Source organism: Chamaea fasciata, unplaced genomic scaffold (assembly GCF_029207755.1).
Source record: "Chamaea fasciata isolate MVZ Bird 193981 ecotype frontalis unplaced genomic scaffold, bChaFas1.0.hap1 SCAF_207, whole genome shotgun sequence".
NCBI lineage: Eukaryota > Metazoa > Chordata > Aves > Passeriformes > Sylviidae > Chamaea > Chamaea fasciata.
This window is the reverse complement of record NW_027094292.1, coordinates 476-70708: the sequence shown is the minus strand read 5'-3', so window position 1 is coordinate 70708 and position 70233 is coordinate 476. Positions and strand designations below refer to the sequence as shown.

Here is a 70233-nt window from a genome sequence, read left to right as displayed (position 1 = left end):
GCCGGCAATGGAACCTTGCCCTGAAAAGGCACCATTGTGGTGCTCCCCAGCCAGGCCAGAAATGGAACTTTGTTCCTTTAGCCTGGGTGCAGAGACCCCCCGGGGCCTTTTCTGCACAGAGTTCCAGCCGCCAGCGTTTGCTGAAGGCGCTCTCTGCACATGTCACACTGCCAGGGCCCTGTCCTTGCTGTCACCTGCTGTGGCTGGGCCCAAAGAGAGCTCCTGCGCTTGCATTTCCAGCTGCTGTGCAACCAAAGCTGAGGGATCTGGAGCGGCCTGAATGCAAAAACTGAAATACGAGCTTCTCTCGAAGGGGAAATCTCCCCCTCCTGTGCTAACCCATGGCAATGCTGGCAAATGCACCAGCCACGGCCAGAATTCAGATTTCACTGCTAAACTTCCTTATATCCAGGGATAGTTCCCATGGGAATATTGTCAGGACAAGTCTGGCTGGCAGTGGTTTCACAAGGGTCACTTCCTATCTGTCCCCAAAACTCTAGGGAAGGCTTTGTGCTTTCCTTCCAATGGGAAAAAAACCCTGTCCTGCTTCTCCAGGTGCCCATGGCTGAGATTGGGATTCCACCTCCAAAAATTCCCTCTATCCAAAGCCTGCTCCTAGACAAAATCTGCCATTAATGACAAGTCTGGGTGACCTTGGCCTAGTGAGTCTCTCACCTGCCTTCCAAACCCTGGGGCTCTGTGTTTTCCTTCCTACGGAAAAGAACTGTCCTTCTTGTCCAGGTGCCCACGGCCAGAATTGGGATTCCACCTCCAACATTGCCTCTTGTGAGAGACTGGAGGAGATTGTTGGCTGGAACCATTTCGTGTGAGGGGGAGGAAGGGGCAGAGCCAGCCTTACCCTGCCCTGAACCCCAGCACTTCTCAAAGCATTGACTTGACCCTGTAACCCAAATCCCCCAGAGCCTCTATCCCAGCCCAGCAGTGTCTGCCAATCCCTGGCACACCAAAGGCAATGCTCCACACCCACCTCTGCAGCCCCCAGCCCAGCTCCTGAGTGACCAGATGACCCAAAGTCCCATCTGGGGGAGGGGCCCAGGAAGACCAAGGGGTATTTTAGGCTGACCACAAGGCAAGCACACACGTTGACCCTAGCTCCTCTTGGAATTTCTGTCTGAGCGCTGCTGGAATCCAGGAGCTGGTAGCAGTGTGTGTTCTTCTCTCTCTCTCTCTCTCTATCTCTCTATATTTTATTTGTCTTTCTCTCTTTCTCTGTCTTCCTCTTCTAATTCCCTCTTCTTGCAAATTTTGCTTAACTTAAAATTGAGCAGGCTTCCAGTTTGTGAAGTTGAATGGGCCAAGTTAACGCTTTGAGCAGTGTTTTTTTGTTGACTGAATGTCATAGTAAAGCTTTTGCTCAAGTTTCTCTGATTTTCTAAAGTTGCCAGTAAAGGCTGTTTTGTTGTTTTAAGCTTCTGAGAATCTCTTGTCGGTACTTCTCCATTGTTTCCAACTCAGAGTACACAAACAATTGTAATTCCTTTGCAATGTCTCACGGAGAGAGTTGTTTGGAGGTTGGGGCTCAGGGCTTCTCTGTCCTGCTTGGCACAGCCCAGGCAGGGCTTTCACAGCCACATCCCACACTCCGTTTCCCACCTGGACCCGCTGGTGCCTCTGAGTTCTGCTTGCCCAGCCCCAGGGACGCTCTCCTTGTCTGCCCATTCCCCCACGGTCTCTGGGCAGGGGTGGCCTCAGTGGGAGCTGTGACACCCTCCCTCAGACACTTGGAGGCTGCTGCTGGGTTGGACTTCTCCAGAGGCTTGTTCAGCCTTCAGCTCTTCAGTTCAGGAATTCAGTGGCCCAGGGCTCCATCAACATTCAGAACACGTTAACAGGCCAAGCCTCGGGGAATAATTTGATTTAAGTTTTCAAATTTTTCTGGTTAATTGGACAGATTTTAGAACTGTCCTCCAAGTGAATGTATAATATTTTAAAGGACACTGAGAAAAGATTTTTATGGCCCTGTTTAGAGGTTTTATTCCCTATTAATACACTGATATGTGCAATCTCCAATTGGCATTGAATCCAAGTGAGACATAGACTTTAAAGAATTAAGGATTTTAGAGAGGTTAAGATTTTAGTTAGAGATAAGCTTTGTAGGAATTAATTAAAGTTTGCTAAAAATTAAAAGTTTGTGGTTAGTTAAGGGAAACCAGATTTGAATTAACTTTCCCAGGCCTCAATAACTGATTGCTTGTCAACTTTATGTTTTGCTTAGCTGGGTTTGTAATGAAGAACAGGGAACCTGATAAATAGATTTAGGAGCACAAGACGATTACAGAAACTCCCTATTCAGAAACCCATTGAAAGTCATGCACCTGGAGAAATGGGAGTCCTACCAGAGCTCATTTGTCACATTTGCATTGAAAAGGTAGAAAGTTCAGAGCAAGGATGACTCATCTTACTTTCTTATTTTAAGCCCCCCTCCCCTTGAAAAGGAGCACCGACCCATTTCCAAGGCCAAACTAGCATGCTTAATTGTTTTTTGGCTAGTTACCATACTAAGCGGAGAATGGGATGGGGGGGGGGGGGGGCTCTGAATACGCATTTGTGTTTTGGGTATTCAACATCTTTGTAAATAAAAGGACTCTGTGATTGTCTGTAAATTGGGGTGTGTATTTGGGAGCCACCCCGCATGCCGCCCGGTGCTGCAACAGACATACACTTTCTAACTTTAAACTGTTAGAAAGTTTTTGTCCCCCTCAGTTGGATATCAGTATTAGCTCGATATTCATATTTTTTTAATAAATCACAAGTACCTTCTAATTCACGTTGAATAGCTATGAAAATCAAGGCCCTTCCTGACTGACAATCAATCAGACTCTGTCCCTACCCCCACCCCACCATTTCCCCCATCCAAGCCCTGGGACTCAGAGCAGCCTTGTGCAAATCTGAGCTCCTTCCACCCCAGGCTGCACCTGCAGCTTTCAGCTCCTTGGCTCCAATTCCCACCTGCTTTCCTTGGAGGAGCTGCCTGAGACACAGAGGGATGTTCATTTCTTGTCAGCACACAAACCCAGGGGAAGGCACAGCTCCATAAAATGCAAAAGTCATTTCTCTGCTGGGTATTAACATCCACTTTCCACAGCAGACACTCTCAGACCAATGGAAAAGACCTCCTGTGCCCAGCACAGATCCCAAGGTCTCCCCAAAGCCTCCCTGCCCCGATTCTGGCCAGATTTGTTTTTTGCACACACTGAAGACAGGAGCTCCCTCCATGCCTAGAGGAAGGAAAAGAGAACAAGTGGATGAAGAGCTCTCCTGTGCAGAGCCAAGGTGCAAGTGCCACCGGAGTGGGAACCACAACTCACCAGGTTTGTGTCCTTTGGGGCTCCGGGCCTGGTGAGACTCAGAGGCACAGAAAGGTTTCTTGCCAACAAACAGAAGTTGAACACCATACAGTTTAATAAGCATCCCAGCTCTTCCCTCAGCTCTCTGTGATGTCCCAGCAGCATCTGACATGTCCACCATCCCCAAGGGCTTTCCATGCAGGAAGAGTTTTCGACAAAGACATACGAAAAGGAAATTCTGTGATAGATACAAACACACTTAAGATGTTGACTGATACGATACTTCTGTGAACTTCAGAGAGATTGGGTAACTCCCTGAAGATCAAAGCATGAAACCAGTCAGTTGAGAGGCACTTGAATGACCAGAGAGTGTCTGGAGGAGGAAATCAGGGAGACTCGGGAAGGACATAGATCCAGCTGGTCTAGTAAAGAAATGTCCTTAGTCATGGCAATTGAAACAGGAGAGCTAGAAACACCAGAAGGAATAGGTGAAGAAAATAATAAACGGAATCTTTTTGACACAACTAGAGAAGAGCAGTATTTCTTGTTATGCCATCAGTAGAAGAATATAGTAGATCCAGGAAATTTCTGGTGGGAAAACTTTGCCATTTCCTCAACTACTCAAACGACCCAGATAATAAAAATATGCTTGTATATTATGAAATGCACAAGTAAGAAAACCTGTGCCCCTTTCCAGGCAGACATCAGCTGTGTGTGCATGAACAGGCGGTGCCACTTGTGCCCTGAGGTGCTGAGCTGGGATTGGCATCTCTCAGAGAACAGCTGTAGGGGGAGCAGCGCACCTTGCAAGGTGTATGTCCCGGAGAGCCCCAGAGGGCTCCTGTCCCATAAACATCTGCTCTGCTCCAGGCTGCAACAGGGACCAGCATGGTGCCAGGATCATCAGAGAACAGGATGAGTGCTGGAATTCAATCCCCTGCCCATCCCGCAGCAGCCCTGCCTTTCCCTCCCCAAGCCCTGGTCTCCAGCACAGACATGGAGGCTCTTTGGGCTCTGGACTTTTCCTGCAGCCACCAAGGGCAGCTGGCCTTTGGCACAGTCAGCCCTGCCCAGCGCAGGCGATGCCCAGCAATTCCTCGCGTGTGCCTGGCCTTGCTGTCAGCCCCGGCAGCCCACACGTGCCCCCCTGGCCTGTGGTGCCTCTGGCAAGGGAACAGCACAAGGCACTGCAGGAGCCTGCAGACAATTCCTGAAGCACTTGGAGGATGATCCTGCACCCCAAGGGATGTTCCCATGATGCCATCTCAGGAAGTGAAATGGGGAGTGGGCCCAGAGAGGAAAGGGAAACCAGGGATGGGCTGTTTGCTGGGGAGAGAGCAGGGATGGGCAATAGGGAGAAATTTGTACCAGGAAAAGAAAGCCAGGGTGAAGCAAAGGAAATGCTCAGGGCAATTTGGGGGTGGCTGCCAGGCAGCGCTTGGCTCTGAGCAACAACATCTGCAGTGGCACAGGAAACTCCCAGCTGATGGGAACAAACTTTCTGGCTGACTTCAGAGGCCACGACAGAACTGAGTGGTTTCCCTCCTGTCCCCCAGCCCTTCCTGGCCCCAGGGGCTGATGGCATTTGTGCTCCCTCAGGTTCATCTCCCCACACCAACACCATGGGGGTGCTCAGGCCTGCTCTGGGCACTGCAAACAGGGGCTCCTGAGCCAGAGCTGCCGTGTCTGTGCCTGCAAGGATGCAGCCCCCGTGTGAGCTGGGAGAGAGGCCAGGGCTGCAGAGGGGGGATGTTGTTGGCAGGGGCATGAGGACGCTCTGGGACGCTGCCCGGGGGTGTCCAGCACAGTGGGGATGGATCAGCCCCTGCTCTGCTGCTCCTTCCCGTCTCCCCCAGGGACCCTGCAGAGCCCCAGCCGGGCTGTTTGCCCCCAGCCTGCCCACGGCCACCCTGGGGCTGTTCACGGGGCTTTTCCGTGCACAGCATTGGGCCTGGGCGTGTTCTGGAGAGAGCCTGGGCAAGGAGCCTGGAGCAGCGAGGCCCTGCCCTGAGGCGTCAGCGCTGCCCCAGCGGAGCCCATGGCCTGTCCCTGCTGCAGCCCCGGCACTGCCAGCCCCAGCCCTGTGCCCGGCGCCGAGAGCACTCAGGCCCTACAGCAACACCAGGGCCAGGAGGGCAGCGGGGCAGGGCCACGGGAGCAGCGCTGCCAACACCAAGGGCTGCTGCTCCTGGGCACAGCTGCTGTGCCAGCACTGATCTGCCCCCAGCTCTCATCCAGAGAAGAGAACCAAAGGGGGATCTCTGCAGAAAACTTGCCTGCCAGATCCTTGGGTTCCTTTAAAGCCACCAGGAGTGCAGCCCCTCATTGACACAGTCTGTGGCCACAGGGAAGGTGGAGAGAAACAAAATGAGAAATGGCACAAACAGTGACACTGCTTTGTGGACAATATTACAAAAGTAAAACAAAGGAAAAGAACCTCCAAAGTAAAGCAACAAGAGGTATCAAAAATGACTTTTATGACAAGTGATTTTGAGAAACTGGCCAGCAGTTTAACGTTTGTGAAACCATCCAGCCATCAGTCTTCCACTCTGTAGCCTCGAGCTCCTGCTTCCTCAGGCTGCAGATGAGGGGGTTCAGGGCTGGAGGCACCAGCGAGAACAGAACTGACAGGGCCAGATCCGGGGATGGGGAGGAGATGGAGGGGGGCTTCAGGTGAGCAAACATGACAGTGCTGAGGAACAGGGAGACCACGGCCAGGTGATGGAGGCAGGTGGAGAAGGCTTTGTGACGTCATCCCTGCTCAGAGGGGATCCTCAGCACGGCCCTGAAGATCTGCACAGAGGAGAAAACAATGAACACAAAACAACGTAATCCTAATGAGATGGAAAAACCAATGAACCCAAACTCCCTGAAGCAGTAGTTGGACTAGGAGAGCTTGAGGATCTGGTGAACCTCGTGGAAGAACTGGCCCAGGGCATTGCCATGGCACAGGGGCAGGGAAAATGTATTGGCCGTGTGCATGAGAGCATTGAGAAAGGCACTGGCCCAGGCAGCTGCTGCCATGTGGGCACAAGCTCTGCTGCCCAGGAGGGTCCCGTAGTGCAGGGGTCTGCAGATGGACACATAGCGGTCATAGCACATGATGGTCAGGAGCAAATACTCTGCTGACATGAAGAACAGAAAGAAAAAGAGCCGTGCAGCACCTCCTGTGTAGGAGATGGTCCTGGTGTCCCAGAGGGAATTGTGCATGGCTTTGCGGACAGTGGTGCAGATGGAGCCCAGGTCGCTGAGGGCCAGGTTGAGCAGGAAGAAGAACATGGGGCTGTGCAGGTGGTGGCCGCAAGCTATGGCACTGATGATGAGGCCGTGGCCCAGGAGGGCAGCCAGGGAGATGCCCAGGAAGAGGCAGAAGTGCAGGAGCTGCAGCTGCCGCGTGTCTGCCAATGCCAGCAGGAGGGAAGCGGCTGATGGAGCTGCTGTTGGACATTTGCTGTGGCTGCACATGGGGACATGTTCATGGATAAAGGACAGTGACAAGTCAGGACAGGCTGCTTTGAGCCAAACATGGGTCATTCCCTGTAGACTGTCCCACTGTGATTCACCCACCCTTGTTCCTGCTCTGGGAAAACCTTCACCCAGGTCCCTGCCTGAGCTCCAGTTGTGCTGTCTGAGTGTGCCAGGAGCAGCCAGGCCTGTGCATGGGGGCTCTCCAGGAGCCGTCCCTGCCCTGCTGCCCTGGGTTTTTGGCCATGTGGCAGAGGGACAAGCCTGGATATTCAGGATTTGTCAGTGGAATCACTCCTAATGCAGAAAGGCTTGTTGCCATCTTCACTCCCACTTCTAAAGGGCATGGAGAACAGGAAGGAATTATAGGCATTATTTTCCTGCCCACACATCATTCCTGGTATACTGAGGTCAGAAATCCCCAGCATTTCTGCTGCACCAGACCTTGCCCAGAGCAGAGGGATCCCTGAATGTCTCACCCTCTCCAAAGGTCTCTGGGCAAGGTCCTCAGCACCCCCTTCTGCCAAGGACACTCACAGCTCCCTTGGCAAACCCAACAGCATTTCCTCAGCTGTGGCATCTCTGCACTTCCCCGTGGCACATTCAGGGAACTGCCAGAGGCTCTGGCACAGATCTGCAGGCAGGAGGGCAGCTCAGAGCTTGGAAGGACGCAGCAAGGAGATCCCCGGGTGTGCCCATGATGGGGTCTCAGGGAGGGGGCTCAGCTCATTCCCCTTTCCCATGGACTGCTTTGCCCACAGCCACACAGCTCACAGGGAAGCTCGGACACCCCATTCCCATGGACACAGCTGCCTGGCAAGAATCCCAAGGGCAGTGCCTGGCTCAGCTGCTGCAAATGCCAGAGCCTCCCTGAGAGCACCAGATGACAGTGATAGTATCAGGGGAGGGCAGAACCAAGAGAAGATGTTGTGGGGCTGTGCCTGGGAGGGCAGGGCAGACACAGCCAGGCACTCAGGACAGTGTTCCCGTGCCCAGCTGTGCACAGCACCTCCCACACACCCACAGTGCCCTCCTGCCCCCAGCACTGCTCTGTTCAGCCCCCTCTCCTTCCCTGAGCCTCTCCCTGGGCCTGGACATTTCCCTCCTGAGAGGAGCCTTGTCCCTGCCAGTGCTCACAGAGCCCATCCCACCCTCTGCGCCCTGGGCCCAGCCCTACAGAAACCTGCCTGTCTGCAGGGCCCGGCCTGGGGCAGGGTCTGTCTGCAGCTGGGCAAGGGCAGCTCAGGAGAGCCCTGCTGGGCCCTGCAAAGGGGATGCTGCTGCTGCTGCTGAGGGCTGAGGAGTGGCTGAAGGCCCTTTAGGAGGCTCCCAGCAGAGAGACTGACCACCCAAAGTTACAAATCAGGAGTCTCTGTAAATGATTAAACATGACTCTGATGATCCTAGGTGTCCCTTTCAACTCATAATGTTCTGTGGTTCTGTGATTACAATTCCTGTTCTGCTTCACTCATCCTCTTTTGCCTATAATCAGAAGAGAAAAAAACCTCTTGCAACAGCGTTACAACAGTAAAGTAAAAACCAGACCTTTCTTGGAAACTTCCAGGTGTCTCAGTGGGAATGAGGAACACCCAGCCCCTGATTTCAACAATTTATTAGAGGTTGATTAATTAGGATATTTAACAGAAACATCGAATAGGAAATTCAGTATCCACAGCTACAAACCCCTGGGTCAACCCATTGGAGTAGGTCCAAGGGCTTCTTTGTGCCACTTTTTTTTCTGACTGCTCACACTCTGGTTTAAAAACAAAATGTTCGTCTTGTAGGTCCACTTCCTGACAATAAGATTGGGCAGTATTTCAGGAATATATTTTGAAGCTTATTGTTCTAAAATCTAAGATAAAGGGTAGGAAATGTTGTAGAGTTAATTAAAGATTATAGTAATACAAGTATATAAAAGTAGTTGAATAGAGTCATAGTAGTTGAATAGAGTTGATTAAAGATAATAGTTTTATAACTACATAATAGTAGTTAACAGTAGTTAACAGAGCTACGAATAAATGAAAAATGCATCAAAAGCAAAAATGTTTTTGTCATCACCCCAACTTTCCCATCCTTCTCCAAGCAGGAAATTGAAAACACTCTCAGGAAAGCTCCTGGTCTTTGCAGCAATACCAGGCTTAGCTTCCTTTGGCAAGTGTCCTCCGGAGCTGTGCCCAGGCTGGTCTGGAGCTGGGAGCAGCCCTGCCCCACACAGCCCCTCTCAGCAGCAGCACCTGCCCTGCTCAGGGTGGCTCCTTCCCCCCACAGCTTCTCCCCAGCGCTGGCAGCAGCTCCCCGGGCCAGCTGAGAGCTGTCCCTGGCAGGCAGCAGGGTCCCTGGCCCAGCGCAGCGCCCTGGGCTGCAGGACCCTGCTCTGCACGACAGCCCTGGGCACCCCTGGCTGCAGCCCCGGCTGCTCAGCCCTGCAGCAGAGCCCGGCAACAGGGAGCTGCCCTGTGCTGTGCCTCGGGTGCTGCAGCAGGGACACCCAGCCCTGCCCTGGGGCCACATGCCTGCTCTGCAGCCACGCTGAGAGTCCTCCTGGAAGGGCCTTAAAGCTGTGGGATGTGCCAGCTTCAGGAGATCCCTGCAGGAGCTGCAGCTTCTCTTCCCCCAGCCTGGGAGTGACTCTTCCTAACGCTGCGAGGATTTGTCCCCCAGTGAGCCCTCAGTGAGCTCTGCTCTGTGCTGCCAGCCCAGGCTGAGTTGAAGCCCTCTGTGCCTGTGTGCTGTGCCCGGGGTGGCTGCAGGCAGTGCCCCAGCCCTGCTGGGCTGGGCACAGGAGCTGCTCCTGGGCAGAGCTGTCTCTCTGCAGCGCTGCCCTTGCCAGGAGCTGCCTCTGTGCCAGGAGCCCGGCCCAGCTCAGCAGCACAGACACGGCACAAGGACTTGAGTGACCCTCTCCAGGCTTGTGCTGAGGCCCTGAACATCAGTCCCTGAGAGGGAGCTGGAGAAACCTCTCAAGAATTCAAAGTCAGAATCCAGCTCCAAAGTTTCTTGAAGTTTTACTGGGTCCCGCTGAGGGACACGACAGAGAAAGTGCAGGCAGTGATGACACGTGGGGACAAAGAGAAGCCAAGTCTTGGTGCCCTGGGCCACAGCAGCCTCTGTGCCACCAAGGGCCGTGAGGAGTCACCTTGTCCTGAGGCCCTGGGGCCTCCTGGCACAGCCCCGGCAAGCCTGGGCACTGTCAGCCCCTTGTCCTGCCCTCGGCATCCCCCTCCCATCCCAGTGGCCTCAAGGATGTGCTGGAAGGAGTCCCTGGGGAGCCTTGGTCAGGAATGGCCCTGGGGGCTCCTTAATGCTCCCAGGGACCGCAGGCTTTTCAAAGGACTTAGGGCTTTGCTTGTGCCTTGGAGTCTCAGAGAGGTTTGTGCAATCACGGCCTCCAGTTATCTGCTTTAATTAGTCCCTTGAGAGGCTTTGTCAGTAATGACACTCAGTGCACTCATTAATGCTTCAAAGCACTTCAGGTTTTTAAAGGTACTTGATGCTTCCCTTTTAAAACTGACTTTGTGAAAGGTTTGTGCCATTGTTGCCCAAATTATCTACTGTAACAAGTCCTTTGAGATTCTCAATCAGTAAAAGCACTCAGTGGGGCTCATCAGTAATTCCGGCTACTCAAGGTTTATTCAAGGACTTTTTTTTGACACTGAGTCTGAGAGGTTTGTGCACTCGTGGCCTCCAATTATTTGCTCTAATCAGTCCCTTGAGATTTTTACTCAGTAACAACACTCGGTGGAGCTCATTCATGCTTCAAGGTAATCGGGGTCATTTAAGCACTTCTTTTTGCCACTGAGTCTCTGAGAGGTTTGTGCAATCATGGCCCCAATTATCTGCTTTAAGGAGTCCCTTGAGAGCTGTGCATTGACACTCAGTGGGGCTCATTCATGCTTTGAGATACTCAGGGTGTTTAAGGTACTTTGGGTTTTTCCTTCCCACACTGAGTCTCTGAGAGGTTTTGGTGCAATCCTGGCCTCCAATTCTCTCCTCCAAGGACTCCATGAGGAACCTGTGTTGGGGATGGACCTCAGGGTGACCCTTTAATGCTTCCAGACACTTTGGGTTTTTCCTCTGACTCTGACTCCTGGAAAGGTTTGTGCAATCTCTTCTCAGGCCCTGAGGTTCCAGGGCTCAGCACCAAATGCATCACTGGGCTCATTAGGAGAAAGCAAGTCCTGACAAACCACGGCTGTGCCTTGATTTCCTTCTGGCCTGGTGCAGTTCCTTAGGAAGTCTTTTTTCCTAGAGTTATGGAGAAATAGTTCAAAGAGCGTCGAAGGAATCAACACTCTTCTTTTCAAAGGGGGTATTTTTCTCTTGAGAGCAGAGGTCATTGCAGCATTCAAGTGACTGATACTGATCCAGGGTCTCTCCTAAGGAAGTCTGGCCTGGTCAGAGGAGCTGTGCCTTGAGGTCTGATCCACTTTGGACAACCATGCTCCACATTCCCTAACCCCATCCTGCCTCTCCTCACTCACCTGGGACCTGCTTTGCTCAGAGAACTGGGTTCACTCAGACAAAGAGAGGTTTTCTTCCTTTCTTAGCAATCAAAAACTCCTAAGTTCCAAACAATCTCCTCAATTTGTGGCAAGCCCAAGGTGTCACCAAGGAGGTTCCCCTTCCCCAAGGCAGAACCATGCAAGGAATGTTTTAGACACCAACGAAGATGTACGATAAACAAAAATTTAGGGTCGGCTGGAGGCAGAATTAGAGCAACTCCTCAAGGACAGACAAGCTTTGAACTCCTTGCAAGTCAAAGCTCCAGGTGGGTTGTTGGGAGGTGTGTGAGTGAGGCAAGAGTGAGGGCAAGGGAAATGCAGAGAGCCCTGGAAGTGCTTCTGTGCACACAGGCTGTGGGGAAGGGCGCTGCAGCCCAGGCCTGGGCCAGGAGGGAGGCTGGATCATCATCCCAAGCTGCCCGGGGCCATGGCAAGGGGCTGTGGCCACGGACACTGGCCTGAGCCCAGTGCCTGGGCCCCTTGCCCAGGGCTGGTGTCAGTGGCCAGAGCCAGAGGGGATCCCTTGCTGGGGGCTGTGCCATGGCCACCTGCCCTGTGCCGCGCTGGCTGCTCAGGCGCCGCGGAACCAGCAGCAAACGCCGCTGCCAGGGCCAAAGGCAGCTCAGCCAGGCAGAAAGGGGCAGTGCTGGGCACTGGTTCCATGGCAGCCCTCACTGGGACAGCACACCTGGGTCACCTGTCCCGGCAACTGCCACGGAAACCTGGCTCATTGGGAATGCAATGGTGGACAAAGGTTTTAGGAGGGCCTGTCCCAATAGGACAAAGGGTGCTGGTTTTAAACTGAAGGAAGGGAGGTTCAGATGCGGAGAGATAAGGAAGAAATTTCTGAGGATGAGGCTGGTGATCCACCAGGACAGGCTTTCCCAGAGAGCTGGTCAATGCCCCCTCCCTGGAAACATTCAGGTCCAGCTGGGACAGGGCTCTGAAAAACCTGATCCGGTGAAAGATGTCCCTGCTCATCGCAGGCGTTTGGATGAGATGAGCACTGCAGAGCTCTTCCCATCCCAACCATTCCAGGATTGCATGGGGAGAAGGGGCTGCTGGCTGGACTCCATCCACTCCCTTGACTCCTCCTTGTCTCTGCTGGAGCCCACATCCAGCAGCCAAAGCCAGCCCCTTCTCTGGCCTTTCCCCCCCTGCCCCAGGGGCTGCCAGAGCCAGGGAGGCACAGGTGACCTTGAGGCTTTGCAGGGCTCAGGCACAGCGGCTGTGCCAGAGTCAGGGCTGAGGTGTCACTCTGCGGGCTGGGGCAGAGCCCGGGCAGAAATGAGCCCTGAAGCAGCAGCTGTGCAGTGGGGGCCAGCAGGCCGGGCTGCCAAGGGAGGCTTCTGGCCATGGCCTGGAAGCAGCTGCTGCTGCCAAGGTGCCTTTGGTGCCTCAGGCTCTCCCTGGCACAGCTCCCAGCACGGCACTCTGCACTTGTGCCCGAGCCCTTCGTTGTGTTGGCTTGGCCTGGGGCTTTTCCTGCAGCGGGACCTGCCCTGGTCATGGCACAGGAAAGGCAGTTCCTCATGGAGCAGGAGGCTCTGCCTGGAATGGGCTCAAACAAGTCCAACAAGGCCCTGTTTACTTCAAAATTGCTTCCTAGAGCACTATATTCTATATAATTGTTACAGCTCCTATACTGTGGAGTAAATAACTCTCTTTTTTCTATTTGCTCTGTTGTGTAAATAAATCTTTCTGTCTAATCCTGATCAGAATCAATCATAGCTGCATTTATGGAAATATATCTGGTATTGAATCGGTAATCCTGGGGGACAAATTGCATTGCAGTTCAATTCCACCTGTCCAGTCTTTTATACGTAAACCTTTGACAAAGTCTGGGACTAGGATTGGATCCAGCCACTCCCAGTCTCCTCACTTAGATGGAATTTGAAAAGTCAGGCATCCTGGAGGGGTTTGAGGATCCATGGTGTCTGTTGGGTGTCATTTCTCCACCTCATGACTCAGCAGGAGTTTCTCCAGTGAAGAAATGAAGCTTTTGCCTGAAGCTCCCACTCTGCCCATGACAGGAAGCTGTCAGAGTCTGTCCAAGGATGTGATATGCCTCACGACTGTCTCCAATGATTGAGGACTGAGACCCCAGGCTCTGAAAGGAGCCCCTGGCCTGGCTGAGGTGGAACGCTTGCCAAGTCTCGGAGGACTGGTATGCATCTCCATGAGAGCGGAGTGCAAGAACAATGGAACTGGTCACAGTGGACTGAGCCAAGGCTGCCTGTCCAAACTGGTCTGTCCGTACTGGAGGTACGGTTTGCAGCTTGTTCCTGAGCACTCAGCCTTTACACAGCTGGTTCCCGCTTTGGCTCTGTGCCCCTTGCTTTGCTTCCCGCTTTGACCAACCTATAAAACCTCCGGAGACCCCCGCTCACTTTTGTGATCACCCCACTGGAGAAGATCGCGTCTATAGGCATCGTTAGGCGTCGAAGACTCGACCCTCCACGTTCATAGCTATAATCCCCTTCCCCTCTTTCTCTCTCTTTCCTACTATTTTTTATTTCTCTCCCCACTATGGCATTTGTTGGCACTAAATAAAGGTGCATTTTTGATGGAGTAAACTGAGTTGTTCCCTGCTGTGTCTTTTGCGCTCTGAGATCCCTAAAACAAACCATCAGGTTCCCTGCATATATTTGTGGACCCTGACATGAAATGGGCGTCACGGTCAGGATCTTGATGGACAGAGGGGTTGCGGGTTTTGTATAGCTTGTAACAGGGGAAGGACCCTCGTCTCAGCTGCACCTAGCACGCCACTTGGGTGAGCGCTGTTAGAAAGCAAGGGGGGCCAGGGAAAATTCCCGCACACTGTACACACCCAGGCATATAGCACTCCCTGTCATCAGGATTTCACAAAAGGATCTCATTGTGCAAAAGATGGGACTGTAGTTAGTTTTTGTGTGTTTTGGGCTGCTTGGTGTAGTTGAGGAGACAACTCTTTGGAACTAAGGTGAACCTCCCAGGCAGTTTTGGTCTCCTCGCCCATTCCAGGGAAGCAAAGGGAAACACAGTTTTAGCTGTGCCTTTGGTGTAACTTGAAGCGTACCTCCCTGAGAGTGGTTTTGGTCCCTGCACAAAATGAGTGAAAAAGATAAGAATGCATTTTATGCTTTGCTAGCCAAACATGGTGCTAGACCTTCTCCAGACGGAGAAAGGTGGGCACAGAATAATTGGTTCAACTTTGAAAAGATTGTAGATAGAATATATTCTTTGCAACATGATGCTAGATACAAACTGGGCAGAAATAAAACCATTCTTTGCTCAGTTTTGGGGGCCTGTCTTTCGGCAGCCATAGAAACCCGTTTTGAACGGGTAAGTGAAGAAAAAGCAGTCATAGAATCCCTGCAGAATTTGGTAGAAGCTTTGCAAAAACAATTAGAACAGGAAAGAAATCAGAATTATTTGCTGCAGATTTCTCTTGCAGAAGAGCGAAGCAAAAATTTAAAATCTGCAGATTTACCCACAGAAATAGAAGGAAAGGAGACATACAAAATGAAACAAATATACCCTCAGAAAGAATTAGTACACATGCAAAATTGTGGGGAGCACTGTTATTCCAACTTGAGACCTCTCATTAAAACCGAATATAATTATATAAATGAAGAGGATCATGATCCCCACATAACCACCAAAGAAATACCATACACAGCCACTGAATTAGCTAAATTAAAGAAAGAATACTCCCGCCTCTCTAGTGAATCGGAGATGGAGTATGTTTTCAGAGTTTCCCTCACAGGGGGCGACCAAATTAAATTAAGTGAACAGGAAGCAAGTGGCTACTGGGGACATGGAGTTTTCTTAACAACAGGAAACACACATGCTCCATGCTCCCTGACACAGTGTGCAGCTCACTGGGCAGGGGGGTTAAACCCCCTAGAGACGGGCGACCCTCTGGCAAGAGTCGGCACCTCAGACCAACTCCTAGAAAACATACACAAAGCTGCATGCTTGCAAATGATACAGGAAAGAAAATTAATCTCTGGCTATGAGTCGCCAATGCAACAGCCTGTCAAACCTGAGATTATGACCCCCTTCATTCGAGGTTTGCCAGAGTCTCTTAAACCAACAGCAATTTTTCTTCAAAAAACAATAGCATCTATCTCCTCGGTAGATAGACTTGAAAGATTTCTCGGACACACAAGAGATCAAACTGGTTCCACTGACTCCACTGACTCCTCACCTTTTACAACTCCTAGCACACAATCTAACAGCAGTTATAAACTTTGGACATGGAGTGAGGTAGCAGAGGAGTTAGTAAATTACAGTAGAAAATATGGACCAGTGAAGTACTCAGAGGACAAACCAGAAAACCCAGAGGAGTCAGGCACATTGCTTCTCCTAATGAAAAACCAGAAAAGGGAAAACAAATTTCCAGACGGCAGCAGCTGTGGTTGCTAGGGCTGAAAAGGGGAGTTCCACGAGAAGTAATGGATAAATTGCCGTATGATAAATTGGCTAAAATAATTTCCAATTGGCCCTGTCCCAAACCTATTGTGTGGGAATCATCCAACCAACAACCCAGTGCACCTCCTCTTCCACAAGCCTTGGGCAACCAGCCACAACATTCCCCAACACAGGTTTTAAGCAATGAGACACAGCATGCTCTCTCCCCGCTTCAGGGAAGTGAAACACACCAACCTCCTTTAAACTAGAAACTCCGTTTCTCGATAGTGAGCGAAGAAACGGAGACTGGATGTTTTTGAGGAAGCTCACAAAGGACCCGAGAACAGGGGACATATTGATTACAGCAATAGTTGGCCCCAAACAAATATTAATAACTTTTGTTGTGGACACAGGGGCCCAAATCAGTGCATTGAAAATCACACACGCCCAAAAGTGTGGGCTTGTTCCCAGCAAAAAACCATGTTGTGTTTTAAATGCCCTAGGAACTACAGAGTCTATGAGTATCGCTCTAGTAAAACTCACACTGCCCGGAGAAGACAACCCAATAGCTGTCCAAATGGTCATCGGAAACATTCCTGACAGTTTGTTAGGGATGGATATACTTGCTGGGAGACAATGGGAAGACTCAGAAGGCTTTCTCTGGTCTTTCGGAGCTCCCAGCCTTAACATCAGGCTGCTACAAACAGCTCCTTCCCTACCGTTCAGCAAAATCCCTTCTGTGAAACAATATCCTTTACCCTCTGGTGCTAAAGATGGCATCAAGCCAGTCATTCAGGAATTGAAAGATCAAGGAGTAATTGTTAACACTCACAGCCCTTTTAACTCACCAATCTGGCCAGTTAAAAAACCCAATGGAAAGTGGAGACTGACAGTTGATTACAGACGGCTTAATGCCAACACAGACCCTCTTACAGCAGCGGTCCCAAATACAGCTGAATTAATAATATCAATTCAGGAGAAAGCTCACTCTATTACGGCAACAATAGATGTTAAAGACATGTTTTTCATGATACCCATACAACAAGAAGATATGGACCGTTTTGCCTTTACATGGGAGGGACAGCAATATACCTTCACACGTCTACCCCAAGGGTACCGACACTCGCCCACTTTAGCCCACCATGCTTTAGCCCAAGAATTAGAAGAACTATCTAAACCTGACACTGTAGCTGTTTACCAATCCATAGATGATATTTTAGTGGGAGGGGAAGAAAGAGAAGTAGTGGAGGATGTTCAACAGAAAATAATTTCCCACTTAGAAAGCCTTGGTTTGCAGATCCCCTCAGAAAAATACAAAAACCTTCTCAAGAAGTGAAATTTTGAGGCATCTGGTGGAAAGGAGGTATGACATGCATCCCACCAGACACCCTAACTTCTTTAGATCAAATCAAGATGCCTGAATCTAGAAAAGAACTCCAACAAGCTCTAGGACTATTGGTATTTTGGAGAAAACACATTCCAGATTTTTCAATTATTGCCAGACCTCTTGATGATTTGTTGAGAAAGGGAGTAAAATGGGACTGGAGCCCTTCTCAGGAAGAAGCATTACAATTGTTGATTTTTGAAGCCACAGCTCATCAGGCCCTAGGCCCTATCCACCCAGCAGATCCTTTTCAGGTAGAATGGGGATTTGCTACCTCAGGATTGTCAGTACATATATGGCAAAGGGGTCCTGAAGGCCCAATCAGACCTGTTAGCTTCTACTCCCGTGGCTTGAAAGATGCTGAAAAAAGATTTACAACTTGGGAGAAAGGCTTATTTGTTGTTACCCAAGCTCTCATAGAAGTAGAAAAGATCACAAGAAAACAACCAATTGTGTTGAGAGGTCCCTTTAGAGTCATTAAAATAGTGATCACAGGGACTCCACCTCCTGAAGGGGTAGCACAACGAGCCTCAGTAAGGAAATGGTATGCACAAATAGAGCATTCTAATAACATCTTTTCAATTACTGAAGGCGCTGTGAAAAATTTACCAATACAAGACACAGAGAATCTGAACAGCAGCCAAGACAAACCTGCCTCAGTTCTTAAAATAGCCCCTCCCTTCTCCCCTGAGCAAACAGCACATTCATGGTTTACTGAGGCCTCAGCTAAGCGTGAAGGAAAAGTGTGGAAATACAGAGCTGTAGCTTTGCACACTTCTTCTGCAGAGCGGATCATTACAGAAGGGGAAGGCAGTGCCCAAATTGGGGAACTTAGAGCTGTTTGGAGTGTTTTCCAGAGGGAGGCACAAAACACCTCTCTTGTCTGTATTTACACTGACTCCTATGCTGTATATAAGGGCTGCACTGAATGGCTGCCTTTCTGGCAACAGAATGATTGGGAAGTTAACAGAATTCCAGTGTGGCAGAAAGAAAAGTGGCAAGAAATTTTACAAATTGCAAGTCAAGGGAATTTTGCTGTAGGGTGGGTAGCCTCTCACCAGACAGATGATAATCCAGCAGGAGAATGGAATAACAGAGCTGATGAATTAGCAAAATTAAGTCCTCTGAAAAAGGATGAAATCACTGAAGATTGGGAGCACTTATTAGAATGGCTGCATGTAAAACGACAACACACAGGTACAAAAGATTTATACAAGGAAGCTCATGCCTGGGCTTGGCCCGTTACCAGAGAAATGTGTAACACCTGCATTTCAGCCCGTGAGCAGCGTCGCAAACGGCTAGAAAGACATCCTTTGGAGGATGACCCACTACACTTGAGGACAGGTAAAGGCTTATGGGATGCATGGCAGGTAGATTACATGGGTCCCTTTAAGCAATCAGGAGGTAAACATTTTGTGTTAGTGGGGGTTGAGATTACATCTGGATTAGTTCAAGCCGAGGCATTTAAAAGGGCTACAGGGGAAAACACTGTTAAAGCATTGCAGATATGGTTCGGGACTTTCCCAAAACCACAGGAAATTCAATCTGATAATGGGTCACACTTTACTGCTAAAGTAGTACAGGAATGGGCAAAAGGTGAAGGGATAAAATGGACTTTTCACACTCCCTATTACCCTCAAGCTAACGGAATTGTAGAAAGGACTAATGGTCTTTTAAGACGACTTCTGAAACCACAAGAGGGAGGCTGGGATGGCCGGTTGCATAAAGCTGTGCAAAGTGAAAATGAAAGATGGGGGGTAAATGGGTGCGCCAAAATTACTGCTTTTTGCCCAAATCCTCTGAGCTTAATCTCCTCACAAAGAGGACCAAATGATCCCGAAAATCCAGTTCATGACCCGGGACACCCTGTTTTGGTAGACCTCCCTACGGTGGGAGAAGTACCACTTGTGTTGAAAACTTCTCTGAATAAAGTTGCGTGGATAGCATCTGATGCCTTAGGAAAAGAACATCGGATAAATACCCGCTGGATAATTCCATCATTTTAATGTTCTGCCCTTAGGTGGCAGATTTTTCTGTGTTTTGCTATTGCAGGAGAACTCCGAGGGGACACTTCAAGTGACATGAAAACAAAATAACCATGTTAACATTATTAATACTTCTCTGTATCCTGCCACACTCCCATGGCCAGGAGCCAGCTGAGTGGCCGTGGTCTGAAGACACTGTTAGATATCCCAGTACTCAAGAATCACATCCCAGAAGTCGTCACCTGAACCTGGCAACCTCAGGGTATCATGGTGGTCCACGTGAGTGGGGATGGGATAAGAATGAACGGGTTACAACTCTAAATGGTACAGTTGGTTTGGGGATATTTTTGTGGGCGGATGTTGGGATCGGGATTGTGTGGGGCTGGGTGGGTGGGATGTGGTTTGATAGTAAATCAAACTTGGAGAGTTCTTGATCACATGGACTGGGATCACATGGACTGGGATTTCACAGGCTGGACCATCTGGATCAGAACCATAGAGACTGGGATCATCTGGACCGGGGTGGCGGCCTCGGAACGATGCGAACCGAGGCGGTCCCGCCCGGCCCAGGGCAACCTCCCCGTCCCTCCCAGTCCCGCCCGGCGGCGCGGCCAAAACTCCCCGCAGCGAACGCGGCGGTCCCGGAGCGATCCTGGAGCCGATCCCGGAGCGATTCCGGGTCCGATCCCGGTCCCTGTTTCGGCCTCGGTCTCAGTCTCGGTCCCGGAGCGCTCCCGGTGCTGATTCCGGTCGCGGTGCCGATCTCGATCCCGGAGCGGTGCCAGTCTCGGTGCCAGTGCCGGTTCCAGTTTCAGTCCTGGTCTCAGTCTCGGTGTCGGAGCGGTGCCGGTGCCGTTTTTGGTCCCGGAGTGCTCCCAGTGCCAATCGCAGTCCTGGTCCCGGAGCGGTGCCAGTCTCGGTGCTGGTTCCGGTGCCGGTCTCGGTCTCCATCCCGGAGCGCTCCCGGTCTGGGTTCTGGCCGCAGTCCTTGGAGCAGTCCTGGTGCCGGTGCCGGTTCCGAAGCGCTCCCGGCGCCGGTCCCAGTGTCGGTGTCAGTCTTGGTTCCGGTACCAGTTCTGGTGCCGGTTTCGGTGTCGGTCCCACAGTGCGGGTCCCGGAGCGGTGCCGGTCTCGGTTCCGGTCTCGGTCTCGGTCTCGGTGCCGGAGATTTTAGGGTCTTTTGGGTGATTTTAAGCCAAACCGGGCCCTTTTAGGACCGCGCGTTCTCTTGACCCCGCCCATTCCCCCTCAAAATTCCCGCCGTTTCCTGGACCCCGCCCCTTTCCCCTCCCAGTTCCCGCCCTTTCTCTGACCCCGCCTCGTTCCATTCGTTCCCCGCCCTTTCATTGGCCACGCCTCTTTTTCCCGTGGGCCCCGCCCATCTGCTGGCGCGTTCCGTCTGGCGCATGCGCAGACGACCCAGAGGTGGCTCTCCCGGGCGCCGCCATCTTTGTTCCCGGTCCCCCGAGCCGGCTCCGGCGTGTCCGAGACCTGCGGTGGGGGAATGGGGGTCTATAAGGGATCTATAGGGGATCTCTAGGGGATCTATAGGGGTCTGAGAGGACCTGGAAGTCTCCTTAGAGGATTTGGTGGGGGATCTGCAGGAGATTTGGGGCGGTCTGTAGGGGCTTTGGGGCGGTCTGGGGATCCCTAAAGGGGGCTGGGCGGGTCTCGGGGCTCTATCGGGGTCTGGGGGCTCTGTAGAGGGTCCAGCGGGGTCCGTAAAGGGGGTCGGGGCGTCCCTAAATGGGGTCTGGGGGTCTGTGAGGGATTTGGGGGGTTTCTGTGGCGTTTTGGGGGGTTGGGGGGTCTGTAGGGGATCTCTAGGGGTCAGCGGGAGCCTGTAGCGGGTCCGGAGAGGTCTAGGGGTGTCTGTGGGTCCCTGTGGGGGATTTGGGGGGTCTGGGGGGGTCTGGAGGTCCCCAGGGGGGTCTGAGGGGATATGTACGGGCTCGATAGAGGGTCCGGGGGCGCCTGGGGGACCCTATAGGGGATCTGGGGTTCTCTGCATGGGATGTGAGGGGGTCTGGGGGAGTCTTGGCATCTCCATAGTGGAGTTTTGGGGCCCATAAAGGAAATTTTTGTGAATTTTTGGCTCTGTACAGCTAATTCTTGGAAATTTGGGGTCCAAATTGGGCAATTTTGGGCGCTCTATTGGGATTTTTTTTTTTGAATTTTGGGGCCTCTGTTAGGAATTTTGGAGGAATTTTGGAGGAATTTTGGGTCCAAACGCAGGAACTTGTGGAATTTCGGGTCAAAGGGTGGGAATTTTGGGTAATTTTGGGTCCTAACTTGGGAATTTGGGGAATTCTTTTTCCTAGATATCCTCTTCAAGTTCTCGGTGAGTGGCAGCACGGCACGGGCAAGTCCTGCCTGCTGCACAACTTCATTGAGAGCAAGTGTAGGAATTTCTGTGAATTTTCAAGGATTTTGGCAGTTCTAGGGGGTCGTGGGATTTTTGGGAATTTTGGAGGGATTTTTTTTTCATTTTGGGGGACGTCTTGTGTATTTTGAGGGGATTTTTGAGGTATTTTTAGGACTTTTGGGGTGGTGTTTTTGCATTTTTAGAGTGTTTTCTGTTGCTGTTTGCGGGCTTTGGGGAATATGTTGGGAATTTTGAGAAATCTGAGGAGTTGGGGGATTTTTAGATAATTTTGGAGAATTTTTGGGGAGTTTGGGGGGTTTTTAAAATATTTCTGGACATTTTTAGGATTTGGATTTTTTGGTTTTTTTCTTTTATTTTCTGGGTGATTTTTGTTGGTGTTTAGGGAAATTTTTGGACTTTTTTGGGGATTTGGGAAATTCTGGGTAGTCTGGGAAATTTTGGGAATATTACTGGAATTTTTGCAGGCATTTTCTGGGTTTTTTTCTTTTTTGAGCTATTTTGAGGCTTTTTTCAGTTTGTTTTTTTCTATAGTTTTCCTTTTGTATGCAGTTTTGGGGGGATTTTTTTTTTTTAAATTTTTTGGGAATTCTGTGTCTCCGGGCGCTCCCCCATCCTGCGGCATTTTGGGCAATTTTCTGTCACTCTTGGGTCATTTTTGGTCACGCTTTGGGTCATTTTCAGCCGTATTTTGTAATTTCAGTGGCATTTCTAGTCAGTTTGGGGTCATTTGGGGGCCATTTTGTGGCCATGTTCTGTCACTTTTCGGGCATTTTTGGTCTCTTTAGGGGCGTTTTTGGTGCGGTTCGAGCCATTTTTTGCCGGTCTCAGTCCCGGTCTCCGGGCGGTGCCGGTCCCGGTGCCGGTCCCGGTGCCGGTCCCGGTGCCGGTCTTGGTCCCGGAGCGCTCCCGGCGCCAATCTCGTTCTCAGTCCCCGTCCCTGGGCGGTGCCAGTCTCGGGGCTGGTTCCGCTGCCGCTCTCGGTCCCGCTCTCGGTCCCAGTCCCGGAGATTTTAGGCGGGTTTGGGTAATTTTAGGCCAAACTGGGCAGGTTTAGGGTGGATTTTCGGCCCCTTTGGATGATTTTAGGCCAAATCTGGTGGGTTTTAGGGTGGGCTTTAGGTACATTTCATTGATTTTAAGCCAAACCAGGTCTTTTCAGGGTTGATTTTACGCCCTTTTTAGGAGTTTTAAGGGGATTTTTTGCCATTTTGTGTGGATTTAAACCAGTCGGGGCAATTTTAGACGATATTGGTTGGTTTTAGACCCCTTTAGATGATTTTATCCCCAACGGGCTGATTTTAGACCGAACCCTGTGGCTATAGGGTGGCTTTTAGTGCCCTTTGGGTGATTTTAGGCCACTTTGTGGGGATTGCAGGCCTCTTAGGGTGATTTGAGGCCAAACCTGATCCGTGTTAGGGTGGATTTTAGGCTCTTTTGGAGAAATTTAGGCGCATTTTGGTGATTTTAAGCGAACCCGGGCGGTTTTAGGACCGCGGGTCGCCTTCGCCCCGACTCTTTCCCCTCACGATTCCCGCCCTGTCCTTGACCCCGCCCCTTTCCCGCCCCAGTTCCCGCCCTTTCCTTGGCCCCGCCCTCCCAGTCCGGAGTCAGGCACGGGGGAGGAGGAGGAGGAGGGAGGGAGGAAGAGGCGCAGCGGCGGCAGGAGCGGGAGGAGAAGACGAGGGGAGGGAGCGGCGGCTCCAGCGCTCCCTGAACTGGCGGCACCGCCGGGATCATCGCCCCCATCCCGCAGGTGGCCGGGGAGGGGGAGCTCGCCCCAAATATCCCGGGAGGTCCCTGGGTTTGGGGTTTGTTGGGGGGATGTTTGGAGCTCGCGGGGATCCAAAGCCGAGCAGCAGATGCCCCTCGGGGGGACATCGGGCGCTCCCCGGGAGGTGTTTTTGGGGTGTCCCGGTGTCGGCAGAGCCCCGGCGGTGGCGGGGGGACACGGGTTTGGGGAGCCCGGGAGAGCCGCCGCTTCCCTGAGCGGGAGCCCAGAGAGAGGAGAGCCCAGAACCGCAAAGCGGGGACCCTGAGAGGGGGGGGACCCCTGGGATTGCCGGGACCCCGTTAGGGGCTGGAGGGGCGGGATGGCCGGGAAGGGGGTTCGGGAGTCGCGGTGCTGGAAGTGGCTGCTCCCGGTGTAAGCCCAGTCACTCCCAGTATCCGTAGGTGGGGAGACAGAAGAGGGGGGAGCTTTAAGGGTTCCTGGGACTCCCAGCAGCCCGGGGAGGGTGGGGACTGAATAGATGAGGGACCCCAATAAAAGTGTGACCCCCCAACAGCGTGGACAGGGGGGAACTAGTTTGGGCCTTGGAGCTGCAGGTGGACACAGGCAGCTGCTTCTGCTCCCTCTGTGTGTCCCCGTGTTCAGCAGTGCTGCTCCATCAGTCTGTGCCCAGCAACGGGGAAAAGCCTCAGCCCTGCAGGGCCAGCGGGAAGGGAGCTGCTCCATACAGGAACAGGGAACAAAGGAAACACATTCTTTAGGATGTGTTTTCTGTTAAAAAAAAAAAAAAGGATGAAAAAAAAAGAGAAAAGAGAAAACCGGAAAAAATACAAAAGATAAAAACTGCCCCAAAACCGTGTAGTTAAAAGTCTTCCATAAGTGTGGATTAAAAAGATGTAAGTGATGTTTTGAAATGAGAACTCAGTTGCTTTGTAAATGTGCTCATGGCAAGGATTCATCAGCTGCATTCTTTTGCAGATGTTGGAATTATTTCCTAATATGAAGTAAATTTAAACTTAAAGCAATAGGAAATTGAAAGATGGATTGTGCACAACTGCATCTTGAGTGTAAAAATTTGGCAGTTTGAAACTTGGAGCAAAAGTGTTGCAAATGAAAGTTTTAAATCCCAATGGATTGTGTGACAGCAGTTTTTCCTATACTATGTGTTGCAGCCCAAGGATTTCATCAGTGGGGTGGTGGGTGCTTTTAGCTTTGTCCTGTGCCACTCTGGGATGTCATGAAACAGGACTTCACCTGCCACCAGCCCGCGTTTCCCTCTGCCACCCCAGCTCCGTGGACCTTGTGTCCCCCAAAGCAGACACAAAGTTTTCCTGCTGCTCTCCCTTTGCACAAATCCACAGAGAGCTGGGATTGTTCCAAGTCTTGTCTCTCCATTGTGCCACATTCCTAAAGAACCAGCAGCCCATCCCGATGAATACAGCGAGTTACACTGATGGTTGTCAGCTCCATTTCCTGCCTAGAAATCCTGAAACTGCTTCTAAATGCTGCTCTCCTCAGCTCTTAGACACCTACTCACACAAAGCTGGGAAAAAATCCCCTGGCTTCCAGCTTGCAAGTGAGCCAAAGTTAGAGCTCTGTGGAAAATCTCTATCCATCCCTATCCTTTTAATACATCTGTATGTGGGGTGTGCATGGATGTGTCTTGTATAGAAAGGAAGGAGTGCACAAGCACCATGCCTGACACTTTCCCTCTCTGTGTTCATTCCATACCCATAGGTACAAAGACATAATGGAAACCCTGGCGCAGACAGAGCCTTCTGTGCATGGATACAGAGACATCCAAGAGCCCCTTGGTCATCCTGCTGGAAGGACGACAAAAAGGGAGTGGGAACTCAGCAGTGAGGAGAGCTGAGGGCTGGAGAGCAGCTCTGAATGACACTAAAATGTCTCTGGGCCACTGAGACATTGCTACTCTTCAGCCAGTGCCAGTCCCTAAGCCTGGGACTCAGTCTTCCTCATGCTGAGGGGCACCAAGAAAGGCAACAGTGTGATGGAGACTGGCATGGGCTGGGAACTCACTGGGGAAAAATAGAGAGCATTGTGAAGGAAAAGGCAGGTGGAGGACAGAACTGTTCAGAGAAGAGCTGAGCTACAGCTTGAGCAAGCTTAAAAATGTCATTTGGGGCCATCCCAGATTGATTTCATTTCAGAAGGTATTGAAGAAGTTTATTTTTTGGGCGGTATCATGTTTTCTCTTGGAGATGTACACTCTGCAAACTTGAGCCGCATTGCCAAAATGCTCAAGGCAAGTCTCTGCTGCAGGGCACACCGTTTCTTCTTTGGCTGATCCCGGCCCGGTGCTGAGCCCAGCAGAGCCCTGGCAGAGCCCAGAGCAGCCTCAGCACCCGCAGAGCCCGGCTGCAAGGACAGAAACCAGAAACCGCCCATCAGCTGAAGGCTCCTGTGCCCTTGTCCCAGCTGCCCGCGGTGCCCAGGCCACGCTGGCCGTGCTCAGGGCTGGGCCCAAAGCTGCCCATCATTGCTAGCAGGACGTGTGCCCAGCCTGCAGCCAGCCACGGTGCATCCAGCCCTCAGCAGCTGCCCAGAGCAAGATGCTCCTGTGCTGGCTGCCATCTCCCAAAAGCTCTTACCCCACCCGTGCCAAGAAGACGGGGACCCACCTCACGCCATCCGCCGCTGGAAGAAAAGCTGCTCCCAAACCACGTCCTCAGCCTTCTCCTAGGGCGCGGCCCATCCACGCCACAGCTGGTCCCAAGCACTTCCCAATCCAGACTGGACACCACCTAGAACACTTCCTTTAGAAAAACAAACAACAAATTAACAGACAAAAAGGGGAAACAAGGGAAAAGTTAAAAGATGTGATCTCTGTCAGGGGCTTGAGGAAGGGCCAATTCCGACATGCTTGGGAAAAACCCACCTACCAGTGAGGGAAGCCCGTGCTTTCACTCTTCCCCCCTGCACTGCCCCCCAAAATAATGGTGATCCTAAAGCAAACAAGGGCAGTGGAGCAGCCCAAGCCCTTCCTTGCCTGCCAAGCAAAGCAGCCCATGGACAGGCTCTGGAGTCCCACCTCTGCTCCCACCTTGGGGGTTTGTTTGTGTCGGGCTGGCTGCCCCAGCCCCAGCCCAGGGCACGGTGGGTGGTGGGGGCTGTTGGCAGGGCCAGGAGCCAACTCCCATTTCGTAACCACCCCAGCCTGTGCCCCCAGCCCTGCCAAAAAGCAGCTTGGCAGCCCACTGAACAATCAGTTGGACCTGCCCCAGCAAAGGGAGGAACCTGTGGTTCCTGGACAGGCCGTGCAATGCCCAAATCTGGGAGCATCCCCCTGTGCGTGGACTCATCTGCAAATTGGCTGTGGAGCCTGGCTTTGAAGAAGATGCCAGAATCGAAGTCAATCATCTTCACCTTTGTGGTGGCCAGGTCCCAGAAGAGGTTTTCATCCTTGATGCTGTCCTCGCTGTCTCCAGCAGCAGCAGCCCCACATTGTCCAGCTTCTCCAGGGGCTCCTTCTCGTTCCCTGGGGGTGAGACCAGGCTCTCAGGGCTCTGCCCAGGGCCCCAGCTGTCAGTGAACCAGGACAAGCAAAACCAGCCTGGATGGCAGCCACCAGTGCTGGGCAGAGCAGCTCGGCTCCAGCACGAGGGCTGCCTGTGCCCATCCCATGAGCCCTGCGCAGTGACACAGGCAGGACAAAAAGTCTGGGTTGCTCTGCTTCTGATCGCCAAGGCATGTGTGCAGCTGGAACTTACCAGGGCCCTGCATCAAAGTGTGCCTGTGGCTCTCTCCCTTCTTCTAGGGCAGATGAGTATCCTGCATCCAAGGATCACAGAACAGGTCTTCTAATGAGGGCCTGTCCAAGGAGTGCACTGATAAACACCACCTGATCAGATCTTGGCAATCTGGGGAGAGAAACCAGAAGCCGCCAGTCAGTTGGAGAAAGCTCCTGTCCCACTATTCCCATGCCCAGGCCATGCTGCATGTGCTCAGAGCTGGGCCTAAACTTTCCCACCCATTCCCTGTTTTGGAGGAGATCAGGAGAGCAGGACATGTGCCACCTCCTCAGCAGCTGCCAGAGCAGGATGCTCACAAGCCAACTGCTGTTTCCCAGCACCGGTATTCCCCCCGTGCCCAGAGATGAGCATCCACCTTGAGAGAGCCGTTGTGGCAGGGAGAGCTGATGGCCCCAGCTGATCTTCTGACCCCTCCTGAAAGGGTGTCTTCCACAGACCATCTGGTGCAGCAGGATGCCCAGGGACCAGATGGTAGCTGGCTCGCCATAGTACCAGCCACAGTGGGTCCATTCCGGGGGGCTGTAGGATGGTGTTCCTATGGAATACAGATGGAGTTCATCAGGGGGATGCTGCTGCTCCCAGAGCCTGGCCCCAGCATCCCTGGGCATGCGGGGGCTGCACCAGTGGCACGTGGGGTGACCTGCTGCTCTCTCACCAGCACCAGTGACTTGTTTACAAACTCAGGGTTGGAAAAAAAGCTACTAGTGTCGGAAGGGGGCAGCGGAAGCCGTGGCAAGGCCTGGCCATGACATCCAAAGGAAAAACCCACTCGGCGCCGGGGAAAAACCATGCCCTCATCCTCCCTGCCTGCATTGCCCCAAAAAACATTATGAAGCCAGGGCAAATAAGGCAGGCAGAGCAGCCCAAGCCCATTCTTGCCTGCACACCAAACTGGCTGCTGCACTGCTTCTAGCCCCCGCTTCTCTGCTACTCTCACCCACAGGTGTTTTTGTCGAGCTGCCTGCCCCAACCCCAGCGCCAGTCCTGGGCAGAGTGGCTGGCAAAGGCTGCCAGCAGGGCTGGAAGCTGGCCCCCCACACACCCCTGCTCAAAAGCCACCTGGCTGAAGACTCAGTGCCGTGTCTGGCAGCAAAAGGGAGAGTCCCTGCTGCCACACCCAGGCTGGGCCATGAGATGCTGGGACCGGGAGCACAGTCCTGCGTGGGCTCACCTGCAAATTGAGTGTATGCTGTCTTTTGCAGGTAGGTGCCACAGCCAAAGTCAATCAATTTGGCCTGCCCGGTAGCCAGGTCAACCAAGATGTTCTGGGGTTTGATGTCCCTGTGCAGGACCCCGCAGCTGGTGCAGTGCCGCACAGCTTCCAGGACCTGGCGGAACAGCTCCCGCGCCACCTCCTCGGACAGGAACCTCCGTGCCCGAATGAAATGCTGGAGGTCCTGACACCGCTCCGGGCGCTCCAGCACCATCACGATGTCGTTGGAGAGCTCCACCCACTCCAGCAGCTGGACCACACCAGGGAAGCCAGTGGAGACCCTGTCCAGCAGCACGATCTCCAGCGGTGCGCTGGTGCCGTTGGGCTGTGGGAGGACCACGATGCCGTCAGTGGGGCTGAGGCCCTGCCAGGGGTGGGGAAGCGCTCACCCTGCCCGGGATGTTCTGCACCCTCCAGTGGCCGCACGCCCGCTCTCCCTCGAGGCGTCCTGGCGGATTCCACCCTGCCGGGCCTCGGCTCGTCCCCGCCCGGCACGCCCCGGCTTCTCCCGCTGGCCCCCGCTCACTCACCAGCTCTCCCCAGTGCTGGACACGGTTCCGTGGCACCCTTTTGATGGCCACCTGCAAGGCAAGGGGAGCAGCGGGCTGAGCTCACCGCCCGCCCTGCCCAGCCCCATCCTCTTCCTCCTCCTCCGCCCTTCTCCTCCTCCTCCTGCACCCCCTCCTCCTGCGCCCGCCGCTCACCGGGGCGCCATCCGAAAGCCGCGTCGCCGCGAAGACAGTTCCGAAGCCGCCGCGCCCCAGCAGCGAACCCAGCCGGTACAGCTCCTGGAGGCCCTGCTGCGCCTTCCCTGCCGGAGAGACGCGGCTGTCAGCGCTCGGCCTGGGGCCAGGAACGGCCCCTGAGCGCCCCTCAACCACCCCAGGCCGGGCATCCCCAGGCGTTCGCTCCTGGGAAGGCGACACTGGCGGCTCGGGGCCGGCGGCCGCGCCGGCCAGCGGCGGAGCTCGGGCCGGGGAAGGCGCAGCGCAGGCGGCGGGAGCGGCCGCGCCGCGTGTGTCCGCGGGGCCCGGGAGGGGCCGGGGCCGGGCTCGGAACAGGCGGAGGCAAAGCGCGGCGATACTGTCCCTGGCCCAGGCACCGATCCCCGCCCAGCACCGCCATCGCCAGGACAGCCAGAGGCGGGCGGAGGCGAGAGCGCGGTGGGAGGCCCGGGGGCGGGGACGGGGCAGCCCCGCCCGGGGCCGGGGGCGGGCCGGGGGCATGGCCCGGCCCTGCAGGGGAGAGGGACACTGGGAGAGGAGGGGGACACCGGGACAGGGAGACTGGGCGCGGGTGTGGGACTGCAGGAGAGGGAGAGGAGAAGCAGGAGGGAGTCGCAAGAGGAGCTTTTTTTTTTTTTTGCTGCTGCCGCTGCTGCCGCTGCTGCCGCTGCTGCCGCTGCTGCCGCTGCTGCCGCTGCTGCCGCTGCTGCCGCTGCTGCCGCTGCTGCCGCTGCTGCCGCTGCAACTGAAGCCCCGGGGCCGTTTTTCCCCGGGTCCGTTTGTCCGTTGCCCGCTCAGCCCCACGCCGAGCCCCGCGCGGCCCGGGGGCAGCCCCTGAGCCTTCCAAACACGGGAACTTTGCCCCGTTGAGCCAAGACCCAGAGCCTTGACTCCTGCACTGTGGCAGAGCAATCCCCTTGGCTGCTGCTGTGCATTGTCCCTGCTGAGGGTCACACACTGTCAGAGAACATTCCTTGAATGCAGAATTCGTACCTGGCCCAAGCACTGCACTTGCGTCTCCAGCATTGCTTTCCAAGAAAAACGGGGGTAGGCAAATTGTGTGTAGCTCATGGTATTTTACAGCGTCTAAAACTTGCCAAGTCATGGATCTTAGAGGTGAGATCCATTTGTAGTTAATGGAATGGAGAAGTAGTGCAAAATGGAAAAAGGGAGCATAGAAATAAATAGAGAAAACCATCTTGGATTGGTTCTTTCCATTTTTGTTTCATTTTTTAAAAGCTGTTTCAGCTTTCCCAGAATCTTCTCCACAGTCCTGTCTGCTCTTTCCAAGAACCCTTCCTGGAGAACGAGCTGCAGCTTCTGTCACTAAATGTCCTACCAACGGCAGCAAGTTTGTGAAGGAAAATAAAAAATGGTTTTACAAATATATTAACGGCAAAAGGAAGGCTAAAAACCGACCTTTGTTCTCTGCTGGATGTGGGAGGGAACTTAGGAACTGCAGATGAGGCGATGGCAGAAGTGCTTAACGCCTTCTTTGCCTCAGTCTTTAGTGGGAATATGGCTTGTCCTCAGGACAGCTGCCCTCCTGGGCTGGTAGATGGTGTCAGGGAATAGAATGGTGCCCCTGTTATCCAGGAGGAGGCAGCCAGAGAACTGCTGAGCCAAATCGATGTTCACAGATCTGTGGGCCCAAGTGGGATCCACCACAGGGTGATGAGGGAGCTGGCAGATGAGCTTGTGAAGCCGCTCTCCATCATTTACCAACAGTCCTGGCTCACTGGTGAGGATCCGGAGGACCGGAAACTGGCCAGTGTGACAGCCATTCACAAAAAGGGTGGGAAGGAGGAACTGGTAAATAGAGGCCAGTTAGCCTGACCTCAGTACCCGGTAAGGTCACGGAGCAGTTTATATTGAGTGTCATCATGCAGCACCTACAGGACGGCCCGGGTATCAGAGCCAGCCAGCACGGGTTTAGGAGGGGCAGGTGTTGTTTGACCAACCTGCCTCTTCTATGAACAGGTGACCTGCGTGGTGGATGTGGGACAGGCTTTGGATGTTGTCTGTTTGGACTTCAGCAAGGCCTTTGACACTGTCTCCCACAGCACACTCCTGGGAAAGCTGGCGGCCCACGGCTTGGACAGGAGCACTCTTTGCTGGGGAGGCAAAGGCAGAGGGTGGTGGGGAATGGCGCCGCATCCAGCTGGCAGCCGGTCACCAGTGGTGTTCCTCAGGGGTCTGTTCCTCGGGGCTCCTGGACTCAGCCCCAAATCCACCGGATAAAAAACCACCGAAATCCCTGCGGAGCTCTTGGTCTTCCTTCAGTTGTCTTCAAGTCTCCATGGCTTGTGCAGCTGCGTGGAATCAGTTCGGAATTCTCTTAAGGAGGAAGATATCAAAGCGCACCTCGTGATTTTTGGTTTTTTAATTGCAGGAGTATTTTTTTTATTTTTCATTTCATTGAAGAGTTGACTGAAGCATTCTTTAGGTGATCTTGGTTCTGAATGTCTCCTTAGGAGTTCTGAGCACAGCGAAGAATGAGCCCCTTGCAGGCTGACCCTGTTTGGACAACCTGCTTCTCACCCAACCTCACCACGTGTGACATCACCCACCTTGGACTGCGCTCCCAAAACATAAAAGAAAATTCAGCATTTTTTAATAAAAACAAACTTATGTAAATAATAAAATTAGAAATTTATTTTTCAGTTTTATAATAACATTTTTCTATATTTTATTACCTAATTTTTATATTGACATTAAAAAATCAATATATTTTTAGGAACAAAAAAAGCTATTGGTCATTGGTTCTAAGTAACACACTTCCCTTCATGAATTGCTTGACCACTACTGGCAATTGATTTCTTCTTCTTCATGCTGATTTGCTCTGTTTTTAGTCCTTTTGTCATCTTCTTTAGCATTTTCTCAGACAGGGTAAAAGGGGCCACTTTGGGGTTCATGGAGACATTTCTGGGGCACATTTGGGGCAGGGAATTTGGAGAGAACTTGAGGGTCTGGAGGACACATTTGGGAAGCGGGTGGACACTTGGAGGGGCACTTAGGGATTCTGTCGGACAATTCGGGGTCCAGGGGGGCACTTGGAGGTCAGGGAGGGGAATCCGGGGCCCTTCGGGGTCCGGGCGGGCACCTGGGGGGCTCTGAGGGGACTCTCTGTGGCGCAGGGGATGATGGGAGTTGTAGGCGCGGGTAGAACAGGGTTGAACGGCGCCGCGGAGCATCACGGGAGGTCGAGGCGCAGCTCCAATGGCTGTCGGCGGGGCGCGGGGCATGATGGGAGATGGAGTCACGGCTGGAGTAGCGCTCCGAGTGCGCCGCGGAGCATGCTGGGAGCTGTAGTCCCGGAAGTGGCTCGAACGGGGCGTCTGGGGCTCCGGGAAGGCGCTTTGGGGACACTTTTGTGTCCGAGCCGGGGTTTGAGGTCCTCGGGGGGAACGTGTACGGCTCGGGAGCACTTGCGGGGAGCTTGGGGAGCTGTAACCGAGCTCTCTAGGGCGCGGGGCGGGGCAGGAGTTTTTAGGCGCAGAACCGTGTTCCGAGGGGCTCCGAGGCCAGGGGGGATGATTGGAGATGAATTCCCTGAAGTCGCTCTAAGGGGAATCTGTGGGGTCGGAGCGTTCAAGGGATCCGGGGACGCTTTGGGGGCGGGCGAATGGGCGCTGAGGGAACAGTTGGGGATCCTGGAGGGGCTGGGGGACACTTGTTCACTTCAACGTGTTTATTTACTTATGAAACATACGTATTGTATTTAAAACTTAATATTCCATAGGTATGGGTTCTATAGGCGTAGATATCAATTAGCCTAAGTGCAAAACCTAATATTCCATGTAAGAATGATGTTCTCTACTGTTAAAAGCAAAATTAACCAAAACAAACAAAAAGGAGAGGGTTAACCATTAATGAGAAAGGAACAGAAAAGGTTGTTATGCCACTGTAAACTTTCACTCTGAGTCTACATTTCAAATGATACAGGTGACCCATCTGAAGGAGGATTTCTCCTCAGGAGAAATGTCTTTCTAAAAGTTTCCTTTGTTGCCAGGAGCTGCCTCTGTGCCAGGAGCCCGGCCCAGCTCAGCAGCACAGAAACAGCACAAGGACTTGAACGACCCTCCCGTGGATTTGGTGTTTCCATTCAACTCTGTCCCTGAAAGAGTGTTCCAAAAACTTCTCAAGAGCTCAAAGGTAAATTAAAACACTGAAGTTTTTTGCCGTTTTAATGGGACACACAGAGAGACCCAATGGAGAAAGTGTCCCCAGGTTCCATCACTGCAGGCACTGGTGACAGGTGGGGACAGACAAGGCAAAGGTGTCTCTGGTGCTGAGCAAACCTGGATGTGTTCCATGAATCCAAAAGGCCAAGGCCTGAGCCCCGGCCCCTGGCAAGGCAGGGATCTGTGGGGCAGGGATCTGTGGGGCAGGGAACTGTGGGTCAGGGCTCTGTGGGTCACAGATCCGTGGGTCAGGGCTCTGTGGGTCAGGGCTCAGCCGTGGGTCAGGGCTCTGTGGGTCCGGGATCTGTGGGTCCGGGCTCTGTGGGTCAGGGCTCAGCCGTGGGTCACAGATCCGTGGGTCAGGGCTCAGCCGTGGGGCTCACCGTGGCAGGGGTTGCTCAGGAGGTCACTCGGGGGGCGCCGGATCCTATGGGGCGGCTCCAGCGGCTCCTGTGGGGCAGAGACGGGGGCGGGACAATCTGTGGGGCAGGAGCCATCTGGGGGGCGGGGATGGGATCTGTGGGGCGGGATTTGGGATTCGGGATCTATGGGGCAGAGGGGGGATCCCTCAAAATTCCCACAAAAATCCCCAAATTTCCCAAAAACTCCAAATTTCCCCCCCAAAAAATTCCAATTTTTTCCTCGAAAAAATTCCCAAAATTTTCCCCCAGAATTCCCAAAATTTCCCAATTTTTCCCAATTTTTCCCAATTTTTTCCCAATTTTCCCCCATTTTTCCCAATTTTTTCCCAATTTTCCCCCATTTTTCTCAATTTTTCCCAATTTTTTTTAATATTCCGCACGTTTCCCACAGAATCCTCAAAAAATTCCCCCAAAATTCCCCAAAATTTTCCACAAAAAGTCCCAAATCTTTCAAATCCCCCCAAATGTTCCCAATTTTTTTCCAATTTTCCCAAATTTTGGGGTTTTTCCCCCAAATTTCCCCAAAAATCCCCCTAAAAACGACCCCAAACCATCAAAAAATCCCAAAATTTTCCTGATTTTCCCACAAAATCCCCTAAAAATTCCCCCCAAAATCCCCAAATTCCCAATTTTCACCCCAAATCTCCCAAAATTTCCCCAAAATTCTCCCAGATTTCCCAAATCCTCCATTTTCCCCCCAGAATTCCCCTAAAAACGACCCCCAAAATCCCAAATTTCCCCCAAATTCTCAAATTTTCACCCCAAATTTCGGGGTTTTCCCCCCAAAACTTTCCGACCTTGAGGGCCACCGGTGGGCGCTCTGCGGGGAGAGAATTTGCCAGATTTTGGGAAAATTTGGGGGAATTTTGGGGAGTTTTGAAGGAATTTTGGGAGAATTTTGAGGATTTGGGGTCATTTTGGGGCAAATTTGGGGGAATATTTTGGGAAATTTGGGAGAATTTGGGGGAAATTTCAGGTAATTTGGAAAAAATTGGGGGGAAATTTTGGGGGATTTTGGGAGGAATTTGGGAAAAAAATTGGGACTTTTTGGGGGAAATTTGGGGGGTTTTTTCCGGAAATTTTGGGGTTATTTGGGGGAATTTTGGGAAAATTTGGGAATTTTAGGGGGAAATTCGGGGGATTCAGAGGAATTCGGAGAAGGAATGGTGAAATCCTGGGAATTTTTGGACCATTTTGGGTCATATCGGGAGAAATTTTGGTTGATTTGGGAGGGAAATTTGGGAATTTTGGGGGACTATTTGGGACTTTTGAGAAAATTTTGGGAATTTTTTTTGATTTTGGCTAAATTTGGGAGAATTTGGAGGATTTTTGAAAAAATTTTGAGAATTTTGGGGAATTTTTGACAAAATTTTGGGAAATTTTTTTGGATTTTGGTAAAATTTGGGGAATTTTTGAGGAAATTTTGGGAATTTTTGTGGGCTGTTTTTGGGGGGAAATTCAGGAGAATTTTGGTCGATTTTGGGGGGATTTGGGGACAATTTTGGGGGAGATATTTGGGGAATTTTGAAGAATTTTGAGGGATTTTTGAAGAAATTTTGGGAATTTTTGGGGGGATTTTGGTAAAATTTGGGGATTATTTGGGACTTTTGAGGAAATTTTGGGAATTTTTTTAGATTTTGGGGAAATTTGAGGGGAATTTTGGGGATTTTTGGGGAAATTTGGGGCGGATTTTTGGGGGGGGAAATTCGGGACAATTTTGGGGTCATTTGGGGCCTCGGTGTATCCCGTCGTGCCCCGCGGCGCCGCTTTGCTCCTCAGCGTACAAATGACGTCACCCGCGTTTATTTCGCCTCTCATTTGCATAAATTTACATAAGGCTGGCGCCTCGGTGAGGTGGGCGGGGTCAGAGCCACGCCCAGGTGCCTCCCAGTACAAACCAGTAACTCCCAGTCCCCGTGGTCAGTGACGTCATTCGCATTTATTTGTGCTCCCATTTACATAAATTTGCATATCGGCGCAGTGGGCGGGGTCAGAGCCGTGTTGGCCCCTCGCACTCCCTCCCAGTACAACCCAGTAACCCCCAGGGCCCGCCCAGTTTGCCCCGCCCTTGTTGTCACTCCATATAAGGGAATGGGGCATGGCCTGACGAGGGGCGTGGTCAGTTCACCTTTTGGGGGGGCAAAGGTTACACCACGCCCAGAAACCCCGAAACCAGTTTAAACCAGTATAAACCAGTAACCCCCAAACCCACTCCCAGTCCATCCCAGTATAAACCAGTGACCCCAGACCCACTCCCAGTTCATCCCAGTATAAACCAGTGACCCCAAACCCACTCCCAGTCCATCCCAGTATGAACCAGTGACCCCAAACCCACTCCCAGTCCATCCCAGTATAAACCAGTGACCCCAAACCCACTCCCAGTCCATCCCAGTATAAACCAGTGACCCCAAACCCACTCCCAGTTCATCCCAGTATAAACCAGTGACCCCAAACCCACTCCCAGTTCATCCCAGTATAAACCAGTGACCCCAAACCCACTCCCAGTTCATCCCAGTATAAACCAGTGACCCCAAACCCACTCCCAGTTCTTTCCAGTATAAACCAGTGCCCCTCAGTCCCCGTCCCAGTGCCCTCACCTGTCCGTACTGGTTTGAACTGGGATCTCTCGATGCTCGGTGGCCTCCAGGGAGTGCCTCAGCACCAGGGCCTGGCGCTGGGGGACCCTGGGAGTTACTGGTTTATACTGGTTTGTACTGGTTTGTACTGGGTTATACTGGTTTGTACTGGTTTGGGGGTTTTCCTTACTGGTTTGTACGGGGAGGGGGTTTAGGGGTCACTGGGATGAAGTGGGATGAACTGGGAAGGGATTTGGGGTGACTGATTTGTACTGGTTTATACTGGTTTGGGGTTTTTCTTTACTGGTTTGTACTGGTTTGTACTGGGAGGGGGTTTGGGGTTTTTTGGGATTTTTGGGGAGAATTTTGGGGATTTTGGGGCATCAAAAATCCCAATTTTGAGTCGGAATTTTGGGTGAATTTGGGGGATTTTGGGGCTTTAAAAATCCAAATTTTTAGTGGGAATTTTGGGGTGAATTTTGGGGGTTTTGGGGCTCCTAAAAATTCCAATTTTTGGGTGAATTTTGGGGATTTCCCAATTTTTAGTGGGAATTTTGGGGTCATTTTTGGGGATTTGCGGGCTCCAAAAATCTCAATTTTAGTGGGAATTTTCGGGGATTTTGGGTGGGAATTTTGGGGTGAATTTGGGTAATTTTGGGGCTTCAAAAATCCCATTTTTCAATCAGAATTTTGGGGTCATTTTTTGGGATTTTGGAGGTCTGAAATCCTGATTTTTGTGGCGAATTTTTGGGTCATTTTTTGGGATTTGGGGGCTCTGAAATCCCGATTTTTAATGGGAATTTTTGGGGTCATTTTTGGGGCATTTTGAGTGAATTTTGGGGGATTTTGGGGCTCTAAAAGTTCCAAATTTTAGTGGGAATTTTGGGGTGAAATTAGGGGATTTTGGGACTTTAAAAATTCCATATTTTGGGTGAATTTTTGAGATTTTTGGGGCTCTAAAAATCTCAATTTTTAGTGGGAATTTTGGGTTTTTTGAGAAATTTTAGTTGGGAATTTTGGGGATTTGGGGGCTTTAAAAATTCCCCCTTTCAGCAGGAAATTTTGGGGTGAATTTTGGGGATTTTTGGGCTCTAAAAAATCTCAATTTTAGTGGGAAATTTGGGTGGGAATTTTGGGGTGAATTTGAGGGATTTTGGGGCTTAAAAAATCTCAGTTTTCAGTCGGGATTTTGGGGTAATTTTTTTGGATTTTGGGGCTCTGAAGTCCCGATATTTAGTGGGAACTTTTGGGGTCATTTTGGGGGCATTTTGGGTGAATTTTTGGGGATTTTGGGGCTCTAAAAATCCCAATTTTTAGTGGAAATTTTGGCGTTTTTTGAGGGATTTTAGGTGGGAATTTTGGGGTGAATTTTTGGGGGGATTTTGGGGCTCTGAAAATCCCAATTTTTAGTGGGAATTTTGGGGTGGATTTTGGGGATTTTGGGGCATTAAAAATCCTAATTTTTAGTGGGAATTTTTGGAGTAAATTTTTGGGATTTTGGGTGGAAATTTTGGGGTGAATTTTGGGGATTTTGGGGCTTTAAAAATTCCAATTTTTGGGTGAATTTTTGGGATTCTTTGGGCTCTAAAAATCCCAATTTTTAGTGGGAATTTTGGGGTCATTTTTGGGGATTTGGGGGCTCCAAAAATCCCAATTTTTAGTGGGAATTTTGGGGTTTTTTGAGGGACTTTAGGTGGGAATTTTGGGGTGAATTTGGGGGATTTTGAGGCTTAAAAAATCTCCGTTTTCAGTGGAAATTTTGGGGTCATTTTTAGGGATTTTGGGGGGAAATTTTGGGGTGAATTTAGGGGATTTTTGGGCTTTAAAAATCTCAAATTTTGGGGGGAATTTTGGAGTAAATTTTTGGGATATTGGGTGGAAATTTTGGGGTGAATTTAGGGGATTTTGGGGCTTTAAAAATTTGTTCTGGGTTGAAGTATATTCTATCACCATCTTCATGAACTGTTGAAACCAGGTGAGGCAGTGCTCCCTGCCTCCTCCACTCTGGCTTATCTTCTGTTAATGGGCCCATCAACACCTTTGCTGCACAGCTCACAGATAACCCCCTCCTGGACTACCTCCTGTTAATGGGCCCATCAGGCCTTATCACATGACTCACCATCCCATTGTGAGATGCTCCGCCCAGAGGGAGAAACCAAGCATTCCAGCCTGGATATAAGCTGAGACTCTGAACACCAGAGGGGCGCTTACCCACTGGATTCCCAGAGGACCCGAGCTACCAGACCTTTCTACAGGATCACTGCTTCAGGAAGACCACCTCATCTGGACTGCTTCCATCACTCCGCTCAGGTTGTCCTCTGACTCTTTCAGTGGTCTTTTGTATTATTGCATCTATTTTATTTTACTTTCTTTCCTTTTTTTCTATTAAATTGTATCTCTGACTTGGAGCCTCTCATTTGTTTTGCTTTCAAAACACTACATACTGTTTTCGTTTGTTATTAATTCTGTAGTTGTTTGGTGAGGGGGTTTTTTGTGTTTGTTTGCTTTGTATTACATACTAGTAAAGAATTGCTATTCCTATTTCCCAAATCTTTTCCAAAGAGCCTCTGATTGTAATTTTACCTGGCAGATACCTGTCTTCCCAAACCAAGACAGTACTTCACCGGTCCATATTTTCTACTGTAACTTATTAACTCCTCTGCTACCTCACTCCATGTCCAAAGTTTATAACTGCTGTTAGATTGTGTGCTAGGAGTTGTGAAAGGTGAGGAGTCAGTGGAGTCAGTGGAACCAGTTTGATCTCTTGTGTGTCCAAGAAATCTTTCAAGTCTATCTACCGAAGAGATAGATGCTATTGTTTTTGGAAGAAGAATTGCTGTTGGTTTAAGAGACTCTGGCAAACCTCGAATGAGGGGGGTCATAATCTCAGGTTTGACAGGCTGTTGCATTGGTGACTCACAGCCAGAGATTAATTTTCTTTCCTGTATCATTTGCAAGCATGCAGCTTTGTGTATGTTTTCTAGGAGTTGGTCTGAGGTGCCGACTATTGCCAGAGGGTCGCCCGTCTCTAGGGGGTTTAACCCCCCTGCCCAGTGAGCTGCACACTGTGTCAGGGACCATGGAGCATGTGTTCCTTTAAAGCCACCAGGAGTGCAGCCCCTCATTGACACAGTCTGTGGCCACAGGGAAGGTGGAGAGAAACAAAATGAGAAATGGCACAAACAGTGACACTGCTTTGTGGACAATATTATAAAAGTAAAACAAAGGAAAAGAACCTCCAAAGTAAAGCAACAAGAGGTATCAAAAATGACTTTTATGACAAGTGATTTTGAGAAACTGGCCAGCAGTTTAATGTTTGTGAAACCATCCAGCCATCAGTCTTCCATACTGCAGCCTCGAGCTCCTGCTTCCTCAGGCTGCAGATGAGGGGGTTCATGGCTGGAGGCACCAGCGAGAACAGAACTGACAGGGCCAGATCCGGGGATGGGGAGGAGATTGGGGGGGCTTCAGATAGGCAAACATGGCAGTGCTGAGGAACAGGGAGAGCACAGCCAGGTGAAAATTCCCCAGAGAAAGAAGGAACAAACCCAACCCCCAACAGGGAGGCAGGTGGAGAAGGCTTTGTGCCGTCCCTGCTCAGAGGGGATCCTCAGCACAGCCCTGATGATCTGCACATAGGAGAAAACAATGAACACAAAACAACGTAATCCTAAAGAGATGGAAAAACCAATGAACCCAAACTCCCTGAAGCAGTAGTTGGACTAGGAGAGCTTGAGGATCTGGTGAACCTCGTGGAAGAACTGGCCCAGGGCATTGCCATGGCACAGGGGCAGGGAAAATGTATTGGCCGTGTGCATGAGAGCATTGAGAAAGGCACTGGCCCAGGCAGCTGCTGCCATGTGGGCACAAGCTCTGCTGCCCAGGAGGGTCCCGTAGTGCAGGGGTCTGCAGATGGACACATAGCGGTCATAGCACATGATGGTCAGGAGCAAATACTCTGCTGACATGAAGAACAGAAAGAAAAAGAGCCGTGCAGCACCTCCCGTGTAGGAGATGGTCCTGGTGTCCCAGAGGGAATTGTGCATGGCTTTGGGGACAGTGGTGCAGGCCGCTGAGGGCCAGGTTGAGCAGGAAGAAGAACATGGGGCTGTGCAGGTGGTGGCCGCAAGCTATGGCACTGATGATGAGGCCGTTGCCCAGGAGGGCAGCCAGGGAGATGCCCAGGAAGAGGCAGAAGTGCAGGAGCTGCAGCTGCCGCGTGTCTGCCAATGCCAGCAGGAGGGAAGCGGCTGATGGAGCTGCTGTTGGACATTTGCTGTGGCTGCACATGGGGACATGTTCATGGATAAAGGACAGTGACAAGTCAGGACAGGCTGCTTTGAGCCAAACATGGGTCATTCCCTGTAGACTGTCCCACTGTGATTCACCCACCCTTGTTCCTGCTCTGGGAAAACCTTCACCCAGGTCCCTGCCTGAGCTCCAGTTGTGCTGTCTGAGTGTGCCAGGAGCAGCCAGGCCTGTGCATGGGGGCTCTCCAGGAGCCGTCCCTGCCCCGCTGCCCTGGGTTTTTGGCCATGTGGCAGAGGGACAAGCCTGGATATTCAGGATTTGTCAGTGGAATCACTCCTAATGCAGAAAGGCTTGTTGCCATCTTCACTCCCACTTCTAAAGGGCATGGAGAACAGGAAGGAATTATAGGCATTATTTTCCTGCCCACACATCATTCCTGGTATACTGAGGTCAGAAATCCCCAGCATTTCTGCTGCACCAGACCTTGCCCAGAGCAGAGGGATCCCTGAATGTCTCGCCCTCTCCAAAGGTCTCTGGGCAAGGTCCTCAGCACCCCCTTCTGCCAAGGACACTCACAGCTCCCTTGGCAAACCCAACAGCATTTCCTCAGCTGTGGCATCTCTGCACTTCCCCGTGGCACATTCAGGGAACTGCCAGAGGCTCTGGCACAGATCTGCAGGCAGGAGGGCAGCTCAGAGCTTGGAAGGACGCAGCAAGGAGATCCCCGGGTGTGCCCATGATGGGGTCTCAGGGAGGGGGCTCAGCTCATTCCCCTTTCCCATGGACTGCTTTGCCCACAGCCACACAGCTCACAGGGAAGCTCGGACACCCCATTCCCATGGACACAGCTGCCTGGCAAGAATCCCAAGGGCAGTGCCTGGCTCAGCTGCTGCAAATGCCAGAGCCTCCCTGAGAGCACCAGATGACAGTGACAGAACCAGGGGAGGGCAGAACCAAGAGAAGATGTTGTGGGGCTGTGCCTGGGAGGGCAGGGCAGACACAGCCAGGCACTCAGGACAGTGTTCCCGTGCCCAGCTGTGCACAGCACCTCCCACACACCCACAGTGCCCTCCTGCCCCCAGCACTGCTCTGTTCAGCCCCCTCTCCTTCCCTGAGCCTCTCCCTGGGCCTGGACATTTCCCTCCTGAGAGGAGCCTTGTCCCTGCCAGTGCTCACAGAGCCCATCCCACCCTCTGCGCCCTGGGCCCAGCCCTACAGAAACCTGCCTGTCTGCAGGGCCCGGCCTGGGGCAGGGTCTGTCTGCAGCTGGGCAAGGGCAGCTCAGGAGAGCCCTGCTGGGCCCTGCAAAGGGGATGCTGCTGCTGCTGCTGAGGGCTGAGGAGTGGCTGAAGGCCCTTTAGGAGGCTCCCAGCAGAGAGACTGACCACCCAAAGTTACAAACCAGGAGTCTCTGTAAATGATTAAACATGACTCTGATGATCCTAGGTGTCCCTTTCAACTCATAATGTTCTGTGGTTCTGTGATTACAATTCCTGTTCTGCTTCACTCATCCTCTTTTGCCTATAATCAGAAGAGAAAAAAACCCCTTGCAACAGCGTTACAACAGTGAAGTAAAAACCAGACCTTTCTTGGAAACTTCCAGGTGTCTCAGTGGGAATGAGGAACACCCAGCCCCTGATTTCAACAATTGATTAGAGGTTGATTAATTAGGATATTTAACAGAAACATCGAATAGGAAATTCAGTATCCACAGCTACAAACCCCTGGGTCAACCCATTGGAGTAGGTCCAAGGACTTCTTTGTGCCACTTTTTTTTCTGACTGCTCACACTCTGGTTTAAAAACAAAATGTTCGTCTTGTAGGTCCACTTCCTGACAATAAGACTGGGCAGTATTTCAGGAATATATTTTGAAGCTTATTGTTCTAAAATCTAAGATAAAGGGTAGGAAATGTTGTAGAGTTAATTAAAGATTATAGTAATACAAGTATATAAAAGTAGTTGAATAGAGTCATAGTAGTTGAATAGAGTTGATTAAAGATAATAGTTTTATAACTACATAATAGTAGTTAACAGAGCTACGAATAAATGAAAAATGCATAAAAAGCAAAAATGTTTTTGTCATCACCCCAACTTTCCCATCCTTCTCCAAGCAGGAAATTGAAAACACTCTCAGGAAAGCTCCTGGTCTTTGCAGCAATACCAGGCTTAGCTTCCTTTGGCAAGTGTCCTCCGGAGCTGTGCCCAGGCTGGTCTGGAGCTGGGAGCAGCCCTGCCCCACACAGCCCCTCTCAGCAGCAGCACCTGCCCTGCTCAGGGTGGCTCCTTCCCCCCACAGCTTCTCCCCAGCGCTGGCAGCAGCTCCCCGGGCCAGCTGAGAGCTGTCCCTGGCAGGCAGCAGGGTCCCTGGCCCAGCGCAGCGCCCTGGGCTGCAGGACCCTGCTCTGCTCGACAGCCCTGGGCACCCCTGGCTGCAGCCCCGGCTGCTCAGCCCTGCAGCAGAGCCCGGCAACAGGGAGCTGCCCTGTGCTGTGCCTCGGGGGCTGCAGCAGGGACACCCAGCCCTGCCCTGGGGCCACATGCCTGCTCTGCAGCCACGCTGAGAGTCCTCCTGGAAGGGCCTTAAAGCTGTGGGATGTGCCAGCTTCAGGAGATCCCTGCAGGAGCTGCAGCTTCTCTTCCCCCAGCCTGGGAGTGACTCTTCCTAACGCTGCGAGGATTTGTCCCCCAGTGAGCCCTCAGTGAGCTCTGCTCTGTGCTGCCAGCCCAGGCTGAGTTGAAGCCCTCTGTGCCTGTGTGCTGTGCCCGGGGTGGCTGCAGGCAGTGCCCCAGCCCTGCTGGGCTGGGCACAGGAGCTGCTCCTGGGCAGAGCTGTCTCTCTGCAGCGCTGCCCTTGCCAGGAGCTGCCTCTGTGCCAGGAGCCCGGCCCAGCTCAGCAGCGCAGACACGGCACAAGGACTTGAGTGACCCTCTCCAGGCTTGTGCTGAGGCCCTGAACATCAGTCCCTGAGAGGGAGCTGGAGAAACCTCTCAAGAATTCAAAGTCAGAATCCAGCTCCAAAGTTTCTTGAAGTTTTACTGGGTCCCGCTGAGGGACACGACAGAGAAAGTGTCCCCAGGCCCCAGCCAGAGCAGAGAACTGCAGGCAGTGATGACACGTGGGGACAAAGAGAAGCCAAGTCTTGGTGCCCTGGGCCACAGCAGCCTCTGTGCCACCAAGGGCCGTGAGGAGTCACCTTGTCCTGAGGCCCTGGGGCCTCCTGGCACAGCCCCGGCAAGGCTGGGCACTGTCAGCCCCTTGTCCTGCCCTCGGCATCCCCCTCCCATCCCAGTGGCCTCAAGGATGTGCTGGAAGGAGTCCCTGGGGAGCCTTGGTCAGGAATGGCCCTGGGGGCTCCTTAATGCTCCCAGGGACCGCAGGCTTTTCAAAGGACTTAGGGCTTTGCTTGTGCCTTGGAGTCTCAGAGAGGTTTGTGCAATCACGGCCTCCAGTTATCTGCTTTAATTAGTCCCTTGAGAGGCTTTGTCAGTAATGACACTCAGTGCACTCATTAATGCTTCAAAGCACTTCAGGTTTTTAAAGGTACTTGATGCTTCCCTTTTAAAACTGACTTTGTGAAAGGTTTGTGCCATTGTTGCCCAAATTATCTACTTTAACAAGTCCTTTGAGATTCTCAATCAGTAAAAGCACTCAGTGGGGCTCATCAGTAATTCCGGCTACTCAAGGTTTATTCAAGGACTTTTTTTTGGCACTGAGTCTGAGAGGTTTGTGCACTCGTGGCCTCCAATTATTTGCTCTAATCAGTCCCTTGAGATTTTTACTCAGTAACAACACTCGGTGGAGCTCATTCATGCTTCAAGGTAATCGGGGACATTTAAGCACTTCTTTTTGCCACTGAGTCTCTGAGAGGTTTGTGCAATCATGGCCCCAATTATCTGCTTTAAGGAGTCCCTTGAGAGCTGTGCATTGACACTCAGTGGGGCTCATTCATGCTTTGAGATACTCAGGGTGTTTAAGGTACTTTGGGTTTTTCCTTCCCTCACTGAGTCTCTGAGAGGTTTTGGTGCAATCCTGGCCTCCAATTCTCTCCTCCAAGGACTCCATGAGGAACCTGTGTTGGGGATGGACCTCAGGGTGACCCTTTAATGCTTCCAGACACTTTGGGTTTTTCCTCTGACTCTGACTCCTGGAAAGGTTTGTGCAATCTCTTCTCAGGCCCTGAGGTTCCAGGGCTCAGCACCAAATGCATCACTGGGCTCATTAGGAGAAAGCAAGTCCTGACAAACCACGGCTGTGCCTTGATTTCCTTCTGGCCTGGTGCAGTTCCTTAGGAAGTCTTTTTTCCTAGAGTTATGGAGAAATAGTTCAAAGAGCGTTGAAGGAATCAACACTCTTCTTTTCAAAGGGGGTATTTTTCTCTTGAGAGCAGAGGTCATTGCAGCATTCAAGTGACTGATACTGATCCAGGGTCTCTCCTAAGGAAGTCTGGCCTGGTCAGAGGAGCTGTGCCTTGAGGTCTGATCCACTTTGGACAACCATGCTCCACATTCCCTAACCCCATCCTGCCTCTCCTCACTCACCTGGGACCTGCTTTGCTCAGAGAACTGGGTTCACTCAGACAAAGAGAGGTTTTCTTCCTTTCTTAGCAATCAAAACCTCCTAAGTTCCAAACAATCTCCTCAATTTGTGGCAAGCGCAAAGTGTCACCAAGGAGGTTCCCCTTCCCCAAGGCAGAACCATGCAAGGAATGTTTTAGACACCAACGAAGATGTACGATAAACAAAAATTTCAAGTCGGCTGGAGGCAGAATTAGAGCAACTCCTCAAGGACAGACAAGCTTTGAACTCCTTGCAAGTCAAAGCTCCAGGTGGGTTGTTGGGAGGTGTGTGAGTGAGGCAAGAGTGAGGGCAAGGGAAATGCAGAGAGCCCTGGAAGTGCTTCTGTGCACACAGGCTGTGGGGAAGGGCGCTGCAGCCCAGGCCTGGGCCAGGAGGGAGGCTGGATCATCATCCCAAGCTGCCCGGGGCCATGGCAAGGGGCTGTGGCCACGGACACTGGCCTGAGCCCAGTGCCTGGGCCCCTTGCCCAGGGCTGGTGTCAGTGGCCAGAGCCAGAGGGGATCCCTTGCTGGGGGCTGTGCCACGGCCACCTGCCCTGTGCCGCGCCGGCTGCTCAGGCGCCGCGGAACCAGCAGCAAACGCCGCTGCCAGGGCCAAAGGCAGCTCAGCCAGGCAGAAAGGGGCAGTGCTGGGCACTGGTTCCATGGCAGCCCTCACTGGGACAGCACACCTGGGTCACCTGTCCCGGCAACTGCCACGGAAACCTGGCTCATTGGGAATGCAATGGTGGACAAAGGTTTTAGGAGGGCCTGTCCCAATAGGACAAAGGGTGCTGGTTTTAAACTGAAGGAAGGGAGGTTCAGATGCGGAGAGATAAGGAAGAAATTTTTGAGCATAAGGCTGGTGATCCACCAGGACAGGCTTTCCCAGAGAGCTGGTCAATGCCCCCTCCCTGGAAACATTCAGGTCCAGCTGGGACAGGGCTCTGAACAACCTGATCCGGTGAAAGATGTCCCTGCTCATCGCAGGCGTTTGGATGAGATGAGCACTGCAGAGCTCTTCCCATCCCAACCATTCCAGGATTGCATGGGGAGAAGGGGCTGCTGGCTGGACTCCATCCACTCCCTTGACTCCTCCTTGTCTCTGCTGGAGCCCCATCCAGCAGCCAAAGCCAGCCCCTTCTCTGGCCTTTCCCCCCCTGCCCCAGGGGCTGCCAGAGCCAGGGAGGCACAGGTGACCTTGAGGCTTTGCAGGGCTCAGGCACAGCGGCTGTGCCAGAGTCAGGGCTGAGGTGTCACTCTGCGGGCTGGGGCAGAGCCCAGGCAGAAATGAGCCCTGAAGCAGCAGCTGTGCAGTGGGGGCCAGCAGGCCGGGCTGCCAAGGGAGGCTTCTGGCCATGGCCTGGAAGCAGCTGCTGCTGCCAAGGTGCCTTTGGTGCCTCAGGCTCTCCCTGGCACAGCTCCCAGCACGGCACTCTGCACTTGTGCCCGAGCCCTTCGTTGTGTTGGCTTGGCCTGGGGCTTTTCCTGCAGCGGGACCTGCCCTGGTCATGGCACAGGAAAGGCAGTTCCTCATGGAGCAGGAGGCTCTGCCTGGAATGGGCTCAAACAAGTCCAACAAGGCTCTGTTTACTTCAAAATTGCTTCCTAGAGCACTATATTCTATATAATTGTTACAGCTCCTATACTGTGGAGTAAATAACTCTCTTTTTTCTATTTGCTCTGTTGTGTAAATAAATCTTTCTGTCTAATCCTGATCAGAATCAATCATAGCTGTATTTATGGAAATATATCTGGTATTGAATCGGTAATCCTGGGGGACAAATTGCATTGCAGTTCAATTCCACCTGTCCAGTCTTTTACACGTAAACCTTTGACAAAGTCTGGGACTAGGACTGGATCCAGCCACTCCCAGTCTCCTCTCTTAGATGGAATTTGAAAAGTCAGGCATCCTGGAGGGGTTTGAGGATCCATGGTGTCTGTTGGGTGTCATTTCTCTACCTCATGACTCAGCAGGAGTTTCTCCAGTGAAGAAATGAAGCTTTTGCCTGGAGCTCCCACTCTGCCCATGACAGGAAGCTGTCAGAGTCTGTCCAAGGATGTGATATGCCTCACGACTGTCTCCAATGATTGAGGACTGAGACCCCAGGCTCTGAAAGCAGCCCCTGGCCTGGCTGAGGTGGAACGCTTGCCAAGTCTCGGAGGACTGGTATGCATCTCCATGAGAGCGGAGTGCAAGAACAATGGAACTGGTCACAGTGGACTGAGCCAAGGCTGCCTGTCCAAACTGGGCTGTCCGTACTGGAGGTAAGGTTTGCAGCTTGTTCCTGAGCACTCAGCCTTTACACAGCTGGTTCCTGCTTTGGCTCTGTGCCCCTTGCTTTGCTTCCCGCCTTGACCAACCTATAAAACCTCTGGAGACGCCCGCTCACTTTTGTGATCACCCCACGGGAGAAGATCGCGTCTATAGGCATCGTTAGGCGTCGAAGACTCGACCCTCCACGTTCATAGCTATAATCCCCTTCCCCTCTTTCTCTCTCTTTCTTACTATTTTTTATTTCTCTCCCCACTATGGCATTTGTTGGCACTAAATAAAGGTGCATTTGTGATGGAGTAAACTGAGTTTGTCCCCCGCTGTGTCTTTTGTGCTCTGAGATCCCTAAAACGAACCATCACGAACCCCGCTTGTGTGAGCGGATCGTGACATGAAATTGGCGTCACGGACAGGATCTTGATGGACAGAGGGGTTGCGGGTTTTGTATAGCTTGTAACAGGGGAAGGACCCTCGTCTCAGCCGCACCTAGCACGCCACTTGGGTGAGCGCTGTTAGAAAGCAAGGGGGGCCAGGGAAAATTCCCGCACACTGTACACACCCAGGCGTATAGCACTCCCTGTCATCAGGATTTCACAAAAGGATCTCATTGTGCAAAAGATGGGACTGTAGTTAGTTTTTGTGTGTTTTGGGCTGCTTGGTGTCGTTGAGGAGACAACTCTTTGGAACTAAGATGAACCTCCCAGGCAGTTTTGGTCTCCTCGCCCATTCCAGGGAAGCAAAGGGAAACACAGTTTTAGCTGTGCCTTTGGTGTAACTTGAAGCGTACCTCCCTGAGAGTGGTTTTGGTCCCTGCACAAAATGAGTGAAAAAGATAAGAATGCATTTTATGCTTTGCTAGCCAAACATGGTGCTAGACCTTCTCCAGACGGAGAAAGGTGGGCACAGAATAATTGGTTCAACTTTGAAAAGATTGTAGATAGAATATATTCTTTGCAACATGAGGCTAGATACAAACTGGGCAGAAATAAAACCATTCTTTGCTCAGTTTTGGGGGCCTGTCTTTCAGCAGCCATAGAAACCCGTTTTGAACGGGTGAGTGAAGAAAAAGCAGTCTTAGAATCCCTGCAGAATTAGGTAGAAGCTTTGCAAAAACAATTAGAACAGGAAAGAAATCAGAATTATTTGCTGCAGATTTCCCTTGCAGAAGGGCGAAGTAAAAACTTAAAATCTGCAGATTCACCCACAGAAAGAAAAATAGAAGGAAAGGAGACATACAACATGAAACAAATATACCCTCAGAAAGAATTAGTACACATGCAATATTGTGGGGAACACTGTTGCTCTAACTTGAGACCTCTCATCAAAACAGAATATAATTATATAAATGAAGAAGATGGTGATCCCCACATAACCACCAAAGAAATACCATACACAGCCACTGAATTAGCTAAATTAAAGACAGAATACTCCCGCCTCCCTAGTGAATCAGAGACGGAGTATGTTTTCAGAGTTTCCCTCACAGGGGGCGACCAAATTAAATTAAGTGAACAAGCAAGTGGCTACTGGGGACATGGAGTTTTCTTAACGACAGGAAACACACATGCTCCATGGTCCCTGACACAGCGTGCAGCTCACTGGGCAGGGGGGTTAAACCCCCTAGAGACGGGCGACCCTCTGGCAATAGTCGGCACCTCAGACCAACTCCTAGAAAACATACACAAAGCTGCATGCTTGCAAATGATACAGGAAAGAAAATTAATCTCTGGCTGTGAGTCGCCAATGCAACAGCCTGTCAAACCTGAGATTATGACCCCTTTAATTCGAGGTCTGCCAGAGTCTCTTAAACCAACAGCAATTCTTCTTCAAAAAACAATAGCATCTATCACTCCGGTAGACAGACTTGAAAGATTTCTTGGCCATACAAGAGATCAAACTGGTTCCACTGACTCCTCACCTTTCACAACTCCTAGCACACAATCTAACAGCAGTTATAAACTTTGGACATGGAGTGAGGTAGCAGAGGAGTTAGTAAATTACAGTAGAAAATATGGACCAGTGAAGTACTCAGAGGACAAACCAGAAAAACCCAGAGGAGTCAGGCACATTGCCTCTCCTAATGAAAAATGAGAAAAGGGAAAACAAATTTCCAACCGGCAGCAGCTGTGGTTGCTAGGGCTGAAAAGGGGAGTTCCACGAGAAGTAATGGATAAATTGCCTTATGATAAATTGGCTAAAATAATTTCCAGTTGGCCCTGTCCCAAACCTATTGTGTTGGAATCATCCAACCAACAACCCAGTGCACCTCCTCTTCCACAAGCCTTGGGCAGCCTGCCACAACATTCCCCAACACAGGTTTTAAGCAATTAGACACAGCTCTCTCCCCGCTTCAGGGAAGTGAAACACACCAACCTCCTTTAAACTAGAAACTCCGTTTCTCGATAGTGAGCGAAGAAACGGAGACTGGATGTTTTTGAGGAAGCTCACAAAGGACCCGAGAACAGGGGACATATTGATTACAGCAATAGTTGGCCCCAAACAAATATTAATAACTTTTGTTGTGGACACAGGGGCCCAAATCAGTGCATTGAAAATCACACACGCCCAAAAGTGTGGGCTTGTTCCCAGCAAAAAACGATGTTGTGTTTTAAATGCTCTAGGAACTACAGAGTCTATGAGTATCGCTCTAGTAAAACTCACACTGCCCGGAGAAGACAACCCAATAGCTGTCCAAATGGCCATTGGAAACATTCCTGACAGTTTGTTAGGGATGGATATACTTGCTGGGAGACAATGGGAAGACTCAGAAGGCTTTCTCTGGTCTTTCGGAGCTCCCAGCCTTAACATCAGGCTGCTACAAACAGCTCCTTCCCTACCGTTCAGCAAAATCACTTCTGTGAAACAATATCCTTTACCCTCTGGTGCTAAAGATGGCATCAAGCCAGTCATTCAGGAATTGAAAGATCAAGGAGTAATTGTTAACACTCACAGCCCTTTTAACTCACCAATCTGGCCAGTTAAAAAACCCAATGGAAAGTGGAGACTGACAGTTGATTACAGACGGCTTAATGCCAACACAGACCCTCTTACAGCAGCGGTCCCAAATACAGCTGAATTAATAATATCAATTCAGGAAAAAGCTCACTCTATTATGGCAACAATAGATGTTAAAGACATGTTTTTCATGATACCCATACAACAAGAAGATATGGACCGTTTTGCCTTTACATGGGAGGGACAGCAATATACCTTCACACGTCTACCCCAAGGGTAGCGACACTCCCCCACTTTAGCCCACCATGCTTTAGCCCAAGAATTAGAAGAACTATCTAAACCTGACACTGTAGCTGTTTACCAATCCATAGATGATATTTTAGTGGGAGGGGAAGAAAGAGAAATAGTGGAGGATGTTCAACAGAAAATAATTTCCCACTTAGAAAGCCTTGGTTTGCAGACCCCCTCAGAAAAAATACAAAAACCTTCTCAAGAAGTGAAATTTTGAGGCATGTGGTGGAAAGGAGGTGTGACATGCATCCCACCAGACACCCTAACTTCTTTAGATCAAATCAAGATGCCCGAATCTAGAAAAGAACTCCAACAAGCTCTAGGACTATTGGTATTTTGGAGAAAACACATTCCAGATTTTTCAATTATTGCCAGACCTCTTGATGATTTGTTGAGAAAGGGAGTAAAATGGGACTGGAGCCCTTCTCAGGAAGAAGCATTACAATTGTTGATTTTTGAAGCCACAGCTCATCAGGCCCTAGGCCCTATCCACCCAGCAGATCCTTTTCAGGTAGAATGGGGATTTGCTACCTCAGGATTGTCAGTACATATATGGCAAAGGGGTCCTGAAGGCCCAATCAGACCTGTTAGCTTCTACTCCCCTGGCTTTAAAGATGCTGAAAAAAGATTTACAACTTGGGAGAAAGGCTTATTTGTTGTTACCCAAGCTCTCATAGAAGTAGAAAAAATCACAAGAAAACAACCAATTGTGTTGAGAGGTCCCTTTAAAGTCATTAAAATAGTGATCACAGGGACTCCACCTCCTGAAGGGGTAGCACAACGAGCCTCAGTAAGGAAATGGTATGCACAAATAGAGCATTCTAATAACATCTTTTCAATTACTGAAGGCGCTGTGAAAAATTTACCAATACAAGACACAGAGAATCTGAATAGCAGCCAAGACAAACCTGCCTCAGTTCTTAAAATAGCCCCTCCCTTCTCCCCTGAGCAAACAGCACATTCATGGTTTACTGAGGCCTCAGCTAAGCGTGAAGGAAAAGTGTGGAAATACAGAGCTGTAGCTTTGCACACTTCTTCTGCAGAGCGGATCATTACAGAAGGGGAAGGCAGTGCCCAAATTGGGGAACTTAGAGCTGTTTGGAGTGTTTTCCAGAGGGAGGCACAAAACACCTCTCTTGTCTGTATTTACACTGACTCCTATGCTGTATATAAGGGCTGCACTGAATGGCTGCCTTTCTGGCAACAGAATGATTGGGAAGTTAACAGAATTTCAGTGTGGCAGAAAGAAAAGTGGCAAGAAATTTTACAAATTGCAAGTCAAGGGAATTTTGCTGTAGGGTGGGTAGCCTCTCACCAGACAGATGATAATCCAGCAGGAGAATGGAATAACAGAGCTGATGAATTAGCAAAATTAAGTCCTCTGAAAAAGGATGAAATCACTGAAGATTGGGAGCACTTATTAGAATGGCTGCATGTAAAACGACAACACACAGGTACAAAAGATTTATACAAGGAAGCTCATGCCCGGGCTTGGCCCGTTACCAGAGAAATGTGTAACACCTGCATTTCAGCCCGTGAGCAGCGTCGCAAACGGCTAGAAAGACATCCTTTAGAGGATGACCCACTACACTTGAGGACAGGTAAAGGCTTATGGGATGCATGGCAGGTAGATTACATGGGTCCCTTTAAGCAATCAGGAGGTAAACATTTTGTGTTAGTGGGGGTTGAGATTACATCTGGATCAGTTCAAGCCGAGGCATTTAAAAGGGCTACAGGGGAAAACACTGTTAAAGCATTGCAGATATGGTTCGGGACTTTCCCAAAACCACAGGAAATTCAATCTGATAATGGGTCACACTTTACTGCTAAAGTAGTACAGGAATGGGCAAAAGGTGAAGGGATAAAATGGTCTTTTCACACTCCCTATTACACTCAAGCTAACGGAATTGTAGAAAGGACTAACGGTCTTTTAAAACGACTTCTGAAACCACAAGAGGGAGGCTGGGATGGCCGGTTGCATAAAGCGGTGCAAAGTGAAAATGAAAGATGGGGGGTAAATGGGTGCCCCAAAATTACTGCTTTTTGCCCAAATCCTCTGAGCTTAATCTCCTCACAAAGAGGACCAAATGATCCCGAAAATCCAGTTCATGACCCGGGACACCCTGTTTTGGTAGACCTCCCTACGGTGGGAGAAGTACCACTTGTGTTGAAAACTTCTCTGAATAAAGTTGCGTGGATAGCATCTGATGCCTTAGGAAAAGAACATCGGATAAATACCCGCTGGATAATTCCATCATTTTAATGTTCTGCCCTTAGGTGGCAGATTTTTCTGTGTTTTGCTATTGCAGGAGAACTCCGAGGGGACACTTCAAGTGACATGAAAACAAAATAACCATGTTAACATTATTAATACTTCTCTGTATCCTGCCACACTCCCATGGCCAGGAGCCAGCTGAGTGGCCGTGGTCTGAAGCCACTGTTAGATATACCAGTACTCAAGAATCACATCCCAGAAGTCGTCACCTGAACCTGGCAACCTCAGGGTATCATGGTGGTCCACGTGAGTGGGGATGGGATAAGAATGAACGGGTTACAACTCTAAATGGAACAGTTGGTTTGGGGATATTTTTGTGGGCGGATGTTGGGATCGGGATTGTGTGGGGCTGGGTGGGTGGGATGTGGTTTGATAGTAAATCAAACTTGGAGAGTTCTTGATCACATGGACTGGGATCACATGGACTGGGATTTCACAGGCTGGACCATCTGGATCAGAACCATAGAGACTGGGATCATCTGGACCGGGGTGGCCGCCTCGGAACGATGCGAACCGAGGCGGTCCCGCCCGGCCCAGGGCAACCTCCCCGTCCCTCCCAGTCCCGCCCGGGGGCGCGGCCAAAACTCCCCAGAAAGAACGCGGCGGTCCCGGATCGATCCTGGAGCCGATCCCGGAGCGATTCCGGGTCCGATCCCGGTCCCTGTTTCGGCCTCGGTCTCAGTCTCGGTCCCGGAGCGCTCCCGGTGCTGATTCCGGTCGCGGTGCCGATCTCGATCCCGGAGCGGTGCCAGTCTCGGTGCCAGTGCCGGTTCCACTTTCAGTCCTGGTCTCAGTCTCGGTGTCGGAGCGGTGCCGGTGCCGTTTTTGGTCCCGGAGTGCTCCCAGTGCCAATCCCAGTCTTGGTCCCGGTGCGGTGCCAGTCTCGGTGCTGGTTCCGGTGCCGGTCTCGGTCTCGATCCCGGAGCGCTCCCGGTCTGGGTTCTGGCCGCAGTCCTGGAGCAGTCCTGGTGCCGGTGCCGGTTCCGAAGCGCTCCCGGCGCCGGTCCCAGTGTCGGTGTCGGTGTCAGTCTTGGTTCCGGTACCAGTTCTGGTGCCGGTTTCGGTGTCGGTCCCACAGTGCGGGTCCCGGAGCGGTGCCGGTCTCGGTTCCGGTGTCGGTCTCAGTCTCGGTGCTGGTGCCGTTTCTGGTGCTGGTCTCGGTCTCGGTCTCGGTGCCGGAGATTTTAGGGTCTTTTGGGTGATTTTAAGCCAAGCCGGGCCCTTTTAGGACCGCGCGTTCCCTTGACCCCGCCCATTCCCCCTCAGAATTCCCGCCGTTTCCTGGACCCCGCCCCTTTCCCCTCCCAGTTCCCGCCCTTTCTCTGACCCCGCCTCGTTCCATTCGTTCCCCGCCCTTTCATTGGCCACGCCTCTTTTTCCTTGGACCCCGCCCATCTGCTGGCGCGTTCCCTCGAGCGCATGCGCAGATGACCCAGAAGTGGCTTCCCCCGGGCGCCGCCATCTTTGTTCCCGGTCCCCCGAGCCGGCTCCGGCGTGTCCGAGACCTGCGGTGGGGCAATGGGGGATCTAGAGGGGATCTATAGGGGATCTGTAGGGGATCTCTAGGGGATCTATAGGGGTCTGGGGGGACCTGGGGGTGTCTTTAGGGGGTTTAGTGGGTGGTCTGTAAGGGGTTTAAGGGGGTCCATAGGGGATTTAGGGCGGTCTGGGCGTCCCTAAAGGGGGCTGGGCGGGTCTCGGGGCTCTATCTGGGTCTGGGGGCTCTGTAGAGGGTCCAGCGGGGTCCGTAAAGGGGGTCGGGGCGTCCCTAAATGGGGTCTGGGTGTCTGTGGGGGATTTGGGGGGTTTCTGTGGCGTTTTGGTGGGTTGGGGGGTCTGTAGGGGATCTCTAGGGGTCAGCGGGAGCCTGTAGCGGGTCCGGAGAGGTCTGGGGGTGTCTGTGGGTCCCTGTGGGGGATTTGGGGGGTCTGGGGGGGTCTGGAGGTCCCCAGGGGGGTCTGAGGGGATATGTAGGGGCTCGATAGAGGGTCCGGGGGCGCCTGGGGGATCCTATAGGGGATCTGGGGTTCTCTACATGGGATGTAAGGGGGTCTGGGGGAGTTTTGGCATCTCTATAGTGGAGTTCTGGGGTCCATAAAGGAAATTTTTGTGAATTTTTGGCTCTATACAGCTAATTCTTGGAAATTTGGGGTCCAAATTGGGCAATTTGGGGTGTTCTATTGAATTATTAAAAAAATAGGAATATCGCCCTAATGCCGATATCCAACAATGACGGACAAAAGACTCTCCAGCAGTTTAGAGTTAGAAAGTGTATGTTTAATTACGACGCCAGACAGCGTGCGGGATAGCTCCCGAACACACGCGCGCTCACAGAAGATCACAGGGTCTTTTTATGTACAGAAGGATTGAATACCCAAAACACAAATGTATATTCATGACTTCAGTACCTCCCATTCCCCGCTTCCTATGGTAATTAGCCAAAAGCTATTAAGCATGCGTGGTTTGTTCTTTGAAATGGGTCGGTGGTCTTTTTTATGGGGCGGGGTCTCAAAATGATGAAGTAAGTGAGTCTTCTTCGCTTTGACTTTTTAACCTTTTAGTGTTGCGTGACGACTGAATCCCGTTTTCCCAGGAGTATTTCAATTATGAATTTACTGTGCTTCTTGAAGCCTATTGATTAGTCAGAATACACAAACATAAGTTGACAGGCCCCATGATTTATCAGTTCCTTAAATCCGGCTTCTGCTTATCAAAAGGGAAGTCTATCTGTCTTACTTCAGCAATATCCAGTATAAAGTCTGTAATTCTTCAAAATTAATGTTTCAATCCCCTTGGTCCCTGCTCCCTCGTGGCCATGGCAAGAGCGGGCTGGGCTGGCCCTGGCAGGGGGCTCTCCTCGGGTCCCTGCTGATCAGGGCTATGGCCCCGTGTTCCTCTGTCTTGCAGCCCTTGAAGACACGGCAGATGACAGCAGCCCTGCCATCAGAAACCTGGCCATTGAAACAGCCTTGGTCCTCCGGGCAGTCCAGAGAGCTCCGTACTCCATCCTGCGGAAGCTGCGAGATCAGCTCCGCAGGGCACGGAAGACACGGCCTCGACTGTCGGGCCTGGGCTGGCTGCGCTGCTGGAGCTCTACGGAGAGCTGATCTGGGACACTCTGTCTGCTGGGGCCAACTGAGCCAGCGGGGATTTTCTTCTTCTACAGGATTCTTCTTTTCTTCTTTTTTTTCTTCAGTATATAAATATAGGATATGTGTTACAATACACGGACTCCCAGGATTTTTCTTTTGCTGCCCTGGGTGCACAGGGGAAGAGGGGGAAAAGGGTGCTTTGTGCTCAGCAAGCTGCCCAGGCGTGCAGCCTTGCAGGGAAAATGGCCAGAAGCCCCTTGGCCCTCGGTGGTCCTGCGGAAGCCTTTGCACGGCCGAGAGAGCGCGTGGGCGGGGGCCGGAGCTGTGGGCATCCCTGCGAGGCCGGAGCCTGGAGATGGCCACAAGCCCTGTGCCAGCCAGGAACCGCCGTCTGTGTCCTCCTGCCCGTGTGCTGCTGGCCGGATTGCTGAGGGCTCCGCGGTGCCTCTTGGTCGGGCTCCTCTGGAGCTGCTGTGGGGCTGCGCCTCTGCTGCCGGGCAGGCTGGCCGGGCTGGGGGAGACTCTGAGGGGCTGGGCTGGTGGGAAGCCCTGAGGAATTGGGTGTCAGAGGCCACAAGCAGCCCCTGGGGAGCTGCCATGTTCCTGCCAGCCGGCTGCTCTGGCGCTCCCCCAAAGCACCTGCGGAGTGAGTGCAGGGAAAGGTGGAACCTTGCGCTCAGGGCCCTTCTCGAGCTCACTGAGGATCCCTCCCTCAATGGTGACAAGGGGGCAGTGGCTGGAGCTGAGCTGGGGAATGCAGTCGCTTGGGCTTGGCTGGGCTTCGAGAGCTCAGGCAGCTGCTCCCAGCTCTCCTGCCTCCTGGTTCGGCTGCCCGAGTACCTCGGGACAGGCCTTTGGCCTCTGGGCCCTGTTGGCACCAGGGCGGCGTTTCACGACTTGTGCTCTTCACAGACCAAAAAAGTGTGGCCCCTGCCTGAACATTTTGTGGAGTTCCTGCGGGACACAGATGAACAGTCAGTCAGGATGACGGCCGTGATACTCAGGTTTGCAGTTTTGGACAAGGACATGCTGAGACCCAGCCCTGTCGCCCTGCTGCTGGTTGCGGTGCTCCTGCCACTCTCTGACCATGCAAGGCTCTGTGCCCCCAGCCACGGCCACTGTGTGCCCACCAAACACTTGGTGCCCTGTGGGTTTGCAGGCTCACGCCCAGCTGAGCCCCGAGCAGCCGATGCTGAGGTCTTTTTTTCTTCCTTTCATAGAGGATAACGGCCAGGTGCAGCTGCTGTCCACACTGCTCTTCTGAAAATTGGTGACTGTTTGCAGGGCCGCTGGGAGGGAATATTGGGGTTCCTGGCAGCAGGATCCTTGTGCAGCTTCAGGCTGGGGTGGGCAGCACTTCCATCTGCAGCTTCCATGTGCTGCTCCGGCAGCTGCTGCTGCTGGGGACCCTGAGGGAAGAGGCCACGGGAGGGATGGAAATGCTGCACGGACAGCAGCAGCCAGGGCCAGGAATGAGCTTTGCCTTCCTGGCTGCTGAAATGAGGCTCCTTTAGTGCAAGAGGAGGCAAAGGCAAAATCAATTTCAACAATTCAAGGAAAACTGTGGAAAATTGGAAGCCTCTCAAAATGTCACACATTCATCTGGAGCTCTTCAGCGTTGGTTCTTGTAAAAAGCCTTTCCCGTTTTCCCTTGGCTCTGAGATTCTGGGAGCCACCGCTGGGCTTCAGAGTTCAACTGATTTTTATTTTCCAGGTTTTTAAACAGAGCTCTGAATTGGGCATCTCTTGCCACTTTTTCTGCTCAGAACCTTGAGAAAGGTTCTCTGCTCCTGTGAGCCACATCTTGAAGGGTGCTTGGCAACCATGGAATGCTCTGGGAAAGCACTTGATTGACTTCAGGGCCAGGCTGGAGAGCTCAGCCTGAGGAAAGAACTGTTCCAGATGCCTCTGTCCATGTCCAGCTCCTCACAGCTGAGTCCCTGAACACCCTGGGTGGTTTATAGGGATTGATTTTCCCCTCCTGTTCACTTGGAGGTGATTTTGCCATCCTTTAGAGGAACATCTGACCAGCCTCTGCCCCCATTGCATTTTATTCTCTCCACTTTGAAGCTGGACCGCTGGGTTTGACATGTAAATTCGTAGTGTCTCCCCGTTCTTCCCTCCAGCCCTCAATTGTGACTTGTATTAAACACTGCAAATGGCCTCATTTGTCTGGTGGGGAAGATGTGAGGTGGAGAAAGTTAACAGGATTTGTTTTCATGAACCTTGTGCTAGTAAAGAAAAATGAGGTTTGTCATTTTGGTGTGGTGCTGAGTGTTGGGATTTGGGAGTTTATTTCTTGCTATTGTTCTTATTATTTATTAGTGTTACTTTTCACTGGTCAGATTTTTAAATCTTAGACACGATTAACCAAGGCTGGATGTAACTCATTAGGAAAATTCCCTTGCATTTTCCACTGGGATTAAACGGTTCAGTCGACTCCAAGTTGCCAGTGGATTCTAAAGATGGGAAATCCTGTTAGTGGTGGGTTTGGTGTGGTTTGGAGCTGGGGAAGGCTCTCATCCCCTCCCGGAGATGCCCCAAGCCCGCTCTGCTGCCACGTCTGCACTCGCGGCCCCTCACGGCTGCCCTGCCCTGGGGACATGGTGGGACCCCGCTGCTGCCGGGGCTGAGGCTCCTCACGGCCCCTCAAACCCCTCCTGGCTACACAGAACCTCTCCTGGCCCCTGACAGCCCTTCATGGCCCTTCATTGCCCCTCCCGGCCCCTCAGGGCCCCTCCCGGCCCCAGGCGTGGAGCTCCTCCCGAAGGAGAAGGGGCCGGGCCCTGCTGGTTCTCCTTTTATTTCAGTCGTTTCGCAGCCGTGAGGAAAGAAAGGCTGAAATGGAGCCTTTGCCCAGCGGTTCCCTGCGGGTCAATTGCGGCCGAAGCTCCGTGCCGGCGCTGGCCCCAGCACCAGCATCCCCGCAGCCCCGCCGGCCTTTGCTGTCCCCCCGTGTCCATTCCCTGTCCCCGAGGCCTGCCCGGCTCTGGCAGCAGCAGGAGCCGCAGCGCAGCGGGCGCCGGCCCGGCCCCGCCGGGGCTCCCGGGCAGGAGCAGCAGCAGCGCCAGCCCCTTCCCACCTGCTCCTGCCTCGCCTTCCAAGGCCTTTGTCCGGCTCAATTGCGGACTGGAGCAACGCTCACCCGCCAACAGCCCAGACTGCTCAGGGCCCGCCTGTGCTGCCCCGACCCAGCCTCCAGAGAAAGGAAGGGTCGGCTTCCAGCGCTGTTTTCAGCACTGTTTCACTCAGCCTGAGGTGACGGCAGGAGGCTGCTGCTGCCTTTGCCTTGGCAATTGGAGATGGCGGCTGCTGCTGCACCCCTCTGGCTGCCGACTGGATTTTATCAGGACAACTGCAATTGCCTTTTTCCATCCTTGCTACCCGCTGTGCTTTTGTGACAGTGAACTCAGTCTTTCTGGTGCAGGCACCGTGCAAAGAAGAGATTGAAATGCTCCCAAGTCCCCGGGCACTAAGTCGAGGGGAATGAAAGCCACACAGGCCACATTTGCAGCGCTCCAACACAGCCCTGCTGCTGGTGCTGCTGAAATAGAATCAACTTAGAGAGGCCATCACAAAAATTGCCGCTGGGGTGTCAAACAAAATGCAAAAATGCACCCGGAGAAAGAAAAACCAGAACTTCTTGACTCACTTCATTGCTTCCTCCGAGCAGCAGAAAAGGGAGATGCCCAGAGGTATTTCCAGCTGCTGCTGATCCCAGCTGGAGCTCTCTGCAGAGTCCCAGCAGGAACCTGAGCCCAGCCCGGGGAGCTCACACAGTGTCAGGGAGATTCTGTCTCTGGATTCAGTCAGGGTTGCATTCCCCAACAAGTGCTGGTGCCACCTCCTGTTTTCTTGGATTAAAACAGTAACAAGGAAAACCTTACCAATGGCACAACTCCCCAGTCCACAAGGAAAAAAGAAAGGACAAATCGTAAAGTTTTCCAAACATTTGTCCTGCTTTGCTGCAAAAGTCGTGCTGCATTCAGTATGGAAATCCAGGAGAAGCTGCAGTTGGTGGCACATCTTGTGCCAGAAGCTCGACCTCGTTCTCCACCAAAGGTTCTTGAAAAGAGCAGCTGGGACTGTGGTGAAGGTTGCTGGAAAACTGCAACAGCTTTCCAGAAGTGAAATGAAAACGCAAGAAATAAACCAAGACGTTTTCCTCTATTTATTTCTATGCTTCCCTTTTCCGTGTTGCACTACTTCTCCGTGCCATTAATCCCAAATGGATCTCACCTCTCAGATCAATGACTTAGTGAGTTTTAGACCCTCGAAAATACCATGGGCCGTACACAGAGTTTGCCTTCCCCTGTTTTTGCTGCAAAGTAACGCTGGAGACATAAGCGTCGTGCTTGGGTCGGGCACGAATCCTACAACCAGGGAATGTGTCCTGACAGTGTCTGACCCTCAGCAGGGACAATGCACAGCAGCGACCGAGGGAATTCCTCTGCCACGGCGCAGGAGTCAGGCCTCTGGATCTGGGCTCAGCACGGCCAAGTTGCCGTGTTTGGAGCGGCTCGGGGGCTGCCCCCGGGGAGCGCGGGGCTGGAGCGTGGAACGGACACGCGGACAAACGGCCCCAGGGCTCCAGTTGCAGCGGCGGCAGCGGCAGCAGCAGCGGCAGCAGCGAGTCTACGGCGTCTACGACCCCTCCCCGTCCCTCTCTTGTTCCTCCTCTCCCTCTCCCGCTGTCCCGCACTCTGTCTCGCTGTCCCGCAGCCTCTCCCGGTGTCCCTTTCCCGACACCCCCCGGCCCCTCTCTGCGTCCCCGTCCCGGCCTCTCCCTCTCCCCCCGCAGGGCTGGGCCATGCCCCGGGCCCGCCCCCGGCCCCGGGCCCGCCCCCGGCCCCGGGCGTCCCGCCGCGGTCTGGGCTCCGCCCGGCTCTGGCGGTGCTGGCTGTGGCGGTGCTGGGCGGGCATCAGTGCCTGGGGCCAGGGCGGCATCGCTGCGCTTTGGCTGCGCCTGTCCCGACCCCGGCCCCGGCCCCGGCCCCGGCCCCGGCCCCGGCCCCGGCCCCGGCCCCGGCCCCGGCCCCGGCCCTGGCCCCGATCCCGGCCCCGACCCCGAACCCAACCCCCGCCCCGGCCCCGGCCCCGGCCCCGGCTCCTCCCGGGCCCCGCGGACACACGCGGCGCGGCCGCTCCCGCCGCCTCCGCCGCGGCTTGCCCGGCCCGAGCTCCGCCGCTCGGCAGCGCAGCCGCCGGCCTCGAGCCGCCGGGGCCCGGGGCGGGTGGGGATGCCCGGCCCGGGGCGCTCGGGGGGCGCTCGGGGGCCGTGTCTGGCCCCGGGCCGAGCGCTGAGGGCCGCGTGTCGCCCGCAGGGGAGGCGCGGGAGGCCCTGCAGGACCGGTACCGGCTGGGTTCGCTGCTGGGGCGCGGAGGCTTCGGCAGCGTCTACTCGGGGACGCGGCTCTCGGACGGCGCCCCGGTGAGCGGCGGGGCTGGCGGCGGGCGGAGGAGGAGGAGGGCGGAGGAGGAGGAGGAGAAGATCGGGGCGCGGCGGGGCAGGCGGCGAGCTGAGCCCGCTGCTGGCCTTTGCTCGCAGGTGGCCATCAAATGCGTGCCCCGGGCCCGCGTCCAGCACTGGGGCGAGCTGGTGAGTGAGCGGGGCCGGCGGGAGAAGCTGGGGCCCGGCAGGGGAAGAGCCGGCGGGAGCCCTGCAGGGAGAGCGGGCGTGGGCTGAGCGGGGGGCCCAGAGCATCCGGGGCTGGGTGAGGGGTTCCCGAGCCCTGGCACAGCCTCAGCCCCACTGACGGCATCGTGGTCCTTCGGCAGCCCAACGGCGCCCGTGCGCCCCTGGAAATCGTGCTGCTGGACAGGCTGTCCTCTGGATGTGGTGGCATCATTCAGCTGCTGGAGTGGGTTGAGCTCCCCAACAGCTTCCTGTTGGTGCTGGAGCGTCCGGAGCGGTGCCAGGACCTCTCGGGTTTCCTGGCGGAGCGGAGGTTCCTGCCGGAGGAGGAGGCGCGGGGGCTGTTCCGCCAGGTGCTGGCGGCCGTGCGGCACTGCACCAGCTGCGGGGTCCTGCACCGCGACATCAAGCCCGAGAACATCCTGCTCGACCTGGCCACCGGGCAGCTCAAACTGATCGACTTTGGCTGCGGCGCCTTCCTCCAAGACACAGCCTACAGGCAATTTGCAGGTGAGCCCTCTCAGGGGATGTTCCTGGGCATCTCACGGCCCAGCCTGGCTGTAGCACCGCGGCTTCCCCCTCTCGCTGCTAGGAGCAGCGTTATTTCTTGAGCCAAGTTGCTTTTGGGTGGGGGCGGGAGGGGGCCAGCCCCCACACGCCCAGGGATGCCGGGGCGAGGCTTTAGGAGTTGCAGCATCCCCTGATGAACTCCGTCTGTGTTCCATAGGAACCCTGCCCTACAGCCCACCAGAGTGGATCCACCACCAACACTACCACGGCGAGGCAGCGACGATCTGGTCCCTGGGCCTCCTGCTGTACCACCTGGTCATGGGGAAGCACCCGTTCAGGAGGGGCCAGCAGTTCATCTGGGGGCGCATCTTGTTCCCACAATGGCTCTCTCAAGGTGGGTCCTCATCTCTGGGCACAGGGGAATCCCGGTGCTGGGAGACAGCAGCAGGCTGATGAGCACCCTGCTCTGGCAGCTGCTGAGGAGGTGGCACATGTCCTGCTCTCCTCCAAACAGAGAATCCATGGGGAAGTTTAGGCACAGCTCTGGGCACACCCAGCATGGCCTGGGCACGGGAATGGAGGGGCAAAGCAGACGGGATCCTTCTCCAACTGACTGCTGGTTTCTGGTTTCTCTCTTCAGAGTGCCAAAATGTTATCAGGAGGTGTTTGTCCATGCAACCCTTGGACAGGCCATCCTTAGAAGACCTCTTCAATGATCCTTGGCTGCAGGGTGTTCATCATCCCTAGAAGATGGGAGAGGTCCATGTGCACAGTTTGATCCAAAGACCTGACAGGTAAGAGCTCCACACATCTCATGGCAATCAGTGCTAAAGAAAACCAGAGTGTTTTTGTCCTGCCTGTAGCTCTGAGCAGGGATGACCAGATGGGAACATCTGTGCTGGGGCGGAGCTGGAGACCTGGTGTAGCAAGCACTGGTGGCCACCATCCACCCTAGTTATGCTTGTCCTGGTTCGTTGGTGGCTGGGGCCCTGGGCAGAGCACTGACAGCCTGGTCTGGCCCCCAGGGAAGGAGGAGCCCCTGGAGAAGCTGTATCAGGTGGGGCTGCTGCTGGAGACACCAAGGACAACCCCAAGGATGCCAAGCTCTTCCTCGACCTGGCCACCGGCAGCTGAGGATGATCGACTTGGATTCTGGCACCTTCTTCAGACACGCTCCCTGGGGCCCAATTTGCAGGTGAGTCCACAGCTGGGGGGATGCTCCCAGATGTGGGCATGGCACGGCCTGGCCGGGCACCAAAGGTTCCTCCCTTTGCTGGGGCAGACGCCACAGATTCTTCACTCGGCCGTCAAGCTGCCTTTTGGCTCTGCGCAGCTGCTGAGGGCTGGATGTGCCGTGGCTGGCTGCAGGCTGGGCACGTGTCCTGCCCTCCTGCTCTGCCCCCAAAGGCAGCAGTGATGGGCAGCTTTGGGCCCAGCTCTGAGCACGGCCAGCGTGGCCTGGGCACTGCGGGCGGTCGGGACGAGGGGACAGGAGCCTTCGGCTGACGGGCAGTTTCTGGTTTCTCTCCTTCCAGCCGGGCTCTGTGGGTGCTGAGGCTGCTCTGGGCTCTGCCAGGGCTCTGCTGGGCTCAGCCCCAGGCACGGCTGGGCCGGCTCTGCCCTCACATTGCTCTGACAGCTTTGCATCAGACGAGCCCATTCTGAGCCCACCGAGTGAGCTTTCTGCTTTTGCAGGTGAGTGAGACTCTCCTGCAGGCCAAGAGATTGCAGTGAGGGATCCACATCCAATTGGCAAGAACCCAAGCACTCCACAGTTCCAGCTGAACGCCTGGATCTCCACAGGATGTTTTGTCTGTCCCGCTCTTCATTCCTTTTTTGGCTGGAATCGTGCAACTGCCCTTTCTTCCTCCTCCAGAAGTGCCACAAGTGAGCAAAACCTGGCGAGTGGACGGCGTTCCTAAGGCAGTGCAGTCTGGAGCGGATGGATGAAGAATTGCCCTTCTGCACTTCCCAAGCAGAGCAAAAAGCTGTAAGTGGGACTTTGCGTCTTTAAGAAACCCCTGACAATTTCAAAGGGAATGTGCAGCTCATTCACAGGGTGAGAAGGAAGGTCGTCTTGTAAAGGATTTGGGGTTTGGCAAAGTTTAGATTCCCAGTCCTGCATGGAGCTGGCAGGGCACAAAGCAATTTCCTATTGCTTCAATCACAATTTAAAATAATACTGGAAACAAACCACAAAATCTTTTTTAAAAGGCTGCTGAGGTCAGTAGGATGGATCCATGCCATCAGCACATTTATGGAGTAAATAACGGAGATCTCATTTGAAAAAGTTCAGTTATCTCTTTATCCAAAGCTATAAAGTATTTTTACTATGCTGCACTTGGGTTTTGTTTTTATCTTCCACTTTTTTTTCTGTGTTGTTTTTAATTTTCTTTTTTTTTTTTTTTTCTTAATAGAAAACTTGTCCTAGGGAAGGAATGTCCTTTGCTGCTGGTTCCCGTGTGGAGCAGCTCCCCAGGCAGAGCCCGGCAGCTCCTGGCCCTGCAGGGCTGAGGCTTTTCCCCGTTGCTGGGCACAGACTGATGGAGCAGCACTGCTGAACACGGGGACACGCAGAGGGAGCAGGAGCAGCTGCCTGTGTCCAGCTGCAGCTCCAAGGCCCAAACTCTGAGCAGACAGGGCTGGAAGAGACTGGCAGGCTCCCTGTTTGCTGTGCTGCCCCACTTGTGCCCGGCCCAGCTCTGTGGGAGGCAGAGGGAGAACAAGGGGCAGCTCCGGCCAGCCCCCAGCACAGGAACACCTCCGGCCCCGGGCCCTGGGGCACTGTCAGCACCCGCTGCTCCGGCCACGGCTTCTGCTGGCCCTGACGGCGACAACCAAACTGTGCCTGATCCCCAGGGAGCAGCAGCAGGGCCTGGATCCGATCCCTCAGTCTGGGGCAGGGCTGGACAAACGACCCCCACAGCAGCAGCAGCAGCAGCAGCAGCACATGGAGCTGGCTTTGAGCACAGCCCCCGCCACTGTTCCCTCCCGTGGGCAGTGGTGTCACAGCAGCCTGAGGCACCCGGGTGCCCTCAGGGCCCGCAGGGACTTGAGATGGCAGCCCTGGGCTCCTGGGGGTTGTGCAAGGAACAGAGGTGAGGACTCCCTCTCCACGTGGAGCTTCCAGATGGAAAAGGCTGCTGTGAGCAGGCAGCTGCAAGGGCAGAGGAAGGAGGGTCTCGACCCCTGGATCTGTGCCACTTCCACAGTCCTGGGCAGCAGCCACCGAGCCCCGGGGGAACAGAGGGCACAGCAAGAGGGGCAAAAGCAGGCAAGGTCAGAGACTGGAGAGAGCCAGACCTGGGAGCAGGAACAGCTGCTTCATTGCACTCTTGGAGAAAGCTCTCGGCTGTTTCTAAGCGCTGAAAGGCGTGAAGGGCAGAGACGAGGGGACACCAAACAATGCTCCTGTTTGCACACCCTCCCCTCTCAGTGTCCCAGAAGGAATTGGATGAACTGTATTCTTCTCTCTGAGTCGTCTCGTTCAGCGTGAGCAGCTTAGCACCAGGAGCTGATGGAGCTGAAGCCTTAGGCCACAAGAGCTGACCAAGAGGGAACTTTTTGACCAAAGTAATGCTGCTAACATGGACCTGACTGAATCCAGCAGATAAAATCATGGAAATATAGAATCCTTTCTGTTGGGAAAGACCTGGGAGCTCATCAAGTCCCAGTGTTAAGCCAGCAGTGTCAAGCCCAGCACTAAAGCCTGAAGTGCCAAGGCCTGGACAAGAGGCCTGACTGAGGCCTGAACAAGCGGCCCTGAGCCAAAGGTGACCTCTCGATGAACCTTCCAGCCAAAGGTTATCTTTGTATCTGCTCGTTAACAAAATACGCACCGTCATTAGCGTTGTAATAGATGCATCCTCTCCTTAGTGAACCATGTATTGACCTTTCTGTATTTAGAAGCCAGACAAGGCCATGAAGTCTGACATCTGGCCTTGTTCGGGGCTGTAGGGTCAAAGGCAACTCCCCTGGTTCCTCCTTGAGCCCTGGCCAGGCTTTGGGAGAAACCCAAGAGGAGGATGCAACCAGATGTTCCTGTACTAGGAGTGCTGCTGGCAGTTTGTTTATTCAGCACTATCAAAGCTGGGCCCTCTCCCAGCCAGGCTGGAGCCTCAGCTGTGGCTGGAGGCAGCTGCAGGAATTCCCAGTGTCCGGGAGAGGCTCTGCAGTCCTTGGCTGTGACAGCTTCCCCAGCTGCTGTGTGGGTGTGGGTGATGGGAAAGGCTGAGGGTAACTGGTGATGGATCTTTCTCAATCACTGCGGGCAATCCGTGGTAGTGACGGCTGGCTGCATTGCTGAGCTGCTCCTTCTGTGCTCCTTTGCTGCTTTGAACTGTAGTAAATTTCACTGATTCCTTCAGGTGGTGTCTGTGTCCTTGGTGCTGAGCCTGCCCACTGCGAAAACAAAATTGGCATAGCTTGGCCAGATCAGCACAAAATGACACTTTTTAAATCTAAAGGTGAGGAATCAGTCCTATCCGAAATTCCTGGATGGGAAGCCCTTCCCTAGAGTTCTCTGGCTCTGGAGTGGGCTGAGGTGGGAACAGATTTTTGACAGGGGCCACTGTATTAGAGGGTGTAAAGTACCCCACACTGGCTCTGAAATGGCTCACTACTCAGCCTGAGTGGGTACCACAGTGGTCTCTTGAAAAGGAGAGACTTAGATGCCCTAAAAACCCTGGTACAGGAACAACTGGCTCAAGGACACATAGAGCCATCTATGAGCCCTTGGAACACCCCAGTATTTGTTATAAAAAAGAAATCTGCTAAGTGGAGGTTACTCCATGACCTGAGAAAAACCAATTCCATGATGGAGAGAATGGGCACATTGCAGCCTGGTGTGCCATCGATGTCCCACAGTGCTGCCTGCCTCCTGGGACATCCTGATTGTGGACTTAAAGGGCTGTTTTTTCACTCTTCCATTACCCCCAGATGATACCCCAAAGTTTGCCTTGACCGTGCCTTCTATTAATAACACTGCACCAGTGCAACGTTACCAATGGAAAGAACTTTCCCAAGGCGTGGGAAACAGCCCCACGATGTGTCAGTGGGGTGTTGCTCAGGTACTCTGATCAGTGAGAGAACAGTTTCCAGGGGCATACTGTTACCATGGCCTGGATGACATTTTGATTGCAACCCAAACCAGAAAAGAACTCTCATTGATTCAGCCAAGCCTGTTGCAAGCGTTCAAACCACTTGGGCTGCAAGTAGCACCAGAGAAAGTGCAGCAGCAACCACCCTGGAAATATTTGGGACTCAAAATAATGAACCAGACCATACAGCCACAAACAATTCCGTTTCCAACCAAAATTCTAACTCTAAACGATGCACAAAAACTCTTGGGTACCATCAACTGGGTCAGACCTTACCTAGGACTGACTGACTCTCAACTAGCACCTTTATTTGACCTCCTAAAGGGTGACTCTGAATTAACTTCCCCCAGAAAATTAATCCTAGAGGCAAAAGCTGCTGTTGAAACAGCAGAGCAAGCTATCACCAACAGACAAGTCCACCGGATATGCCCAGAGGTGTGGATCACTGTGTTTATTCTCATTGTTAGTTTTCATCCTACTGGTGTTATTGGGCAGTGGAATCCACGCTGGCCTGATACTTTGCACATTCCAGAATGAATGCTTCCACCTCATCAAGCAAAAAAGACGGCACCCACTGTCTTTGAACTAACTGCACAGTTAATTATCAAATGTTGTCGCAGGTGTTTACAGTTGAATGCTACGGATGCTTCAAAAGTTGTCTCTGTGACACAAGAGCAATTCTAATGGTGTTTTGCTAACAGTACAGCCTTGCAAAGTGCTTTGCAAGGACACTGGAACGCTTTGGGCACCTGCCCGACGTGTCTGTCCTACCTTACGTCCTGTCCAAGACCACCAGCAGCATTCTCCTGGTGGCCCCTCCACAGACGGTGTGGAGCCGTGTGTGGAACAGTGCTGGAAACAGCTTGTTCACCGACCTCGTGGAGAGCTGGGACTCTTAGAGTGACGGTGCATTTAAGGATTCTGTTTGTTTACAAACTGGTTTTCTGTTTACAGAGTGGTTTTTTCTGTTTACAAATTGTTTTTCTGTTAATTGTTAATCTTGTTAATTCTGTTAATTGGTTTTTCTCAGGGTTTTAAAAGTTGAACGTTTTCTTGTTTTAGTGTTAAGTTGTAGTTTGGAACCATAAGCAGTTAACCTGTAACACGCCAGCCCGGAAGATTGTGATCTCGCCTGACAGCTCCTGGGAGTGAGTGCTGCAGCTCCAGTGGTACATGGGACACATCACTGGCTGAGCAGAATTAAGTTTGTCAAAACCTCCTTCAAATTAAACCCATGCTGTCTTGTGTTACCCTGTCTGCAAAAGGGCCCTTGCAAATGGGATAACGGAAAACAATCTGCATTTTAATAAAAGCAAAGGCAGGAGATGTAGCAGGGTCCAGCTGGTTCACAGCTGGGCATAACGAGTCTGATCATAACAGACCCAACTGGGCTGACCTGGCTTGTTCTAGAAGTCCCCGGGGGAACAAAGAGCTCAGCCAAGCCCAGCCAAGCCCTGGCTGCAGACACACCCCTGGCCAGAGATGTGGGCAGTGCAGAGATTCCCAACCAGTTGGCTTTCCAAGCCTGGGAAATTCAAACTCACCATAAAAGGGAGCTTGGAACAATAAATTGTGGCTGTTGGTCAGAACTCAACAAGATACTGTGTGGTGTGTCTGTCTCCAACCCACCAGCCTCGTGTTACACTATGTCTAAATCTATGTTTCTATCTATATCTCTATCTTTATATGTGAAACAATAATAATAATGTGCAGTAATGCTGACAATACTGATTTGCCACCTTTGGCTGCTCAGGGATGTGACACTAAATACCCTACAGAAAAGCATTGGCCACGACTCAAATGTCAGTGCTAAACTTTGTGAGACTGCTTGCAAGGAATAAAGGAGGAAGGGATGAAATTGGCGATTTTTATGCGGTTTGCTGATACTGTGGTGTGGAATGCTTTGTCTGTTACTGTGAAAATACAGTGATTTGGACTGCTGGTGTTTTCATGTACCAGACTATTCACAAGCTGCAGGATCATCAAACAGACAAAGGGGCAGTTGAAAGAGCAGGTGAAAAAATGAGGAGATGGGAACCTGTCCTGATGGAGAACCCATCCCACAGATGTTCTCCATACCCTTAACAATGGACCCAGTGGGGAAATGGAAACCCCTGGATGTGCACAGCTGCGCCCAGTTTGCGAATACAACCGTGCACAGTGAGACTTTGACTTCTGGGGAAATTGTTCTGGGTGTGATGGCCCCTGACAGGGCCACCCCAGAGGCTGCAGGGCTGGACCTTCATGCATTAGAATTAATTAGGACAAATCAGAAGCAAATGAGAGTTATCAATACAGGAATAGGAACTCAGATTTCTCCAGGACACTGGAGGTTTGAGAACTGCTCACTGGAGCTTGGCCTTGAAAAGCGTTGATGTCATGGGAGAAGGAATTGATGCAGATTGTCAAGGAGAAATCAAAGTCATCCTTTGAAACAATAGTGAACAGAGTGGATTATTTAAGCCTATGGCGTGGCAGCAATTACGGATATTGCAGTTTGAAAAACAGTTGTGAAGAGAGGAGATCCACAGTGTCACTGCGGTCCCCTGGCTCCACAAGGCCCTGCAGGCTCCCAGGGCACCTTTGGTTCTATGGGGCCCGCAGGGTTTAGCTGGCGGGCAGGGTCAGCACCAAAGAGACACGCACCAACTTAAGGAAGCCCAACCCCACCGCGGGGGGACCCGCCTCCCGCCGGGGCTCTGCCGGCACCGCCACCGGGACCCCCAAAAACACCTCCCGGGGACCCCCCATGTCCCCTTGAGGGGCATCTGCGCCTCAGCTCTGGAGCCCTGCCAGATCCAAACATCAAGCTGCCCGGCCCCGACAGAAAAAAGCCCCGGGAGCCATAAATATATTTTATGTGAGCTCCAAACATCCCTCCCCACTTCAAAAAAACCGCCCAGGATATTTGGGGCGCGCTCCCCCTCCCCGGTCACCCGCAGGATACGGGGGCGATGGTCCCGGGGCGAAGGAGCTGCAGATCCAGAGAGCAGTGAAGTCACGCAGTGCCTCCTCTGCCGGCTCCAGCTCCTCCATCCCTCCTCTTCCTCCTTCTCTGTCCCTCCTCCTCCTCCTCCTCCTCCTCCGTCCGTGCGGCCGCGGGCCGGGAGCTCTCGGGTGAGCGGGGTCGGGCCGGGACACGGTGGGAAAGGGGTGGGTCACCCCCAAACCGAGCTGGGGGCAGCGGAGGTTTGGGGGAACAATGGGAAAGGGGTGAGGGGGGGGATAGGGGGAGGTGGGACAGCGGGA

At 52.6% G+C, this 70233-nt stretch overlaps 1 protein-coding gene and 1 long non-coding RNA gene across 3 annotated transcripts; both read left to right on the top strand.

The window, feature by feature from the left end:
* Positions 1-32188: 32188 nt before the first annotated feature.
* Positions 32189-38449, top strand: LOC136304859 (uncharacterized). Of its 2 annotated transcripts, none has more exons than XR_010724868.1 (3): positions 32189-32259; positions 32878-33020; positions 38023-38449. It is a non-coding gene; the product is annotated as an uncharacterized lncRNA (long non-coding RNA). The 2 variants fall into 2 exon arrangements; XR_010724867.1 differs by having other exon boundaries at positions 32191-32276.
* Positions 38450-60544: 22095 nt separating this feature from the next.
* LOC136304860 (serine/threonine-protein kinase pim-1-like) lies at positions 60545-62632 on the top strand (the record flags this gene model as incomplete). Its single annotated transcript, XM_066208295.1, has 5 exons — positions 60545-61171; positions 61289-61339; positions 61519-61885; positions 62103-62279; positions 62526-62632. Coding segments are annotated over 5 exons (1329 nt in total), but the record flags the coding sequence as incomplete, so codon positions are not given.
* Positions 62633-70233: the final 7601 nt, after the last annotated feature.